Consider the following 72,089-nt stretch of genomic DNA (forward strand, 5'->3'; position numbering starts at 1 on the left):
GACTTAATAAACTTAAAACATCAAAATATATTAAAAGTGTTGTAAATATATTTTGAACATACTTTGATATATATGTATATATTGTTATAGGTTCGTGAATCAACCAGTGGCCAAGTCTTACTTCCCGACGAAGTAAAAATCTGTGAAAGTGAGTTATAGTCCCACTTTTAAAATCTAATATATTTGGGATGAGAATACATGCAGGTTTTATAAATGATTTACAAAATAGACACAAGTACGTGAAACTACATTCTATGGTTGAATTATCGAAATCGAATATGCCCCTTTTTATTAAGTCTGGTAATCTAAGAATTAGGGAACAGACACCCTAATTGACGCGAATCCTAAAGATAGATCTATCGGGCCCAACAAGCCCCATCCAAAGTACCGGATGCTTTAGTACTTCGAAATTTATATCATATCCGAAGGGTGTCCCGGAATGATGGGGATATTCTTATATATGCATCTTGTTAATGTCGATTACCAGGTGTTCACCATATGAATGATTTTTATCTCTATGTATGGGATGTGTATTGAAATATGAAATCTTGTGGTCTATTATTATGATTTGATATATATAGGTTAAACCTATAACTCACCAACATTTTTGTTGACGTTTTAAGCATGTTTATTCTCAGGTGATTATTAAGAGCTTCCGCTGTCGCATACTTAAATAAGGACGAGATTTGGAGTCCATGCTTGTATGATATTGTGTAAAAACTGCATTCAAGAAACTTATTTTGTTGTAACATATTTGTATTGTAAACCATTATGTAATGGTCGTGTGTAAACAGGATATTTTAGATTATTATTATTTGATAATCTACGTAAAGCTTTTTAAACCTTTATTGATGAAATAAAGGTTATGGTTTGTTTTAAAATGAATGCAGTCTTTGAAAAACGTCTCATATAGAGGTCAAAACCTCGCAACGAAATCAATTAATATGGAACATTTTTAATCAATAAGAACGGGACAATTCATCACGGGTATCCGCGGGTCACGGGCATGGGCGAAATGTTTATACCCGTGGGCGGGTAACGGGTCTCAACGAGAAAAAAACAACCCGATGGGCGGGTCGCGGGTATATAAGATCCGCGCCCATTACCCGCGGGCTCCATCCCTATTCAGGAGTCTTCTAAGTGCGCCAACACTTAGGATTGAGGTTAAGGGCGACCAACCCTTTCGTTTATAGTCATGACTTACAAATCTCTAGTTCTGCGCGGGTGAGGCTTGGACAGACCGATGTCTGTCGCCCTCCGGTTAATAAAGCTAGCCTATCGCCAAATAGACTTCTGCTGCACGGGAGCTAGACAAGACATCACTTACGTAGGCAGGACCAGCGTGAATAACTTCTGTATGCTGACAGTTTAAGTCAAGTAGATATTCTGCTTAAAACGGGTACATGAAATTATAGACTGGAAATGACTTGATGTATGAAAAGTACAATCGTAAAGACATTGTTTAATAGTGAAATCAACTAGTAACCAATCTTTGTGCGTAATAATAGTATCGTTACATGCACATTCAGATAAACTAGCGAAATGATCAGTTCCTCTACTTTCTTCATCACATGTAACATCGTTTCAGCGTGGTAGCGTGCCAAGTGCGTTTAATCGCCTTACCATTGAGCTCTGCCAGTTTGTAGGTTCCAGTTTTACTAATTCCAATGACTCTGTAGGGACCCTCCCAATTGGGCCCTAGCTTCTCGGTATCTTCGATTCCGCTTGCCTGGTTGTCGCGCCAAATATGTGACGACCCAGAAATTTTTGACCAAATTTAAACTTTATTCTTATATGATTTCGACACGATAAGCAAAGTTTGTAAAGCTGAGTCTCAAAATTTTGGAACAATTACATGACTGCATTTGCCCTTTTTACTATTTTCGACGTTTCACGAACAATTTATTTGTAAACAAATATAGTTAAGTACACACACACACACACATACATATATATATATATATATATATATATATATATATATATATATATATATATATATATATATATATATATATATATATATATATATATATATATATATATATATATATATATATATATAGGTATATATGATAATTAAATACGATGTTATATTAATATTTTGATTATTATCTTTTGTATTATTATTAATGAATATATTAATTAGGTGCAATTTAAAATAAAATTATATAAATCTATGATTACTATGTATAATTACTATTATATGTACATTGTAATGCATATAATTATTCAAATATGTAATTAGTGAAATATAAGATTAATATATTATATGTATTTATAAGTTAAAGTATAGATGTTATATTAATATTTTGATTATTATCTTTTGTATTATTATTAATGAATATATTAATATTAATATTTGTATTATTAGTATTATTATATAAAATGAAATTTGATATGTATAAGTGTTATATTATTGATATTATTATTATTATCATTAACAAAACTAATATTATTATAAGTAGTGTTATTAATAGTATTATTAATAATATTATTGTTATCATTTTTATTATAATTATTATTATTAAAGTTATTAAATTTATCATTTTCTTTTATTATTATTGATATAATTATCAGTATTATTAATTTTATTATTATTATTTATATAATTATTACTAGTAGTAATATTAAAATACGTATATATTATACAAGTTGTAATCAAATACAAATACATACATAAAATACTATTATATATAAATAGATATATAGATGTAGATAGATATAAATATATACGGATATATATAGCAGATAAGTAAAGAAATACAGCTATATAATATAGTAAATATATATAAATTTATATATAGATATATATATAAATATAAATACGATTATAAACTCACAAGGATCCAAATCAGTTGCCTATATCCATTAACTTTATCACGCTTTTGTTTCTGTCTATAAACTGGAATGCAAATCGAATGGGATCACAGAGAAACAACAAATTCAGTTACCCATCGATTTCTTTTATTTTTTTTAAATATATTCATGTACGATCGAATATTTCTTGTCCACTTAATCAACCTATGAAACAAAATTTAATTGAGTCACTTTTGCTGTAACAATATCACTTACCCTCTATATGACCCTCTACTATTGCAATTCGAATTAAAACATAAAAATTAAACTAAAGTTTTGAAGAAAACAGTCGGGTTTCTCTGTTCTTGAACTCGATTTACAATAGCCCAATTTCAAATCCAATTTCAAAATCTACAAATGCAAAGTTGTTGTAAATCATCCATTTAAACTATCCGAAAAGCCTCAACTTCCAATTTTTCAAAACAAGATCGAATTTCGAAGTCAAACTTTTAGAATCAAAAAGTCAACCTTTGTTCTTCATCAAAATTTGGATTCGTTCTTGTGTTTCATATCAAATTAAAGGTCCAGAAAGTTTTTAGGAGAGTATTGAAACCTATTTCATGTAGAATGGATGAGCTAAAACGTTTAAAAAATCGATTTTGATGTTTGAAGTTTTGTTCTTGTTCTTCGCTAGATACATCAGTTTTTTTTTTTTAGTTTTATTATTTTTTTAACAAATACATCCAATACCAGTCGGCTTAATTCAGTTACAAGTTTTAATTAAAACCTTAATAAGTTAGTATTGTATGTTATGTGATTTTGGCAGCTGGTGTTTGAAAGAAAGAAGAAGAAAAGGAAGTAAGGAAAAACAGGTTTTATATATATTGGGTTGCCTTAATTACAAAACAATGGAATTAGCCGGATGGTTAAGCAGGGTTGCGAGTGAGCGAGGGGTCGCGGGTTCGAGCCCCGTCTTGGGCAAATTCTTTTTAGCACGATTTTAAAGGGTATACACTCATTTTTTCTAATTATTATTATTATTATTATTATTATTATTATTATTATTATTATTATTATTATTATTATTATTATTATTATTATTATTATTATTATTATTATTATTATTATTATTTGTTAATATTAATTATTATTATTATGATAATTATTAGTAATGTTGTTATCATTATTAGTATTACAAATTATTAATATTATTATTATTATTACAAATACAAGAATTAATAATAATTATTATTATTATTATTATTATTATTATTATCATTATTATTATTATTATTATTATTATTATTATTATTATTATTATTATTATTATTATTATTATAGTTATAGTTACAAATTTAAATAATATTATTATTATTGCTAAGTTAATTATTATTATTACTAACATACTACGATTTATTATTATTATCATTAAATATTAGTATTATTATATTTACAATTGTTAGTATCATTATTATTACTATTATTATTATTATTATTATTATTATAGGTATTATTATATTATTATGTGTATTATAATTAGTAACAATATTATTAACACTATTATCATTATTGTAAATATTATTATTATTAGTATTAGTATCATTTTTAAACATTAGTATTATTAATCTATTTATAATTAATATTGTTAATATTACTAAACTTTTTATTTAAAAACTGTTATTATCATTACTATAAGATTTATTAATAAAACTATCATTAATATTATGACTATGAGAATCATTAATATTATTGTCATTATTAATACTAGTATTTTCATTATTATTATTTTAATCACTAATAATGTTATTCTAGTATTGTTATAATCACTATTTTATCAAACAAATGAAATATGAATATATAAAATATTTAATACATATGACATAACAAAACTTATATTTTTAAAAAATGTATATATATAAAATTAATATATATTAATAATGAAATATAAAAGTTACTAATATAAAAATTATATCACTAATAAATATATATATATATATTTGTTCGATTGCGATTATACGTTTTAATATATACACAAATGATATAGGTTCGTGAATCCGATGCCAACCCTGCATTGTTCAATATCGTCATATGTATTTTTACTACAAAATACAGTATTGTGAGTTTCATTTGCTCCCTTTTTAAATGCTTTTGCAATATATATATATATATTTTTGGGACTGAGAATACAAGCGCTAATTTTATAACTGTTTTACGAAATAGACACAAGTAATCGAAACTACATTCTATGGTTGAATTATCCCGGAATGATGGCGAATTTATCATGTCCGAAGTTGTCCCGGAATGATGGCGAATTTATCATGTCCGAAGTTGTCCCGGAATGATGGCGAATTTATCATGTCCGAAGTTGTCCCGGAATGATGGGGATATTCTATATGCAATTTGTTAAGGTTGATTACCAGGTGTTCAATCCATATGAATGAATTTTTATGCATGATGTTTATGGGAAATGGGAATATTAAATCTTGTGGTCTATTAAAATGATGAAAATTATTGTTTACGATAAACCTATGAACTCACCAACCTTTTGGTTCAAACTTGAAAGCATGTTTATTCTCAGGTATTAAAGAAATCCTCCGCTGTGCATTTGCTCATTTTAGAGATTTTACTTGGATTCATTCATGACATATTTCGAAAGACGTTGCATTCGAGTCGTTGAGTTCATCAAGATTATTATTAATTCAATTATAGGTGGATATATTATGAAATGGTATGCATGCCGACAACTTTCGATGTAAAGAAAGTTTGTCTTTTAAAAACGAATGCAATGTTTGTAAAATGTATCATATAGAGGTCAAATACCTCGCGATGTAATCAACTATTGTGAATCATTTATAATGCATATGAACGGGGCATTTCAGTTGGTATCAGAGCGGTGGTCTTAGCGAACCAGGTCTTGCATTAGTGTGTCTAACTGATAGTTGTTAAGATGCATTAGTGAGTCTGGACTTTGACCGTGTCTGCATGTCAAAAGTTTTGCTTATCATTTCGTGTCGAAAATTACCTGCTTATCATTCTTAGGGAATCACTTGCTTATCATTCTTAGTCTAGACACATCTTACTGCATTGATTGCATAAATAGTGTATAGACAAAAATTCATATCTTAGCGTATCTGTTACTGTAGACTTTGCCTGACAGCTTCCGTAGATTCCTTCGTAACTTATGAGATTTTAGTATTATATATGCATATGTAAATTATGTATTGCAGTGTACTAATCTACATCCAATAATCTAATTCATATCGAAAATCAATTCCCTGATCGTACGAAATGGATCCTTCAACTAGTTCCAGTTCCTCGAATTCCTACAGCTATTCCGATATGGATTTCCACTCGAGCTCCGAAAGCAGTATAACCCGAATGAATCAACCAATTATCCATCATCTATTCTGGATGAATTAGGGATGGGTTTGTAGCCTACTTAATCAATGGAGACGCGAACAAGGCGATCCCTTTCACCAACCGAATTCACCTCTTGGTGAAGAACCTGAAGCACTTACCGGTGAACCTGTTCGTAACACTATTTCCATCCTCATTTCCAGGATAGCTCGTCATGATTATATTCTATCCACAATTCTAAACCTTATTCATTCGCTCGTTCCTACCGACAATCATCCCGGAGTAATAACAGAAGTCAACGAGCTTCGCGCCTGAGTTGTAGCCTTGAAAAATATGGTGCAAAACGTACCAGCTTCAGCAACATCATCGGCACCAGCAGTACCACCAACATCAATATCAGTACCACCAACAACCCAAGTTTCAACATCACATGCATCAACATCTCATTCTGTACCTCGATTATAATCATCATTCTACGTACCGTTCTACATCAATTATCTTCATTCTCCCTGGCAATTATGTAATCTCTAATGTTTTAGAGATTATGTATTCTAGTGCAAACGGTAAATCAAATGAGTTTAATACTATATTGACTCATTAAATCCATGATTACATCTGAAGAAAATATATATGTATGTATATTTTCATAAAGATTGTAATTAAAAGTTCTTTTGTACAAACTGTTAATGGTGAAAATATTTTAACGGGTAGGTAATACCCGAGGAATATTTAGATTTCACATTAATAAGTTACACTGTACATTTTTCCAATCTGATTAAACAGTCATTTACTATTGTACTTACATCCACTGATATACGTATCCGTTCACCGCAGAATAACCATTTTCATTCAATTTCATATTTGGATTTTGACCTATCAGAAACCAACAAGTGGCATAATGAAGAAAACATTGGTCAAAAATAAAATTTGTTAGAAACAAACAAACTAACTATGAGAAATTCTGTTAAGAATCAACGCTAACTATTCCTAGCTAACTGTTCCTAGCTAACTGTTAATTCCTTATTACATTTATTTATCGCAATTTATTTATCGCAATTTTAATTCTCGCAATTTTATTTATCGTTATTTAATTTCTGTTATTTATTTTTATGCACTTTAAATATCGGGACACGTATACAATGTTTTGACATATCATATCGACGTCATCTATATATATTATTTGGAATAACCATAGACACTCTATATGCAGTAATGATCGAGTTCTCTATACAGGGTTGAGGTTGAATCTAAAATAATACATATATACCTTGAGTTGTGATCGAGTCTGAGACATGTATACAATGGGTCACGATACATATTAATTAATTCCAATATTATATATTAAACTATATATGAATTATTGAATTACTAATTGTGGACTGCTAACTGTGGACTGCCAACATTGGATAATTAAAATGAATTAAAATATTGATTATAACATATGAAACTAAACATTTCTTCAAGTTTTCCACTTGATTTCATCTTAAACCTCATTTGTATCTTGACGATTCCAATCTGCGTTCAAACCTTTCATAATTCTTGAAAACACCTCAATCGGGAGGATGAACCAACCGCACTTCATCTACGGAAGAAAATATTTATGCATATAGATATGCACCTGAAAACACTCGGAACCTGAGTAAACATTTAACAACTATATGTGCTAGCTCCTTTGGCGTTGTTATTATCGAATATAACTTTACAATCCCTCTTCAAAGTAGCTAATTGTCACAGCTCCAGCAAGACAACTTAAACTTTTCATCCGGAGTAGCCTTATTATAATTCGGATATATACGATTACCCTATTCATCATCGTTACCGGAGAACCGTTTATATTCCACCACATTAGCAGTAAACTTACCAGCAACTTCATTACTCATTGGCTTAAGTCTCTCCGAAGAACCATTATATTTGTTCGTTAAAATCTATTCATATACTCATCCACATCTTATAACGAGAATTTCCACATCAATTATCGGGAATCAGCAATCAGTACTTTGAAAACTCGCAACATGCCTACATCAACAGTTATATGTATATATATATAACGTTTATCTCTTAGAATTATGATCTTCCATTCTGAAATTCTGAAAAGCATCCAGTCTACGAATCAATACTTCAAAGTTTGAAAAAGTTGAATGAAGCAGCAAAAACTATAAACGACCTTAACAGTCGGAAGTTTGAAGATAAAGAATAATGTGTTGGTAAAGCTCAGAAAAGTTGAAACTAGAAAACGGATTGAGCAAACCCTGAAGGAGGCTATGGACAAATCACAAAGACTAAAACTGCCTTCAAAGAATCCAAATGACTCAGTATCTGCTAAAGTCATTAACGAATACCTTGCTTCGGTCTCTAACCCTTTACGAACAAATCTCTTCATCATCTATCGATATTAGAAATTCTAAGATATCATCGTATCTTTCATTATAAATATCCTCCATATTTCTGAAGATATTTCCACAATTATTCTTATCTGAAATCATCTACCTCTTTGCGTTATCTGTATTACATCATAAAAGAAACTATTTTAGTTTCTAAATTCTGAAACCTTCGAGTTTAAAATATGAATGTTTTTGAAGTAGTGTTGGGAACTGAAGCATGAGTTAGTATAATATAATGACACTTGATCAACGTGATTATATTACAGTAAGTCATGCTGAGTTTCTAATGGAACTTGATGATTCACAGACCATATAGTCATCAGGTGCCATGTTACATGACTCTTACATTCTACCTAATCTCCAAACATATTAAGATCATATCTTTTTGATAAATCTATTTTTCCAGGATATTCTGGTAATTTGAAAAATCAAGATCGTGTCATTACAATTTCCTTCTTAGAACAATAACTATGTTCATTCCAAATTTCATATCTACAAATTCTGGACCATTATTTGCTTGAGTTAAAAGTTGGGAAGAGAAAACAAAAGCATAGAGCTTCGAAATATAAGGAAGAATATAAAGCCCGATGACAACACATAAATTACAAACCGTGTATATCAATGTTTATCGCAACATAAAGACACGGTAGAATTAAAAACACTATAACCCCAAGGGCAAAGTAGAAGAAAATAGATTTCTCCGGTGGAAGTTGGAAAAGGAGAATGATTGTTGCATTAGTCTGGATAAGAACAAGGATCAGAACTGGATTAAGCATTTTCACAATCTTTTGAATTTGGGAATTGAGTATAGGAGTGGAAAAACTAAAGGAACGGAAGAAGTTAATTTATAGTGAAATATCTGATAAAGAAACCAAGGCAGATCTTCGCATTCAATTAGAGAGATCATAATTTCCTGAATTACCGAAGAATCAAATCTTATATAGATTCGAAGATTATCTCTAAATCCCTTAAATGTCGAAAATCAACCGTGACTACGTCACCGGTTAAGTCGAACCTTCATTTATTCTTTTCACTCTTTTGTGATAACTTCACTCGTACTCTTCACATAAATGAATTATGTTATCCATATTACCCATTGATGATAAAATTCTAGTTATCAACTCATATGAGTCATGAAAACATATTTATTGTCAGCAATGATGATCCCACTCAAATTTTGGGACGAAATTTCTTTAACGGGTAGGTACTGTGACGACCCAGAAATTTTTGACCAAATTTAAACTTTATTCATATATGATTACGACACGATAAGCAAAGTTTGTAAAGCTGAGTCTCAAAATTTTGGAACAATTACATGACTGCATTTGCCCTTTTTACTATTCCCAATGATTCACGAACAATTTATTTGTAAACAAATATAGTTAAGTATATATATATATATATATATATATATATATATATATATATATATATATATATATATATATATATATATATATATATATATATGATAGTTAAAAATTATAAAGTAAAATTTAAATATTTGAATAAATTATATAAAATAAAATACGAAATAATTAGGTGCAATTTAAAATAAAATTATATAAATCTATGATTACTACATATAATTACTATTATATGTACATTGTAATGCATATAATTATTCAAATATGTAATTAGTGAAATATAAGATTAATATATTATATGCATTTATAAGTTAAAGTATAGATGTTATATTAATATTATGATTATTATCTTTTGTATTATTATTAATGATAATATTAATATTAATATTTATATTATTAGTATTATTATATAAAATGAAATTTGATATGTATAAGTGTTATATTATTGATATTATTATTATTATTATTATCATTAACAAAACTAATATTATTATAAGTAGTGTTATTAATAGTATCATTAATAATATTATTGTTATCATTTTTATTATAATTATTATTATTATTAAAGTTGTTAAAATTATCATTTTATTTTATTATTATTGATATTATTACCAGTATTATTAATTTTATTATTATTATTATATAATTATTACTAGTAGTAATATTAAAATACTATATATTATACAAGTTGTAATCAAATACAAATACATACATAAAATACTGTTATATATAAATAGATATATAGATGTAGATAGATATAAATATATACGAATATATATAGCAGATAAGTAAATAAATACAGCTATATAATACAGTAAATATATATAAATTTATATATAGATATATATATATAAATATTAATACAATTATAAATTCACAAGGATCCAAATCAGTTGCCTATATCCATCAACTGTATCACGCTTTTGTTTTTGTCTATAAACTGGAATGCAAATCGAATGGGATCACAGAGAAACAACCAATTCAGTTACCCAACGATTTCTTTTATTTTTTTAAATATATTCATGTACGATCGAATATTTCTTGTCCACTCAATCAAGCTACGAAACAAAATTTAATTGAGTCACTTTTGCTGTAACAATATCACTTACCCTCTATATGACCCTCTGCTATTGCAATTCGAATTAAAACATAAAAATTAAACTAAAGTTTTGAAGAAAACAGTCGGGTTTCTCTGTTCTTGAACTTGATTTACAATAGCCCAATTTCAAATCCAATTTCAAAATCTACAAATGCAGAGTTGTTGTAAATCATCCATTTAAACTATCTGGAAAGCCTCAACTTCCAATTTTTCAAAACAAGATCGAATTTTGAAGTCAAACTTTTAGAATCAAAAAGTTAACCTTTGTTCTTCATCAAAATTTGGATTCGTTCTTGTGTTTCATATCAAATTAAAGGTCCAAAAAGTTTTTAGGAGAGTATTGAAACCTATTTCATGTAGAATGCATGAGCTAAAACGTTTGAAAAATTGATTTTGATGTTTGAAGTTTTGTTCTTGTTCTTCGCTAGATACAACAGTTTTTTTTTAGTTTTTTTTTTTAACAAATACATCCAATACCAGTACACTTAATTCCATTACTAGTTTTAATTAAAACCTTAATTAGTTAGTATCGTGTGTTATGTGATTTTGGCCGATGGTGTTTGAAAGAAAGAAGAAGAAAAGGAAGTAAGGAAAAACGGGTTATATATATATATATATATATATATATATATATATATATATATATATATATATATATATATATATATATATATATATATTGGGTTGCCTTAATTAAAGAAAAATGGAATTAGCCGGATGGTTAAGCAGGGTTGCGGGTGAGCGAGGGGTCGCGGGTTCGAGCCCCGTCTTGGGCAAATTCTTTTTAGCACGATTTTAAAGGGTATACACTCATTTTTTCTAATTATTATTATTATTATTATTATTATTATTATTATTATTATTATTATTATTATTATTATTATTATTATTATTATTATTTGTTGTTAATATTAATTATTATTATTATTATGATGATTATTAATAATGTTGTTATCATTATTAGTATTACAAATTATTAATATTATTATTATTATTACAAATTCAAGAATTAATTATTATTATTATTATTATTATTATTATTATTATTATTATTATTATTATTATTATTATTATTATGATTATAGTTACAAATTTGAATAATATTATTAAAATTGCTAAGTTAATTATTATTATTACTAAGATACTATAATTTATTATTATTATCATTAAATATTAGTATTATTATATTTAAAATTGTTAGTATCATTATTATTACTATTATTATTATTATTATTATTATAGGTATTATTATATTATTATGTGTATTATAATTAGTAACAATATTATTAACACTATTATCATTATTGTAAATATTATTATTATTAGTATTAGTATCATTTTTAAACATTAGTATTATTAATCTATTTATAATTAATATTGTTAATATTACTAAACTTTTCATTTAAAAACTGTTATTATCATTACTATAAAATTTATTAATAAAACTATCATTAATATTATCACTATGAGAATCATTAATATTATTGTCATTATTAATACTAGTATTTTCATTATTATTATTTTAATCACTAATAATGTTATTCTAGTATTGTTATAATCACTATTTTATCAAACAAATGAAAGATGTATATATAAAATATTTAATACATATGACATAACAAAAAAAAACACGACCGGGGGGAAGCAAAAAAAATATATATAGGGGCAGGATCAATAGGGAAATAACCAATCGGGGGGAAGCAAAAAAAATAAAAAATTTCATTTTTTTTGGAATTTTTTTTTCCGACATCAAGATCACACGAAAATATGAACATTTAGAAGAGACACTTCGTGATGAATGTCATTATTTAAGTGGGAAAACGATCGACAAAAATTACATTCAAGATAATATTGTTCGTGAAGAATATGAACGTCTTTTTTTCATGTTTTGTGAAGTAAAATTTAGCCCGATTTAGAGTTTAGGGTTTAGGGTTTAGGGTTTGGTGTTTTGGGTTTATTCCATAAACTCAAAACACCAAACCCTAAACCCTAAACCCTAAACCTTAAATTTTAAACCGTTCGTGTTAAAAACTCAATCTAAATCCTAAATCTAAACCCTAAATCTAAACCCTAAACCCTAAATTTCTAAACCCTAATATCTAAACCCTATAAACCCTAATATCTAAACCCCAATAGCTAAAAACTCAACATATGCTCGAAAAACACGATAATTGTTATATATTACTTCTTCGAGCGTTTTCCCGCCAAAATAAAAATATTTATCACAAAGTGTCTCTACTAAATGTTCATATTTTCATCTCATTTATAATGTTCGTGAACAAAGTTTTTTCAAAAAACGAAAAAAAAAAATTTTTGCTTCCCCCCGAATGGTTACTTCCCTCTTGATCCTACCCCTATATATATATATATATATATATATATATATATAATTAATATATATTAATAATGAAATATAAAAGTTACTGATATAAAAATTATATCACTAATAAATATATATATTTGTTCGATTACGATTATACATTTTAATATATACATAAATGATATAGGTTCGTGAATCCGAGGCCAACCCTGCATTGTTCAATATCGTCATATGTATTTTTACTACAAAATACAGTATTGTGAGTTTCATTTGCTCCCTTTTTAAATGCTTTTGCAATATATATATTTTTGGGACTGAGAATACATGTGCTACTTTTATAACTGTTTTACGAAATACACACAAGTAATCGAAACTACATTCTATGGTTGAATTATCGAAATAGAATATGCCTTTTTTATCATGTCCGAAGTTGTCCCGGAATGATGGCGAATTTATCATGTCCGAAGTTGTCCCGGAATGATGGCGAATTTATCATGTCCGAAGTTGTCCCGGATCCGAAGTTGTCCCGGAATGATGGCGAATTTATCATGTCCGAAGTTGTCCCGGAATAATGGGGATATTCTATATGCAATTTGTTAAGGTCGATTACCAGGTGTTCAATCCATATGAATGAATTTTTATGCATGATGTTTATGGGAAATGGGAATATTTAATCTTGTGGTCTATTAAAATGATGAATTTTATTGTTTACGATAAACCTATGAACTCACCAACCATTTGGTTGACACTTGAAAGCATGTTTATTCTCAGGTATTAAAGAAATCCTCTGCTGAGCATTTGCTCATTTTAGAGATACTACTTGGAGTCATTCATGACATATTTCGAAAGACGTTGCATTCGAGTCATTGAGTTCATCAAGATTATTATTAATTCAATTATAATTGGATATATTATGAAATGGTATGCATGCCGACAACTTTTGATGTAAAGAAAGTTTGTCTTTTAAAAACGAATGCAGTGTTTGTAAAATGTATCATATAGAGGTCAAATAACTCGCGATGTAATCAACTATTGTCAATCGTTTATAATGTATATGAACGGGGCATTTCAAAACAAAGTCACCAACCGCATACGTGATGAGTCTAACTCTCTTATCATAGTACCTTGCGATGCATTGCTTGTTGATAGCTTCACATGTGGCTGCCATTTCTCTGCGCTCTTCCAGTAAATCCAGGTTAGTGCGCAGATCCCTAGAGTTCTTGTCTTGACTGAATGACAGTGTTTGCTCTGTGGGTATAGCTATCTCCGTAAGCAAGACCACTTCTGAGCCATATACCAGGCTAAAAGGTGTCTCTCCAGTGCTATTTATCGGTGTCGTGTGGTGCGCCCAAAGGACTTTAGGAAGCTGATCCACCCATCCTCTTCGTTGCTTTCCTAACCTTCCTTTGATGGCATGGACTGTGTCTCTATTGCTGACTTCGTATTGTCCATTGGCTTGAGGGTGCGAGACCGATGTAAAGCTTTGTTTTATGTTCAGCCCTTGACACCAACTACGAAAAGGTTCACCTTCGAACTGCGTTCCGTTATTGCTCACTATTTAATTAGCGATGCCAAACCTGCAAAAAATGCTTTCCCAGAAAAAAAATCCATCACCTTTTTACTCGTGATTTTGTTTAGTGGTTTTGCTTCTACCCATTTGGTGAAGAAGTCAATCGCGACTACCAAGTAATTTAGTGCTTCCCGATCTAACGGGGAACGCCCCCACTATGTCGATAGCCCATTTGCAGAAAGGTCATGGCGACATTATGGGAATCATTGGGTGCCGTGGAGCCTTACTGATGGGCGCATGCAATTGACATTCTTGGCATACTCTTATCCTTTCAGCCGCATCGTTGTAGATGCTGGGCCAGTAATAGCCCAATCTTTTGATTTTTTCTGCCACCGTTCTAAAACCAGAGTGCAAAGCGAAAGCTCCTGCGTGAACTTCGTCTATGATCTTCTTGGCTTGCTTGGGCCTGACGCAGCGAAAGCTTGGCCCAAGATATGACTTCCTATATAGGACATTATCGCGTAATTCGTACATCGGAGCTTTGACTCTTATCTTTTTGGCTTCTTCGTCATCTTCGGGTAGCGACCCCGTCTTTAGGAATTCAATTATGTTGGTAATCTGAAACATCCGAAACTAATCATCCGGACGATGTCCATATTGATTACAAACGAATTACAACAGTTGATAACATCGCGAGGTACTTGACCTCTATATGATACATTTTACAAATGTTGCATTTATTCTTAAAAGGCAATCTATCTTTACATCAAGATTTGACATATTCGCCTAACATTTCATTAAACCCAAATGACCTAATCTGTCATTTACTTCTTATTAGTCTCTAATGAACTTCAATAACTTGAATGCAACGTTCTTGAATCATGGCTTAAATGGTCCCAAGTAGTATCCTTAACATGAGCAAATGCACAGCGGAAGACTTAATTCATACCTGAGAATAACATGCTTTAAAACGTCAACATAAAGTTGGTGAGATATAAAGGTTTGATGCTAGCAGCGTTATAACAATGGACCACAAGATTTAAAGTTTATACATAATACACTCCTCATGTATGAAAAGTCGTTGAGCACTTGGTAACCATACTTAACATTTAAATCACAGCAGCATATTCTTAAATAAACCCTACACCGTACCAAGTGTAGTAACGAAACGAAGTACTGTGCAACCGTTAAAAACTGGTCGTCCAGCCCGGTTGGGGTTGTCAGGCCCGATAGATCTATCAACAGGATTCGCGTTTACGCTCCTCACGTAAATATTAGCTACCAAGTATAAAGAAATATGCCATGGTACAACTCAACGTAGAATTTATTTTTGATCACTTGTGTCCATATCGTAAATCATTTATAAAAGTTGCGCATGTATTCTCAGCCCAAAAATATTTAGAGTTTAAAAGTGGGACTATATACACACCTAATGTATTTTGTAGTAAAAATACATATAACATCATTGATAACTTATAAGGTTGGCCTTCGATTCACGAACCTAATCAATTATATATTTACATATTGATTAATATCTAATTAACAAATAAAGTCAATTTACAGTGTACCACAATCCTAATGCTCGAGACTAATATGCAAGAGTTAATAAAATTTTATTTGACTCAAAAAGATTTCCAAAAATTTCTACATAATCATTTATAGTTAAATATTATCATTTTATATTTTTAAATATTTTTACAAAATTTATTAGAGTAATTAATGTATTCCATTTATTAAAACTTTATATATAAAATATACTAAAGTAATAAGTTAACATTTTATAATAATATTTCCATGAAAAAAATAATACTTTTAATAAAAGTGATAAGTTTAGTGTTAACGATAATGATTTTATAGTTTTAATAACAATAATCGATCAAAATAATAATTTGGTAATTTTTAACAAAATATTATTTTTAATAATAGTAATAATCATAATGATAATAATGTTAGATAACGATAAATAAAATAATAAATTGATAGTTTTAATAATATTTACAATCAATATAATAATTTGATAGTTTTAATAAAAATATTAATTATTTTTAATAATATTACAATAATAATAATAATACTAATATTCAGATAATAATAACGTTGATTTTAATGACGACGTAATAATAAAAATATTCATTTTTACTAATTTGTACAAAAGTTCAATTGACTATAACTTCAAATCCGTCCGTAGAATCCATTCGACCTCTAAATGAAAAGTTTATAGTTTTTCGCCACCTTTCCAAAAACATATATATCATATATATTATTTTAATCGCATGAGTAACTAATTCAGATTCTATCCAAAAATATATTTTGACAAAAATAAATTCAAAAGCATACATAATCCTAATTTCTCGAGCACTAGTCAGGGACACACTAATAATAAATAAATGTCAAGTTTTGAGTGCTCACGTATCAATATTGAGATTCAATATTGCAGGAAAGATATAAAACGCAACGGAGGTGATAAACACTAGATTGACTCACGAGCAAAACCCCCGAACATTACCCATAACTTCCATAGCTATTACCCATAATCTGGCTCACTCACTCCCACTCATGAAACCATTTTTGAAAACATTTGGACAGAACCCCGTCATAAAGTTTTGTATATAATTAGTAATAATACTCCTAATCCAAGATCAATCATAAAATAAATCTTAATTAATAATAAGATTAAATCTTAAAATAATCATAAGATTAATAAATCTTAAAATAATAATAATAATAATAATTATAAGTAATTATTACGGAGTATGTTAAATATAGAGGGATAGATAAAATTTTAATAAATAATTAAGTATTACGGAGTACCATTGTTATTGTAAAGTGCATGTGTGTGTGCGTATGTGTTGTCTTAAAGGGAATAAACCAGTAAAAACAGACGTGTTAGATTTATAGCCCATTTCTGATTGCATCCCAGCTGTAACGCATTCATTACAGGAACCCGAAGATATTTATTTATTATATATATTATAATATATTTAATTTTTATAATTAATTAAATTTTATATTATATTTATGTTAATGGTAAAAACATAATTTTTACAAAAATTTACTTTTACGTTGTCACTCTACTAATGTCCCGGTTCCGTTTTTTTTTCCAAAATAAGTTTCGTACATCAAGAAAACTCCGTTTTTTTCCAAAATAAGTTTCGTACATCAAGAAAACTAACCTTTTATGTTTAGTGACTCGTACCTTTGTCAAAATAATGGATTTTCAAACAATTCCACCAAAAATGTAATTTAAACTTTTGAGTGTTGTGGTCATTTACTTTTGTAAATCAAAATCTCTTTGTTTTTCCAAAGTATTTTTAAATTCAAAACGTTTTATATTTAGTAAAATGTTATATTAAAAATCAAAAATATATATTTAACGAACACGTTTTATTTAAATATTTTTTTTATTAAAATCACGGACCGTTAACACTTATAGTTTGACAAAAGGTTTCTAGAAAAACTCCGACTTTTAAGATAACGTTAAAACCTTTGTTTTTATCAAAAAGACTCGTTAATAATTTGACAAAGACAGTTCAGAAATTTATAAAATTATATTATCTTTTACTCTCGCCGATATATGTAGTAATCTTATATCAAAACCTAGTATCACATATCTAATACCTTGTTAACGCTATTAATTAATAAATACATATCGTATATACACATAGATGTTCGTGAATCGTCAGGCTTGGTCAAAAGGGTAACTAATCATCCAAATATAGATTTCAGACTTTCTAGACTCAACATTAAGGTTTTTGCTTATCGTGTCGGAAACATATAGAGTTTAAGGTTTAAATTTGGTCGGAAATTTCCGGGTCGTTACATAATCCAGCAATGCTCAGCTTCTTTGACAACATAGGCTAGTTAATTAGGTTCAATGGATTTCTTGAAGACTTGTTCGACCAACACTTTCTTTTCAAGATGATTAAACGTCAGCGCAGCCAGTTTACTTAATACATATGCCTGCTTGTTCTGACTTCGAGGTATTCGGCTTATCTAGAAATCATCAAACTCGCTGATCAGGGAATGGGCTAGGGATAAATATGCCTGCATTCCTTCATCGTGAGCATCTAAAGTGCCATTAATATGGTTGGCAACAAGCTGGGAATCAACGTATGCTTGGAGTTTCTTGATCCCAATTTCTTTGGCCAGCCTTATTCCCGCCAACAGGGCTTCGTACTCCGCTTCATTGTTTGTCGCCTTAAAGTTTAACCTTAGCGCATAAGTGTGTTCCTCCTTATCGGGACCCGTAAGCAATAGTCCTGCGCCTGCTCCCTCCGGACCACTTGTACCATCAGTATACAACTCCCAAAATTTGGGTACTGATAGTGTAATGTTTTCCAAGTCTAGCATAATTGGCATATCGGAAGTGGTTTCTGCTAGGTAATCTGCTAGTATATGTCCCTTAACTGCGCTTCTGGCACAAAGTTAATCTCGTGTTCTATCAACTCGATTGCCCACTTTGTTAATCGTCCCGACGTTTCTAGTTTATACGGGATTTGTCGGATACGCTGATCTGTCAATTCCACTATGGGATGAGCTTGTGTAGTGACCCGTCCTAATCCGTCTGGACGAAGTCATCAACATCTGGTTCCATTGCGATGATCAACTCTAAATAATGTCTTTACAATGAGCAAATGCACAGCGGAAGATTTCTTTCATACCTGAGAATAAACATGCTTAAAAGTATCAACCAAAAGGTTGGTGAGTTCATAGGTTTATCATAACAATCATTTCAATATATTAATAGACCACAAGATTTCCGTTTATAAATATATATACACTCGCAAGTGTATAAAAGTATTCTATAAGTTGTAGGCACCCGGTAACAAGCCTTAATGTTCATGTTTTACCCTCTGAAATACACCAGATCAGGTGTGTTTAAAATACCCTCGAAGTACTAAAGCATCCCATAGTCAGGATGGGGTTTGTCAGGCCCAATAGATCTATCTTTAGGATTCGCGCCTACAGTACATAGACAAGTAGTTTAATGTTACCAAGCTAAGGGTATATTTCTTTTTTAAACCCACATAGAATTAGTTTTAGTACTTGTGCCTATTTCGTAAAACATTTATAAAACAACGCATGTATTCTCAGCCCAAAAATATATATAAAAAGGGAGTAATGAAACTCACCATACTGTATTTCGTAGTAAAAATACATATAACATTATTGAACAGTGTAAGATTGGTCTTGGATTCACGAACCTAAATTAATTATATATATTTATATGTTGGTCAATATTTATCTAACAAATTAAGTCAAATCATAGTGTACCACAATCCTAATGCTCGAGACTAATATGTAAAAGTTAACAAAAGTCAATTTGACTCAAAATGATTTCCAAAATTTGTTCATGATTATTATATAGTTTAAATATCGTCGTTTATGTTTTTAAATATTTTTAAAAGATTTATTAGAGTAAATAATATAATTTATTTATAAATAAAACTTTATATATATATATATATATATATATATATATATATATATATATATATATATATATATATATATACTTTTATATATCTTAGATAATAAAATTTATAAAGTTTATTGAATATCATAAAAATGTTATGATAGGTTTTATTAAGGTAATTATATTATTGTATTACATTTTTATTTAATAAAATAAAATTGATAATAATAATAAGTAAAAGTTGTATTATTTTGTATTAATAATTATTATTATGCTACTAATAATAATAACAATATTTATATTTACGAAAATGGTATTATAATAATATGATAATTCTTATTAATAATGAAATTTTATATTAACAATGATATTCCTATTAAAAATAATAATTTTTGTAAAGATGGTATTTTAATATTACTAATAATACTAATAATTATTTTAATGATAATAATAATAATAATAATAATAATACTAATCATAACTTTAACGATAATAACGATAGTATTAATAATATTAAAAATAACAATTTTTAATGATAATACTTTTCATTAATAATAATAATAATAATAATAATAGTAATAATAATAATAATAATAATAATAATAATAATAATAATAATAATAATAATAATAATAATAATAATAATAATAATAAGGTAAAAAAACTAGAACGACGATAATAATAATCATTTTTACAAAAAATTCAATTGACGATAACTCCAAATCTATTCATCGGATCCATTCGATGTCTAAAGGAAAAGTTCTTAATTTTTCGCTGGCTTTCCAAGGACATGCATATCTTATACCTTATCTCAATCGCATGTGTAACTAATTCAAGATTCAACATAACCTATCTAAGGGCAATATCAAAAGTACAAGCATGCATAATCCTATTTTCTCGAGCAATAGTCAGGGATACACTATTAATATGTAAAAATTAATTTACGAGTACTCACGTATCAATATTGAGGTTCAATATTGTAGGAAAGGTACGTAGACGCAACGGAGATGATAAACACTAAATTGACCTCGCGAGCATACCTATAATCCATACCCATGACCTTTATAGTTATAACCCATAATTTCCTTAGCCCTATCCTACTCGAAAAACTCATTTTGAGATTATGCGGGCAGAGCGCCGTCGTAGTATTTTATGTATAATACTGATAATAATAATAATACCAAATAATACTAACACTAACAATAATAAGATTAATATTAATAATATTAAAATTAATAATAATAATATTAATAATATATATATATATATATATATATATATATATATATATATATATATATATATATATATATGATTATTTACGGAGTAATATGAGGAATTGAATCACAAAAATTGGAACTCGTTCGACTTTTATAGGCAAGTTAACCTCACCTACCCCTCATTCATTTCCTGTTCGCTCAAAACAAAAGATGTTACCTCATTTTACTTAACATAAATAAATATTAATATTAAATCTTTAGAATTAATTAAATATTATATTATATTATATTTACGTGCGTAGTAAAAATGTAATTTTTGTTCAAACGACTCGTACGTTGTCACTCGACTCATGTACCACTTTCGGTTTTTCAAGCGCACTTTCGTACGTTTAGAAAACTAGCCTTTTACGTTACGCGACGTGTACCTTTAATAATAATTTGACTTATTTATCAAAAATTTACTTTATGAAAAATGTAACTTATTAAATTGAGCATTGTGGTCATTTCCTTCTATAAATCAGGGACTCATTGTTTATCAAAATATATTATTTTAAATCAGAACGGTTTAAGACTAAGTTAAATATATATATATTTTTATTTAGAGTTGTAACTTTATACATAATATGTATGTTTGAAATATTTACCTAGTGATATAATATTTAGTCTTTCAAAACTAAATATATATTTCAAAGTTCGTTTTTAAAATCGTTTAGAAAAATATTATAACTCATAACGTTTTCATTTGAAAACTTGAATAAATACAATTCGTTTATGTATTAACTTTTTAAATATCAATCGCATCTCTAAGCGAATGTTACTATCGTGTACTAGACTAATTTAAAAAAATATATATATTTAATGAACACGTTTTAATGTACGTTGCAGGTTATTCATACATCTAACAACTAACATTCCAACTTACGTTGTTTAAATAAAAACATTTTAATAAACAAGTTCTATTATATCGAAAAATATTTTCGCACGTTTGAGAATAGATCAATCAAGTATTATGAAGTTCAATTCTCCACTAACTTTTGTCTAACTCTCGATAAGTTACACTTTGTTCTCACTTGTAATTTACTTTTACATTTATTTCACATACCTTAAAAAAAATGATTTCTCAAATCAATGTGGGCCTCGTTACAAAGACTCACAATCATACAATGTATCTGATAAATCTATCATTTGATATTATCTTTTAATTTCATCGATAAACTTATATTGAAACAAAATATGTTTATGTAAAGTATTATTTATCTAATACCTTGTTAACGTTTTTAATTAATAAGTATATATATTATATATACATATCAATATACACATAAATGTTCGTAAATCGTCGAGCATAGTCAAAGGGTAATTGATTACATGAATGTAGATTTCAAAACTTTCAAGACTCAACATTACAAATTTTGCTCATCGTGTCAGAATCATATAATGATTAAAGTTTAAATTTGATCAGAAATTTCCGGGTCATCACAGTACCTACCCGTTAAAAGAAATTTCGTCCCGAAATTTGATCGAGGTCGTCATGGTTAACTATAAGAATGTTTTCATGACGAATATGAGGTGATAATAGAGTTTTATCATCATTGAATAATATAGATGAAACAATTTGATTATTCGAAGAGTATAAGTGAAGCTATCGCAAGTGAGTGAAATGAGTAAATGTAGAATTGTTTTAATCGATGACGTAGTTACGATTGATTTTCGGAATTCACGGGATTTAAAGAAAATCTTCGTAATAAGATTTGGTTCTTCAGCGATTAAGGAAATCAGAATCTTCTTTGATTAAATGCAATAATCTGTTTCAATTTCTCTGTCGAGTTTCTCACTATAAATCCGCCCCCTCCGTTTCCTTATTTCCATATATCACTTCTTCTAGTCTTTCTTCTCAATTCACACTTTAAGCCATTCGTTAATATGCTCCATCCCATTCTGATCCTTGATATCCTCCTAACTTTCATATCTATCATTCTTCTCTTCCATCTACCACCGGAAGAATCTATTTACTTCTACTGTACTCTTGGGTTTATAGTGTTTCTAGTTCTCCCGTGTCTTTATATTGCTATATGCATTGACATATGCGGTTTATAACTTCTAGGTGGTTGTTGGGTTTTATATCTTCCTTTATACTTCGATGTCCCTGCTTCTGTCTTTTATAATCATTGTCATCCACAGTTAATGTCCTCTCCTATTTGCTGCGATTTATATTCCAATTTCTAGTTTGGAGTTTTCATTCTTTCGTTTCCTCTTCTTGTGATTAAGCATCGATTGTAATGGTCCAGAATTCGTAGATATGAGTTTCGGAATGAATATAATTAATGTTCTAAGAAGAGAATCGTAATGGTACGATCTTGCTTTGTCAAATTACCAGGATATCCCGGAAAAGACCGAATAATCAAGAAAAATATTTTCTTGATATGTTTAGAGATTAGATAGAATGTAAGAGTCGTGTAAATGACACATGATGATGGTATGTTCTATGAATCATCACGTCCCATTAGAAACTCAGCATGAATTACTGTAATATAATCACGTTGATCAAGTGTCATTATATAATATACTAACTCATGCATCAATTTCCAACACTACTTTAAAAACATTCATAGTTTAAAATCGAAAGTTTACAGAATATAGAAACTAGCAGTTTCTTATATGATGTAATACTAATAGCGCGAAGAGATAAATGATTTCAGATAAGATTAGTTATGAAAATATCTTCCGCAATATCGAGGATATTTATAATGAAAGATATGATAATATCTTAGAATATCTAAGATCAGAGGATGATGAAGAATATTGTCCGCAAGGGTTTAGAGTATGGAGCAAGATATTCGCTAAAGACTTCAGCAGGCATTGAATCATTTGGATTCTTTGAAGGCAGATTTAGCCTTTGTGTTTTGTCCATGGCCTCCTTCATGGTTTGCTCAATTCATTTTCCAGTTCCAACTTTGCTGAGTTTTTCCAACATACTATTCTTTATCATCAAACTTCTGATGGTTAAGGTTGTTTACAGTTTTTGCTGCTTCATCAGAAATTTCTAAATTTAAAGTATTGATTCGTAGACTGGGTGCTTTTCAGAATTTTCAAATTGGAAGGATAATTCTAAGAGATTAATGTTATATGTATACATATATCTGTTGATGTAGGCATGCTGCGAGATTCAAAATACTGATTGCTGATTTCTGGTAATTGGTATGACAATTATTGTTTCAAGATGTAGATAGATATATGATAGGGTATCAATGAATCAATATAGTGGTTTTTCGAAGAGGTTTAAGTCAAAGAATAATAAAGTTGTTGGTACGTTTACTGTTAATGTGATGGGATATAAAAGGTTCTCCGATACCGATGACAAAGGGGCAAACGGATATATCAAAGTTATAATAAGACTTATTCGAATGAAAACTTGAAGTTGATTTGCTGGTGCTGTGACAAAATTGTCTAATTTGAAAAGGAATTGCAAAGTTATTTTCGGTAATAACAACGACAAAGAAGCTAGCACAGATACGTGTTAAACGTTTACTCAAGTTTCGAAAATTTTTAGGTGCATAACTATATGCATCAATCTCTTCTTCCGTAGATGAAGTGCAGTTGGTTCATCCTCTTGAGATGTTTTTTTAAGAATCATGATAGATTTGAACGCTGATTGTAATCGTCAAGATACAAATAAGGTTTAGGATGACATCAAGTGGAAAACTTGAAGAATTGTTTTGTTTCATATGTTATAATCAATATTTTAATTCATTTTAATTGTCCAATGTTGGTAGTCCTCAGTTGATAGTCCACAGTTAGCAATATATAGTATTCGAATTAATTAATACGTGTCGTGACCCGTGTACATGTCTCAGACTCGATCACAACTCAAATTATATATATTATTATAGAATCAACCTCAACCCTGTATAGAGAACTCGATCATTACTGCATATAGAGTGTCTATGGTTATTCCAAATAATATATATAAATGCATCGATATGATATGTCAAAACCTTGTATACGTGTCCCGATATTTAAAGTGCGTAAAAATAAATAACAGAAATTAAATGACGATAAATAAAGTGCGTAAAGTAAATAACAGAAATTAAATGATGATAAATAAAATTGCGATAATTAAATTGCGATAAATAAAATATAATCAGTTAGCTAGGAACAGTTAGCTAGGATTTTTGTTAGCGTGGATTCTTAATAGAATTTCTCATAGTTAATTCATTTGTTTCTAACAAATTTTTATTTTGTCCAATGTTTTCTTCATTATGCCACTTGTTGGATTCTGGTAAATCAATATCCAAATATGAAATTGAATGAAAATGGTTATTTTGCGGTGAACGGATACGTATATCGGTGGTTGTAAATAGGATAGTAAATGACTGTTGAATTCAGATTTGAAAGAATGTACAGTGTAACTTATTAATGTAAAATCTAAATATTCCTCGGGTATTACCTACCCGTTAAAATATTTTTACCATTAACAGTTTGTACAAAAGAATTTTTGATTACAATCTTTATGAAAACATATATACATATATATTTTCTTCAGATATAATCGTGGATTTAATGAGTTAATATGATATTAATCTCATTAGATTTATCGTTAGAACTAGAACACATAATCTCTAAAATATTAGAAATTATATAATCGTCACATAGAATGAAGATAATTGATGTAGAACGATTCGTAGAACGATAATTATACTCGAGGTACAGAATGAGATGTTGAGTCATGTGGTGTTGAAACTTTGTTTGTTGGTGGTACTGGTGTTGATGTTGATGGTACTATTGGCACTAGTGATGTTGCTGACGCTGGTAGGTTTTGCACCACATTTTTCAAAATTGATTACTCGAGCGCGAAGCTCGTTGACTTCTTCCATTATTCCGAAATGAATGTCGGTCAAAACGAGCAGATTAATAAGGTTTAAAATTTTAGATAGAATATAATCGTGGCGAGATATTCAGAAAATGAGTGTGAAAATGGTGTTTCGAATGGATTCGCTGGTAAGTGCTTCAGGTTCATCGCCAAGAGGTGAAGTTGGTTGGTGGAAAGGATCGCTTTCTTCTCATCTCCATTGATTAAGTAGCCTACGAACCCATCTCCAATTCATCCAGAATAAATGATGGCTAATTGGTTGATCCATTCCGGTCACACTGCTACCGGAGCTTATGTGAACATCCATGTCGGAATTAACTGTCGGAGTAACTATCGAAATCTGAGGGACTCGAACTGGTTGAGGGATTTATCTCGTACGATCAGATGAAGAATTTTCGATAAGAAATAGATTAGAGGATGTAGATTAGTACCCTGCAAATACATAATTTACATATGCATATATAATACTAAAATCCCATAAGTTACAGAGGAATCTACGGAAGTTGTCAGGCAAAGGTAACAATAACAGATACGCTAAGATATGAATTTATCTATACAATGTCTATGTAATAGAGGCAGTAAGACGTGTCTAGACTTTAAGGATGATAAGCAAATAATTTTCGACAGTAAATGATAAGCAAAACTTTTGACATGCAGACACGGTCAAAGTCCAGACCCAATAATGCATCTAAACAACTATCAGTTAGACACACTAATGCAAGACCTAGTTCACTAAGGCCATCGCTCTGATACCAACTGTAGTGACCCGTCCTAATTCGTCTGGACGAAGTCATCAACATCTGGTTCCATTGCGATGATCAACTCTAAATAATGTCTTTACAATGAGCAAATGCACAGCAGAAGATTTCTTTCATACCTGAGAATAAACATGCTTAAAAGTGTCAACCAAAAGGTTGGTGAGTTCATAGGTTTATCATAACAATCATTTCAATATATTAATGGACCACAAGATTTCCGTTTATAAATATATGTACACTCGCAAGTGTATAAAAGTATTCTATAAGTTGTAGGCACTCGGTAACAAGCCTTAACGTTCATGTTTTACCCTCTGAAGTACACCAGATCAGGTGTGTTTAAAATAACCTCGAAGTACTAAAGCATCCCATAGTCAGGATGGGGTTTGTCAGGTCCAATAGATCTATCTTTAGGATTCGCACCTACCGTACATAGACAAGTAGTTTAATGTTACCAAGCTAAGGGTATATTTCTGGTTTAAACCCACATAGAATTAGTTTTAGTACTTGTGCCTATTTCGTAAAACATTTATAAAACAGCGCATGTATTCTCAGCCCTAAAATATATATAAAAAGGGAGTAATGAAACTCACCATACTCTATTTCGTAGTAAAAATACATATAACATCATTGAACAGTGTAAGATTAGCCTTGGATTCACGAACCTAAATTAATTATATATATTTATATGTTGGTCAATATTTGTCTAACAAATTAAGTCAAATCATAGTGTACCACAATCCTAATGCTCGAGACTAATATGTAAAAGTTAACAAAAGTCAATTTGACTCAAAATGATTTCTAAAATTTGTACATGATTATTATATAGTTTAGATATCGTCGTTTATGTTTTTAAATATTTTTAAAAGATTTATTAGAGTAAATAATATAATTTATTTATAAATAAAACTTTATATATAAAAAATATACTTTTATATATCTTAGATAATAAAATTTATAAAGTTTATTGAATATCATAAAAATGTTATGATAGGTTTTATTAAGGTAATTATATTATTTGTATTACATTTTTTTTATTAAAATAACATTGATAATAATAATAAGTAAAAGTTGTGTTATTTTGTATTAATAATTATTATTATTCTACTAATAATAATAACAATATTTATATTTACGAAAATGGTATTATAATAATATGATAATTTTTATTAATAATGAAATTTTATATTAACAATGATATTCCTATTAAAATAATAATTTTTGTAAAGATGGTATTTTAATATTACTAATAATACTAATAATTATTTTAATGATAATAATAATAATAATACTAATTATAACTTTAACGATAATAACGACAGTATTAATAATATTAAAAATAACAATTTTTAATGATAATACTTTTCATTAATAATAATAATAATAATAATAATAATAATAATAATAATAATAATAATAATAATAATAATAATAATAATAATAATAATAATAATAATAATAATAATAATAATAATAATAATAATAATAATAATAATAATAATAATAAGGTAAAAAAACTAGAATGACGATAATAACGACGATAATAATAATCATTTTTACAAAAAATTCAATTGACTATAACTCCAAATCCGTTCATCGGATCCATTCGATGTATAAAGGAAAAGTTCTTAATTTTTCGCTGACTTTCCAAGGAAATGCATATCTTATACCTTATCTCAACCGCATGTGTAACTAATTCAAGATTCAACATAACTTATCTAAGGGTAATATCAAAAGTACAAGCATGCATAATCCTATTTTCTCGAGCACTAGTCAGGGATACACTATTAATATGTAAAAATTAATTTACGAGTACTCACGTATCAATATTAAGGTTCAATATTGTAGGAAAGGTACGTAGACGCAACGGAGATGATAAACACTAAATTGACCTCGCGAGCATACCTATAATCCATACCCATGACCTCCATAGTTATAACCCATAATTTTCTTAGCCCTATCCTACTCGAAAACTCATTTTGAGATCATGCGGGCAGAGCCCCGTCGTAGTATTTTATGTATAATACTAATAATAACAATAATACCAAATAATACTAACACTAACAATAATAAGATTAATATTAATAATCTTAAAATTAGTAATATGATGAATTGAGTCACAAAAATTGGAACTCGTTCGAATTTTATAGGCAAGTTAACCTCACCTACCCCTCATTCATTTCCTGTTTGCTCAAAACAAAAGATGTTACCTCATTTTACTTAACATAAATAAATATTAATATTAAATCTTTAGAATTAATTAAATATTATATTATATTTACGTGCGTAGTAAAAATGTAATTTTTGTTCAAACGACTCGTACGTTGTCACTCGACTCATGTACCACTTTCGGTTTTTCGAGCGCACTTTCGTACGTTTAAAAAACTAGCCTTTTACGTTACGCGACGTGTACCTTTAATAATAATTTGACTTATTTATCAAAAATTTACTTTATGAAAAATGTAACTTATAAAATTGAGCATTGTGGTCATTTCCTTCTATAAATCAGGGACTCGTTGTTTATCAAAATATATTATTTTAAATCAGAACGGTTTATGACTAAGTTAAATATATATATATTTTTATTTAGAGTTGTAACTTTATACATAATATGTATGTTTGAAATATTTACCTAGTGATATAATATTTAGTCTTTCAAAACTAAATATATATTTCAAAGTTCGTTTTTAAAATCGTTTAGAAAAATATTATAACTCATAACGTTTTCATTTGAAAACTTAAATAAATACAATTCGTTTATGTATTAACTTTTTAAATATCAATCGCATCTCTAAGCGAATGTTACTATCGTGTACTAGACTAATTTATAAAAACATATATATTTAATGAACACGTTTTAATGTACGTTGCAAGTTATTCATACATCTAACAACTAACATTCCAACTTACGTTGTTTAAATAAAAACATTTTAATAAACAAGTTCTATTATATCGAAAAATATTTTCGCACGTTTGAGAATAGATCAATCAAGTATTATGAAGTTCTATTCTCCACTAACTTTTGTCTAACTCTTGATAAGTGACACTTTGTTCTCACTTGTAATTTACTTTTCCATTTATTCCGCATACCTTAAAAAAAATGATTTCTCAAATCAATGTGGGCCTCGTTACAAAGACTCACAATCATACAATGTATCTGATAAATCAATCATTTGATATTATCTTCTAATTTCATTGATAAACTTATATTGTAACAAAATACGTTTATGTAAAGTATTATTTATCTAATACCTTGTTAACGTTTTTAATTAATAAGTATATATATATTATATATACATATCAATATACACATAAATGTTCGTGAATCGTCGAGCATAGTCAAAGGGTAATTGATTACATGAATGTAGATTTCAAAACTTTCAAGACTCAACATTACAAATTTTGCTCATCGTGTCGGAATCATGAAATGTCCCGTTCTTATTGATTAAAAACGTTCCATATTAATTGATTTCGTTGCGAGGTTTTGACCTCTATATGAGACGTTTTTCAAAGACTGCATTCATTTTAAAACAAACCATAACCTTTATTTCATCAATAAAGGTTTAAAAAGCTTTACGTAGATTATCAAATAATGATAATCTAAAATATCCTGTTTACACACGACCATTACATAATGGTTTACAATACAAATATGTTACAATAAAATAAGTTTCTTGAATGCAGTTTTTACACAATATCATACAAGCATGGACTCCAAATCTCGTCCTTATTTAAGTATGCTACAGCGGAAGCTCTTAATAATCACCTGAGAATAAACATGCTTAAAACGTCAACAAAAATGTTGGTGAGTTATAGGTTTAACCTATATATATCAAATCATAATAATAGACCACAAGATTTCATATTTCAATACACATCCCATACATAGAGATAAAAATCATTCATATGGTGAACACCTGGTAACCGACATTAACAAGATGCATATATAAGAATATCCCCCATCATTCCGGGACACCCTTCGGATATGATATAAATTTCGAAGTACTAAAGCATCCGGTACTTTGGATGGGGTTTGTTAGGCCCAATAGATCTATCTTTAGGGTTCGCGTTAATTAGGGTGTCTGTTCCCTAATTCTTAGATTACCAGACTTAATAAAAAGGGGCATATTCGATTTCGATAATTCAACCATAGAATGTAGTTTCACGTACTTGTGTCTATTTTGTAAATCATTTATAAAACCTGCATGCATTTTCATCCCAAAAATATTAGATTTTAAAAGTGGGACTATAACTCACTTTCACAGATTTTTACTTCGTCGAGAAGTAAGACTTGGCCACTGTTGATTCACGAACCTATAACAATATATACATATATATTAAAGTATGTTCAAAATATATTTACAACACTTTTAATATATTTTGATATTTTAAGTTTATTAAGTCAGCTGTCCTCGTTAGTAACCTACAACTAGTTGTCCACAGTTAGATGTACAGAAATAAATCGATAAATATTATCTTGAATCAATCCATGACCCAGTGTATACGTATCTCAGTATTGATCACAACTCAAACTATATATATTTTGGAATCAACCTCAACCCTGTATAGCTAACTCCAACATTCACATATAGAGTGTCTATGGTTGTTCCGAAATATATATAGATGTGTCGACATGATAGGTCGAAACATTGTATACGTGTCTATGGTATCTCAAGATTACATAATATACAATACAAGTTGATTAAATTATGGTTGGAATAGATTTGTTACCAATTTTCACGTATCTAAAATGAGAAAAATTATCCAATCTTGTTTTACCCATAACTTCTTCATTTTAAATCCGTTTTGAGTGAATCAAATTGCTATGGTTTCATATTGAACTCTATTTTATGAATCTAAACAGAAAAAGTATAGGTTTATAGTCGGAAAAATAAGTTACAAGTTGTTTTTGTAAAGGTAGTCATTTCAGTCGAAAGAACGACGTCTAGATGACCATTTTAGAACACATACTTCCACTTTGAGTTTAACCATAATTTTTGGATATAGTTTCATGTTCATAATAAAAATCATTTTCTCAGAATAACAACTTTTAAATCAAAGTTTATCATAGTTTTTAATTAACTAACCCAAAACAGCCCGCGGTGTTACTACGACGGCGTAAATCCGATTTTACGGTGTTTTTCGTGTTTCCAGATTTTAAATCATTAAGTTAGCATATCATATAGATATAGAACATGTGTGTAGTTAATTTTAAAAGTCAAGTTAGAAGGATTAACTTTTTTTTGCGAACAAGTTTAGAATTAACTAAACTATGTTCTAGTGATTACGAGTTTAAACCTTCGAATAAAATAGTTTTATATATATGAATCGAATGATGTTATGAACATCATTACTACCTCAAGTTTAGTAGGTAAACCTACTGGAAGTGACAAGAAATGATCTAGCTTCAAAGGATCTTGGATGGCTTGAAAGTTCTTGAAGTAGGATCATGACACAAAAACAAGTTCAAGTAAGATTTTTACTCGAATTAAGATAGTTTATAGTTATAGAAATTGAATTAAAGTTTGAATATGAATATTACCTGGAATAAGAAAGATAACCTACTGTATATAACAAAGGTTTCTTGATCTTAGATGATTACTTGGAATGGATTAGAAAGCTTGGAAGTAAATTAGTAAACTTGAAGGGATTTTTGAAGTGTTCTTGAAGTGTTCTTCCTATGATGATTATAGCTTGATTCTTGAAGTGATTTTTGATGAAGATGATGATTAACTACTGGAAAAATACGTTCATAATAGTGTGTGTGTGTTGAGAGAGAATTAGAAAGAGAATTGGAAGTGAAATGGAGTGAATGATGAGTGGTAATTGGTGAGTGGTGAGTGGGGTTAAAAGGAGTTCTAGTTAGTTGACTAGCTCATGGTAGAAGTTAAAATTGATTATTCATACATGATATAATCAAGAGTGGAATCCCATGCTAGTTCCTATTGGTATATACCCATAGTAAGTACGTTTTGAAGCTGTGTATAATACGGGTAAGAATACGACTAGAATTCTTGATGAAAGAAAAGAATGGGAAAGTAACTGTAACCATTTTTGTTAAGTATGAGTGTTTTGATATATGTCTTGAAGTCTTTCAAAAGTATTTTAATACATCTAAATACACTACATGTATATACATTTTAACTGAGTCGTTAAGTCATCGTTAGTCGTTACATGTAAGTGTTGTTTTGAAACCTTTAAGTTAACGATCTCAATTAATGTTGTTAACCCATTGTTTATTATATCTAATGAGATGTTAAATTATTATATTATCATGATATTATGATATATTAATATATCTTAATATGATATATATACATTTAAATGTCGTTACAACGATAATCGTTACATATATGTCTCGTTTCGAAATCCTTAAGTTAGTAGTCTTGTTTATATGTATATAACTCATTGTTAATATACTTATGGAGATACTTACTTATCATAATCTCATGTTAACCATATGTATATCCATATATATATCGTCATGTCGTTTTTACAAGTTTTAACGTTCGTGAATCGCCGGTCAACTTGGGTGGTCAATTGTCTATATGAAACATATTTCAATTAATCAAGTCTTAACAAGTTTGATTGCTTAACATGTTGGAAACATTTAATCATGTAAATATCAATCTCAATTAATATATATAAACATGGAAAAGTTCGGGTCACTACAGTACCTACCCGTTAAATAAATTTCGTCCCGAAATTTTAAGCTGTTGAAGGTGTTGACGAATCTTCTGGAAATAGATGCGGGTATTTCTTCTTCATCTAATCTTCATGTTCCCAGGTAAACTCGGGTCCTCTACGAGCATTCCATCGAACCTTAACAATTGGTATCTTTTTTTGCTTAAGTCTTTTAACCTCACGATCCATTATTTCGACGGGTTCTTCGATGAATTGGAGTTTTTCGTTGATTTGGATTTCATCTAACGGAATAGTGAGATCTTCTTTAGCAAAACATTTCTTCAAATTCGAGACGTGGAAAGTGTTATGTACAGCCGCGAGTTGTTGAGGTAACTCAAGTCGGTAAGCTACTGGTCCGACACGATTAATAATCTTGAATGGTCCAATATACCTTGGATTTAATTTCCCTCGTTTACCAAATCGAACAACGCCTTTCCAAGGTGCAACTTTAAGCATGACCATCTCTCCAATTTCAAATTCTATATCTTTTCTTTTAATGTCAGCGTAGCTCTTTTGTCGACTTTGGGCGGTCTTCAACCGTTGTTGAATTTGGATGATTTTCTCGGTAGTTTCTTGTATAATCTCCGGACCCGTAATCTGTCTATCCCCCACTTCACTCCAACAAATTGGAGACCTGTAATTTCTACCATAAAGTGCTTCAAACGGCGCCATCTCAATGCTTGAATGGTAGCTGTTGTTATAGGAAAATTCTGCTAACGGTAGATGTCGATCCCAACTGTTTCCGAAATCAATAACACATGCTCGTAGCATGTCTTCAAGCGTTTGTATCATCCTTTCGCTCTTCCCATCAGTTTGTGGATGATAGGAAGTACTCATGTCTAGACAAGTTCCTAATGCTTGCTGTAATGTATGCCAGAATCTGGAAATAAATCTGCCATCCCTATCAGAGATAATAGAGATTGGTATTCCATGTCTGGAGATGACTTCCTTCAAATACAGTCGTGCTAACTTCTCCATCTTGTCATCTTCTCTTATTGGCAGGAAGTGTACTGATTTGGTGAGACGATCAACTATTACCCAAATAGTATCAAAACCACTTGCAGTCCTTGGCAATTTAGTGATGAAATCCATGGTAATGTTTTCCCATTTCCATTCTGGGATTTCGGGTTGTTGAAGTAGACCTGATGGTTTCTGATGCTCAGCTTTGACCTTAGAACACGTCAAACATTCTCCTACGTATTTAGCAACATCGGATTTCATACCCGGCCATCAAAAATGTTTCTTGAGATCCTTGTACATCTTCCCCGTTCCAGGATGTATTGAGTATCTGGTTTTATGAGATTCTCTAAGTACCATTTCTCTCATATCTCCAAATTTTGGTACCTAAATCCTTTCAGCCCTATACCGGGTTCCGTCTTCCTGAATATTAAGATGCTTCTCCGATCCTTTGGGTATTTCATCCTTTAAATTTCCCTCTTTTAAAACTCCTTGTTGCGCCTCCTTTATTTTAGTAGTAAGGTTATTATGAATCATTATATTCATAGATTTTACTCGAATGGGTTCTCTGTCCTTCCTGCTCAAGGCATCGGCTACCACATTTGCCTTCCCCGGGTGGTAACAAATCTCAAAGTCGTAATCATTCAATAATTCAATCCACCTACGCTGCCTCATATTCAGTTGTTTCTGATTAAATATGTGTTGAAGACTTTCGTGGTCGGTATATATAATACTTTTGACCCCATATAAGTAGTGCCTCCAAGTCTTTAATGCAAAAACAACCGCGCCTAATTCCAAATCATGCGCCGTATAATTTTGTTCGTGAATCTTCAATTGTCTAGACGCATAAGCAATCACCTTCGTTCGTTGCATTAATACACAACCGAAACCTTGCTTTGATGCATCACAATAAATCACAAAATCATCATTCCCTTCAGGCAATGACAATATAGGTGCCGTAGTTAGCTTTTTCTTCAATAACTGAAACGCTTTCTCTTGTTCATCATTCCATTCAAATTTCTTCCCTTTATGCGTTAATGCAGTCAAGGGTTTTGCTATTCTGGAAAAGTCTTGGATGAACCTTCTGTAGTAACCAGCTAGTCCTAAAAACTGGCGCATGTGTTTCGGAGTATTCGGGGTTTTCCACTTTTCAACAGTTTCTATCTTTGCCGGATCCACCTTAATACCTTCTTTGTTCACTATGTGACCGAGGAATTGAACTTCTTCCAACCAAAATGCACACTTTGAAAACTTAGCGCACAATTCTTCCTTCCTCAATACTTCTAACACCTTTCTCAAATGTTCACCGTGTTCTTGGTCATTCTTTGAGTAAATAAGTATGTCATCAATGAAAACAATGACAAACTTGTCAAGGTATGGTCCACACACTCGGTTCATAAGGTCCATGAACACAGCTGGTGCATTAGTTAAACCAAATGGCATGACCATAAACTCGTAATGACCATAACGTGTTCTGAAAGCAGTCTTTGGAATATCATCTTCTTTCACCCGCATTTGATGATACCCGGAACATAAGTCAATCTTTGAAAAAACAGACGAGCCTTGTAGTTGATCAATAAGTCGTCGATTCTTGGTAGTGGGTAGCGGTTCTTGATGGTAAGTTTGTTCAACTCTCGGTAGTCGATACACAACCTGAATGTACCATCTTTCTTCTTGACAAACAAAACAGGAGCTCCCCACGGTGATATGCTTGGTCGAATGAAACCACGCTCTAAAAGTTCTTGTAATTGGCTTTGCAGTTCTTTCATCTCGCTGGGTGCGAGTCTGTAAGGAGCACGAGCTATTGGTGCAGCTCCTGGTACAAGATCTATTTGAAATTCAACGGATCGATGTGGGGGTAATCCCGGTAATTCTTTCGGAAATACATCGGGAAATTCTTTTGCGACGGGAACATCATTGATGCTCTTTTCTTCAGTTTGTACTTTCTCGACGTATGCTAGAACAGCATAGCAACCTTTTCTTATTAGTTTTTGTGCCTTCAAATTACTAATAAGATGTAGCTTCGTGTTGCCCTTTTCTCCGTACACCATTAAGGGTTTTCCTTTTTCTCGTATAATGCGAATTGCATTTTTGTAACAAACGATCTCTGCTTTCACTTCTTTCAACCAGTCCATACCGATTATCACATCAAAACTCCCTAACTCTACTGGTATCAAGTCAATCTTAAATGTTTCGCTAACCAGTTTAATTTCTCGATTCCGACATATATTATCTGCTGAAATTAATTTACCATTTGCTAATTCGAGTAAAAATTTACTATCCAAAGGCGTCAATGGACAACTTAATTTAGCACAAAAATCTCTACTCATATAGCTTCTATCCGCACCCGAATCAAATAAAACGTAAGCAGATTTATTGTCAATAAGAAACGCACCCGTAACAAGCTCCGGGTCTTCCGGTGCCTCTGCCGCATTAATATTGAAAACTCTTCCGCGGCCTTGTCCATTCGTGTTCTCCTGGTTCGGGAAATTTCTAATAATGTGGCCCGGTTTTCCATATTTATAACAAACTACATTGGCATAACTTGCTCCGACACTACTTGCTCCGCCATTACTCGTTCTGACACCATTTGTTCCTTTCGTTCTATTAACCCCTGGTCCGTAGACCTCACACTTCACCGCGCTATGACCATTTCTTTTACACTTGTTGCAAAATTTGGTGCAGAACCCCGAGTGATACTTTTCACACCTTTGGCATAGCTGCTTCTGATTGTTGTTGTTGTTGCGGTTATTATTGTTGTTAAGATGATTGTTGTAGTTGCTGTTATTGTTGTTGTTGTTGTTGTTGGGCCGTTTGTTGGAGTTGCGATTGATGTTGCGATTGTTGGGATAATTGTTGCGATTATTGTTGTAATTGCTGTTGTTGTTGTATTGGTGATTCTTATCACCGTTTTCCTCCCACTTTCTTTTGACTTGCTTCACATTGGCCTCTTCAGCAGTCTGTTCTTTAATTCTTTCTTCAATCTGGTTCACTAGTTTGTGAGCCATTCTACATGCCTGTTGTATGGAGGCGGGCTCGTGTGAACTTATATCTTCTTGGATTCTTTCCGGTAATCCTTTCACAAACGCGTCGATCTTCTCTTCCTCATCTTCGAATGCTCCCAGACACAATAGGCACAATTCTGTGAATCGTCTTTCGTACATGGTAATATCAAATCCTTGTGTTCGTAACCCTCTAAGTTCTGTCTTGAGCTTATTGACCTCGGTTCTGGGACGGTACTTCTCGTTCATCAAGTGCGTGAATGCTGACCACGGTAGTGCGTACGCATCGTCTTGTCCCACTTGCTCTAGATAGGTATTCCACCATGTTAACGCAGAACCTGTGAAGGTATGCGTAGCGTACTTTACTTTGTCCTCTTCAGTACACTTACTTATGGCAAACACCGATTCGACCTTCTCGGTCCACCGTTTCAATCCGATCGGTCCTTCGGTTCCATCAAATTCCAAAGGTTTGCAGGCAGTGAATTCTTTGTAGGTGCATCCTACACGATTTCCTGTACTGATAGATCCAAGGTTATTGTTGGTATGTAGCGCAGCCTGTACTGCGGCTATGTTTGAAGCTAGAAAAGTACGGAATTCCTCTTCATTCATATTCACGGTGTGTCGAGTAGTCGGTGCCATTTCCTTCAAAATAGTCAAATGGAACAAGTTAATCATACAGAATATTAAGAGTAGTTAATAGTATTTCGTAGCATAATATGAACTCATTTATAAAAGCTTTTTCTTCATATTAGCGTTTTATAAGTTTAAATTCGGGTAGTACCTACCCGTTAAGTTCATACTTAGTAGCTAATATACAATTCAACTACTACAATTCTATATGAAAAACTGATTATAATAATATTTCGCGTTCAAACTTTTACACAATATTTTACAAACTTACAATACCGCTTATTTTACATATAGCATGAAATATAGCACACAATAAATTTGATACAAGATGGTTGTGAAGATAATTCTAGCTAGTACACAAGTCGTTCAGCAAAGGCAATAAAGACACGTAATTCATACGTCAAGAAACAAGTCATGCATTCTGGTTTTACTAGGATTACTTCCCATCCTTGGTCTTGTGGAACATAACCGTTATGGCCGTTGATAAGACAGCGTGTTGTAACATTGTCAAAGGGACGAGGGTTACGTAATGTCCAACAATCCCGTAACAATCTAAAAACCTCATTTCTTACCCTAATTACCGACTCCGTCACTTGTGGGAACGTTTTGTTTAATAGTTGTAGCCCGATGTTCTTGTTCTCACTTTGGTGAGAAGCGAACATTACTAATCCGTAAGCATAACATGCTTCTTTATATTGCATGTTAGCCGCTTTTTCTAAATCACGAAGTCCAATATTCGGATATATTGAGTCAAAATAATTTCTTAACCCATTGCGTAAAATAGCATTTGGGTTCCCCGCAATATATGCGTCAAAGTAAACACATCGTAACTTATGGATTTCCCAATGTGATATCCCCCATCTTTCGAACGAAAGCCTTTTATAAACCAAGGCATTCTTGGAACGTTCTTCGAATGTCTTACAAACTGATCTCGCCTTAAATAGTTGTGCCGAAGAATTCTGACCGACTCTAGACAAGATTTCATCAATCATGTCTCCGGGTAGGTCTCTTAAAATATTGGGTTGTCTATCCATTTTGTGTTTTTATACTGTAAAATAGACAAGAGTTAGATTCATAAAAAAAAATACTTATTAATACAAGCAATTTTTACATATATCATAAAGCATAAGCACACTATATTACATATATTACACCACACGAATACAACTATCTTATTCCGACTCGCTTGTTTCTTCTTCTTCGGTTTTGGTTCGTTTTGCCAAGTTTCTAGGGATATATGATATTCCCCTAATACGAGCCGTCGTTTTCCACATTGGTTTAGAAAAACCTGGTGGTTTAGAGGTTCCCGGGTCATTGTTACAACTTAAGGACTTCGGGGGTTGACGATACATATAAAGTTCATCGGGGTTGGAATTAGATTTCTCTATTTTTATGCCCTTTCCCTTATTATTTTCTTTTTCCTTTTTAAATTCAGTTGGGGTAATTTCTATAACATCATCGGAATTCTCGTCAGAATCCGATTCATCAGAGAATTGGTAATCCTCCCAATATTTTGCTTCCTTAGCGGAAACACCATTGACCATAATTAACCTTGGTCGGTTGGTTGAGAATTTTCTTTTACTTAACCGTTTTATTATTTCCCCCACCGGTTCTATTTCTTCATCCGGTTCCGATTCTTCTTCCGGTTCCGATTCTTCTTCTGGTTCCGACACTTCTTCCGGTTCCTCTTCGGGAACCTGTGAATCAGTCCACGAATCATTCCAATTTACATTTGACTCTTCATTATTATTAGGTGAGTCAATGGGACTTGTTCTAGAGGTAGACATCTATCACATAATATCAAACGCGTTAAGAGATTAATATATCACATAATATTCACATGTTAAAAATATATAGTTTCCAACAAAATTTGTTAAGCAATCATTTTTCAAGTAAACACGGTCGAAGTCCAGACTCACTAATGCATCCTAACAAACTCGATAAGACACACTAATGCAAAATTCTGGTTCTCTAAGACCAACGCTCGGATACCAACTGAAATGTCCCGTTCTTATTGATTAAAAACGTTCCATATTAATTGATTTCGTTGCGAGGTTTTGACCTCTATATGAGACGTTTTTCAAAGACTGCATTCATTTTAAAACAAACCATAACCTTTATTTCATCAATAAAAGTTTAAAAAGCTTTACGTAGATTATCAAATAATGATAATCTAAAATATCCTGTTTACACACGACCATTACATAATGGTTTACAATACAAATAAGTTACAACAAAATAAGTTTCTTGAATGCAGTTTTTACACAATATCATACAAGCATGGACTCCAAATCTCGTCCTTATTTAAGTATGCTACAGCGGAAGCTCTTAATAATCACCTAGGAATAAACATGCTTAAAACATCAACAAAAATGTTGGTGAGTTATAGGTTTAACCTATATATATCTAATCATAATAATAGACCACAAGATTTCATATTTCAATACACATCCCATACATAGAGATAAAAATCATTCATATGGTGAACACCTGGTAACCGACATTAACAAGATGCATATATAAAAATATCCCCATCATTCTGGGACACCCTTCGGATATGATATAAATTTTGAAGTACTAAAGCATCCGGTACTTTGGATGGGGTTTGTTAGGCCCAATAGATCTATCTTTAGGATTCGCGTCAATTAGGGTGTCTGTTCCCTAATTCTTAGATTACCAGACTTAATAAAAAGGGGCATATTCGATTTTGATAATTCAACCATAGAATGTAGTTTCACGTACTTGTGTCTATTTTGTAAATCATTTATAAAACCTGCATGTATTCTCATCCCAAAAATATTAGATTTTAAAAGTGGGACTATAACTCACTTTCACAGATTTTTACTTCGTCGAGAAGTATGACTTGGCCACTGTTGATTCACGAACCTATAACAATATATACATATATATTAAAGTATGTTCAAAATATATTTACAACACTTTTAATATATTTTGATGTTTTAAGTTTATTAAGTCAGCTGTCCTCGTTAGTAACCTACAACTAGTTGTCCACAGTTAGATGTACAGAAATAAATCGATAAATATTATCTTGAATCAATCCACGACCCAGTGTATACGTATCTCAGTATTGATCACAACTCAAACTATATATATTTTGGAATCAACCTCAACCCTGTATAGCTAACTCCAACATTCACATATAGAGTGTCTATGGTTGTTCCGAAATATATATAGATGTGTCGACATGATAGGTCGAAACATTGTATACGTGTCTATGGTATCTCAAGATTACATAATATACAATACAAGTTGATTAAGTTATGGTTGGAATAGATTTGTTACCAATTTTCACGTAGCTAAAATGAGAAAAATTATCCAATCTTGTTTTACCCATAACTTCTTCATTTTAAATCCGTTTTGAGTGAATCAAATTGCTATGGTTTCATATTGAACTCTATTTTATGAATCTAAATAGAAAAAGTATAGGTTTATAGTCGGAAAAATAAGTTAAAAGTCGTTTTTGTAAAGGTAGTCATTTCAGTCGAAAGAACGACGTCTAGATGACCATTTTAGAACACATACTTCCACTTTGAGTTTAACCATAATTTTTGGATATAGTTTCATGTTCATAATAAAAATCATTTTCTCAGAATAACAACTTTTAAATCAAAGTTTATCATAGTTTTTAATTAACTAACCCAAAACAGCCCGCGGTGTTACTACGACGGCGTAAATCCGGTTTTACGGTGTTTTTCGTGTTTCCAGGTTTTAAATCATTAAGTTAGCATATCATATAGATATAGAACATGTGTGTAGTTAATTTTAAAAGTCAAGTTAGAAGGATTAACTTTTGTTTGCGAACAAGTTTAGAATTAACTAAACTATGTTCTAGTGATTACGAGTTTAAACCTTCGAATAAGATAGTTTTATATATATGAATCGAATGATGTTATGAACATCATTACTACCTCAAGTTTAGTAGGTAAACCTACTGGAAGTGATGAGAAATGATCTAGCTTCAAAGGATCTTGGATGGCTTGAAAGTTCTTGAAGTAGGATCATGACACAAAAACAAGTTCAAGTAAGATTTTTACTCGAATTAAGATAGTTTATAGTTATAGAAATTGAATCAAAGTTTGAATATGAATATTACCTTGAATAATAAAGATAACCTACTGTATATAATAAAGGTTTCTTGATCTTAGATGTTTACTTGGAATGGATTAGAAAGCTTGGAAGTAAATTAGTAAACTTGAAGGGATTTTTGAAGTGTTCTTGAAGTGTTCTTCCTATGATGATTATAGCTTGATTCTTGAAGTGATTTTTGATGAAGATGATGATTAACTACTGGAAAAATATGTTCATAATAGTGTGTGTGTGTTGAGAGAGAATTAGAAAGAGAATTGGAAGTGAAATGGAGTGAATGATGAGTGGTAATTGGTGAGTGGTGAGTGGGGTTAAAAGGAGTTCTAGTTAGTTGACTAGCTCATGGTAGAAGTTAAAATTGATTAGTCATACATGACATAATCAAGAGTGGAATCCCATGCTAGTTCCTATTGGTATATACCCATAGTAAGTACGTTTTGAAGCTGTGTATAATACGGGTAAGAATACGACTAGAATTCTTTATGAAAGAAAAGAATGGGAAAGTAACTGTAACCATTTTCGTTAAGTATGAGTGTTTTGATATATGTCTTGAAGTCTTCCAAAAGTATTTTAATACATCTAAATACACTACATGTATATACATTTTAACTGAGTCGTTAAGTCATCGTTAGTCGTTACATGTAAGTGTTGTTTTGAAACCTTTAAGTTAACGATCTCAATTAATGTTGTTAACCCATTGTTTATTATATCTAATGAGATATTAAATTATTATATTATCATGATATTATGATATATTAATATATCTTAATATGATATATATACATTTAAATGTCGTTACAACGATAATCGTTACATATATGTCTCGTTTCGAAATCCTTAAGTTAGTAGTCTTGTTTATATGTATATAACTCATTGTTAATATAATTATGGAGATACTTACTTATCATAATCTCATTTTAACCATATGTATATCCATATATATATATATCGTCATGTCGTTTTTACAAGTTTTAACGTTCATGAATCGCCGGTCAACTTGGGTGGTCAATTGTCTATATGAAACATATTTCAATTAATCAAGTCTTAACAAGTTTGATTGCTTAACATGTTGGAAACATTTAATCATGTAAATATCAATCTCAATTAATATATATAAACATGGAAAAGTTCGGGTCACTACAAATCATATAATGATTAAAGTTTAAATTTGATCGAAAATTTCTGGGTCATCACAGTACCTACCCGTTAAAAGAAATTTCGTCCCGAAATTTGATTGAGGTCATCATGGTTAACTATAAGAATGTTTTCATGATGAATATGAGGTGATAATAGAGTTTTATCATCATTGAATAATATAGATGAAACAATTTGATTATTCGAAGAGTATAAGTGAAGCTATCACAAGTGAGTGAAATGAGTAAATGTAGAATTGTTTTAATCGATGACGTAGTTACGATTGATTTCCGGAATTCTCGGGATTTAAAGAAAATCTTCGTAATAAGATTTGGTTCTTCAGCGATTAAGGAAATCAGAATCTTCTTTGATTAAATGTAATAATCTGTTTCGATTTCTCTGTCGAGTTTCTCACTATAAATCCGCCCCCTCCGTTTCCTTATTTCCATATATCACATCTTCTAGTCTTTCTTCTCAATTCACACTTTAAGCCATTCGTTAATATGCTCCATCCCATTCTGATCCTTGATATCCTCCTAACTTTCATATCTATCATTCTTCTCTTACATCTACCGCCGGAAGAATCTATTTACTTCTACTATACTCTTGGGTTTATAGTGTTTCTAGTTCTCCCGTGTCTTTATATTGCTATATGCATTGACATATACGGTTTATAACTTCTGGGTGGTTGTTGGGTTTTATATCTTCCTTTATACTTCGATGTCCCTGCTTCTGTCTTTTATAATCATTGTCATCCACAGTTAATGTCCTCTCCTATTTGCTGCAATTTATATTCCAATTTCTAGTTTGGAGTTTTCATTCTTTCGTTTCCTCTTCTTGTGATTAAGCATCGCTTGTAATGGTCCGAAATTCGTAGATATGAGTTTCGAAATGAATATAATTAATGTTCTAAGAAAAGAATCGTAATGGTACGATCTTGCTTTGTCAAATTACCAGGATATCCCGGAAAAGACCGAATCATCAAGAAAAATATTTTCTTGATATGTTTAGAGATTAGATAGAATGTAAGAGTCGTGTAAATGACACATGATGATGGTATGTTCTATGAATCATCACGTCCCATTAGAAACTCAGCATGAATTACTGTAATATAATCACGTTGATCAAGTGTCATTATATAATATACTAACTCATGCATCAATTTCCAACACTACTTTAAAAACATTCATAGTTTAAACTCGAAAGTTTACAGAATATAGAAACTAGAAGTTTCTTATATGATGTAATACTAATAGCGCGAAGAGATAAATGATTTTAGATAAGATTAGTTATGAAAATATCTTCCGTAATATCGAGGATATTTATAATGAAAGATATGATAATATCTTAGAATATCTAAGATCAAAGGATGATGAAGAATATTGTCCGCAAGGGTTTAGAGTATGGAGCAAGATATTCGCTAAAGACTTCAGCAGGCATTGAATCATTTGGATTCTTTGAAGACAGATTTAGCCTTTGTGTTTTGTCCATGGCCTCCTTCATGGTTTGCTCAATTCATTTTCCAGTTCCAACTTTGCTGAGTTTTTCCAACATACTATTCTTTATCATCAAACTTCTGATGGTTAAGGTTGTTTACAGTTTTTGCTGCTTCATCAGAAATTTCTAAATTTGAAGTATTGATTCATAGACTGGGTGCTTTTCAGAATTTTCAAATTGGAAGGATAATTCTAAGAGATTAATGTTATATGTATACATATATCTGTTGATGTAGGCATGCTGCGAGATTTAAAATACTGATTGCTGATTTCTGGTAATTGGTATGACAATTATTGTTTCAAGATGTAGATGGATATATGATAGGGTTTCAATGAATCAATATAGTGGTTTTTCGAAGAGGTTTAAGTCAAAGAATAATGAAGTTGTTGGTACGTTTACTGTTAATGTGATGGGATATAAAAGGTTCTCCGGTAACGATGACGAAGGGGCAAACAGATATATCAAAGTTATAGTAAGACTTATTCGAATGAAAACTTGAAGTTGATTTGCTGGAGCTGTGACAAAATTGTCTAATTTGAAAAGGAATTGCAAAGTTATTTTCGGTAATAACAACACCAAAGAAGCTAGCACAGATACGTGTTAAACGTTTACTCAAGTTCCGAATGTTTTTAGGTGCATAACTATATGCATCAATCTCCTCTTCCCTAGATGAAGTGCGGTTGGTTCATCCTCTTGATTGAGATGTTTTTTAAGAATCATGATAGATTTGAACGCTGATTTTAATCGTCAAGATACAAATGAGGTTTAGGATGAAATCAAGTGGCAAACTTGAAGAATTGTTTTGTTTCATATGTTATAATCAATATTTTAATTCATTTTAATTGTCCAATGTTGGTAGTCCTCAGTTGATAGTCCACAGTTAGCAATATATAATATTCGAATTAATTAATACGTGTCGTGACCCGTGTACATGTCTCAGACTCGATCACAACTCAAATTATATATATTATTATAGAATCAACCTCAACCCTGTATAGAGAACTCGATCATTACTGCATATAAAGTGTCTATGGTTATTCCAAATAATATATATAAATGCGTCGATATGATATGTCAAAACCTTGTATACGTGTCCCGATATTTAAAGTGCGTAAAAATAAATAACAGAAATTAAATGACGATAAATAAAGTGCGTAAAGTAAATAACAGAAATTAAATGACGATAAATAAAATTGCGATAATTAAATTGCGATAAATAAAATATAATCAGTTAGCTAGGATTTTTGTTAGCGTGGATTCTTAATAGAATTTCTCATAGTTAATGCATTTGTTTCTAACAAATTTTTATTTTGTCCAATGTTTTCTTCATTATGCCACTTGTTGGATTCTGGTAATCAATATCCAAATATGAAATTGAATGAAAATAGTTATTTTGCGGTGAACGGATACGTATATTAGTGGTTGTAAATAGGATAGTAAATGACTGTTGAATTCAGATTTGAAAGAATGTACAGTGTAACTTATTAATGTAAAATCTAAATATTCCTCGGGTATTACTTACCCGTTAAAATATTTTTACCATTAACAGTTTGTACACAAGAATTTTTGATTACAATCTTTATGAAAACATATATATTTTCTTCAGATATAATCGTGGATTTAATGAGTTAATATGATATTAATCTCATTAGATTTATCGTTAGAACTAGAACACATAATCTCTAAAACATTAGAAATTATATATTCGTCATATAGAATGAAGATAATTGATGTAGAACGATTCGTAAAATGATAATTATACTCGAGGTACAGAATGAGATGTTGAGTCATGTGGTGTTGAAACTTGGTTTGTTGGTGGTACTGGTGTTGGTGTTGATGCTGACGCTGGTAGGTTTTGCACCACGTTTTTCAAAATTGATTACTCGAGCGCGAAGCTCGTTGACTTCTTCCATTATTCCGGAATGATTGTCGGTCAAAACGAGCAGATGAATAAGGTTTAAAATTTTAGATAGAATATAATCGTGGAGAGATATTCGGAAAATGAGTGTGAAAATGGTGTTTCGAATGGATTCGCTGGTAAGTGATTCAGGTTCATCGCCAAGAGGTGAAGTTGGTTGGTGGAAAGGATCGCTTTCTTCTCGTCTCCATTGATTAAGTAGCCTACAAACCCATCTCCAATTCATCCAGAATAAATGATGGCTAATTGGTTGATCCATTCCGGTCACACTGCTTCCGGAGCTTATGTGAACATCCATGTCGAAAATAACTGTCGGAGTAACTATCGAAATCTGAGGGACTAGAACTGGTTGAGGGATTTATCTCGTACAATCAGATGAAGGATTTTCAATAAGAAATAGATTATAGGATGTAGATTAGTACCCTGCAATACATAATTTACATATGCATATATAATACTAAAATCCCATAAGTTACGGAGGAATCTACGGAAGTTGTCAGGCAAAGGTAACAATAACAGATACGCTAAGATATGAATTTATCTATACACTGCCTATGCAATAAATGCAGTAAGACGTGTCTAGACTTTAAGGATGATAAGCAAATAATTTTTGACAATAATGATAAGCAAAACTTTTGACATGCATACACGGTCGAAGTCCAGACCCAATAATGCATCTAAATAACTATCTGTTAGACACACTAATGCAAGACCTGGTTCGCTAAGACCACTGCTCCGATACCAACTGTAGTGACCTGTCCTAATCCGTCTGGACGAAGTCATTAACATCTGGTTCCATTGCGATGATCAACTCTAAATAATGTCTTTACAATGAGCAAATGAACAGCGGAAGATTTCTTTCATACCTGAGAATAAACATGCTTAAAAGTGTTAACCAAAAGGTTAGTGAGTTCATAGGTTTATCATAACAATCACTTCAATATATTAATGGCCCACAAGATTTTCGTTTATAAATATATGTACACTCGCAAGTGTATAAAAGTATTCTATAAGTTGTAGGCACCCGGTAACAAGCCTTAACGTTCATGTTTTACCCTCTGAAGTACACCAGATCAGGTGTGTTTAAAATAACCTCGAAGTACTAAAGCATCCCATAGTCAGGATGGGGTTTGTCAGGCCCAATAGATCTATCTTTAAGATGCGCGCCTACCGTACATAGACAAGTAGTTTAATGTTACCAAGCCAAGGGTATATTTCTGGTTTAAACCCACATAGAATTAGTTTTAGTACTTGTGTCTATTTCGTAAAACATTTATAAAACAGCGCATGTATTCTCAGCCAAATATATATATATAAAGGGAGTAATGAAACTCACCATACTGTATTTCATAGTAAAAATACATATAACATCATTGAACAGTGTAAGATTGGCCTTGGATTCACGAACCTAAATTATTTATATATATTTATATGTTGGTCAATATTTGTCTAACAAATTAAGTCAAATCATAGTGTACCACAATCCTAATGCTCGAGACTAATATGTAAAAGTTAACAAAAGTCAATTTGACTCAAAATGATTTTCAAAATTTGTACATGATTATTATATACACTGTTGCAAAACACCCCGTCTCGAGCCGTCTCGACGCCCGTCTCGACGGTTTGGTGACTAGTCCGTCCCGTCTCGTAGAAAACCGTCTAATATGACAGTCAACGATCAAAATTCGGGTTAAAGTTGAAAAAAATCGAGTCAAAGTCGGTCAACATTCAGAAAAGGGAGAAAATCGATAAAATCGGTAAAATATATCGTATTTTAGTTTGAATTTTTTGTATTAAATTAACGATGATAGCAATTATCGGTATAAATTAATTAATTAAAGTTTTTAGCTTTAAAATATGTATACATATAAGCGTTTTTATACTTATATATTTAAAAGTCAACTTTGGTCAACGTCCGTCTCGACCCCCGTCTCGACCCCGTCTCGAACGTCTCGACCTTTTTAGGACCCGACCGTCTCGACCCCGTCTCACGTATTTTGCAACCTTGATTATATAGTTTAAATATCGTCGTTTATGTTTTTAAATATTTTTAAAAGATTTATTAGAGTAAATAATATAATTTATTTATAAATAAAACTTTATATATATAAAAATATACTTTTATATATATCTTAGATAATAAAATTTATAAAGTTTATTGAATATCATAAAAATGTTATGATAGGTTTTATTAAGGTAATTATATTATTTGTATTACATTTTTATTTAATAAAATAACATTGATAATAATAATAAGTAAAAGTTGTATTATTTTGTATTAATAATTATTATTATTCTACTAATAATAATAACAATATTTATATTTACGAAAATGGTATTATAATAATATGATAATTCTTATTAATAATGAAATTTTATATTAACAATGATATTTCTATTAAAAATAATAATTTTTGTAAAGATGATATTTTAATATTACTAATAATACTAATAATTATTTTAATGATAATAATAATAATAATACTAATTATAACTTTAACGATAATAACGATAGTATTAATAATATTAAAAATAACAATTTTTAATGATAATACTTTTCATTAATAATAATGATAATAATAATAATAATAATAATTATAATAATAATAATAATAATAATAATAATAATAATAATAATAATAATAATAATAATAATAAGGCAAAAAAACTAGAACGACGATAATAACGACGATAATAATAATTATTTTTACAAAAAATTCAATTGACTATAACTCCAAATCCGTTCATCGGATCCATTCGATGTCTAAAGGAAAAGTTCTTAATTTTTCGCTGGCTTTCCAAGGACATGCATATCTTATACCTTATCTCAACCGCATGTGTAACTAATTCAAGATTCAACATAACCTATCTAAGGGCAATATCAAAAGTACAAGCATGCATAATCCTATTTTCTCGAGCACTAGTCAGGGATACACTATTAATATGTAAAAATTAATTTATGAGTACTCACATATCAATATTGAGGTTCAATATTGTAGGAAAGGTACGTAGACGCAACGGAGATGATAAATACTAAATTGACCTCGCAAGCATACCTATAATCCATACCCATGACCACCATAGTTATAACTCATAATTTCCTTAGCCCTATCCTACTCGAAAAACTCATTTTGAGATCATGCGGGCAGAGCCCCATCGTAGTATTTTATGTATAATAATAATAATAATAATAATAATATATATATATATATATATATATATATATATATATATATATATATATATATATATATATATATATATATATATATATATATATATATATATGATTATTTACGGAGTAATATGATGAATTGAATCACAAAAATTGGAACTCGTTCGACTTTTATAGGCAAGTTAACCTCACCTACCCCTCATTCATTTCCTGTTCGCTCAAAACAAAAAATGTTACCTCATTTTACTTAACATAAATAAATATTAATATTAAATCTTTAGAATTAATTAAATATTGTATTATATTTACGTGCGTACTAAAAATGTAATTTTTGTTCAAACGACTCGTACGTTGTCACTCGACTCATGTACCACTTTCGGTTTTTCGAGCGCACTTCCGTACGTTTAGAAAACTAGCCTTTTACGTTACGCGACGTGTACCTTTAATAATAATTTGACTTATTTATCAAAAATTTACTTTATGAAAAATGTAACTTATAAAATTGAGCATTGTGGTCATTTCCTTCTATAAATCTGGGACTCGTTGTTTATCAAAATATATTATTTTAAATCAGAACGGTTTATGACTAAGTTAAATATATATATATTTTTATTTAGAGTTGTAACTTTATACATAATATGTATGTTTGAAATATTTACCTAGTGATATAATATTTAGTCTTTCAAAACTAAATATATATTTCAAAGTTCATTTTTAAAATCGTTTAGAAAAATATTATAACTCATAACGTTTTCATTTGAAAACTTAAATAAATAGAATTCGTTTATGTATTAACTTTTTAAATATCAATCGCATCTCTAAGGGAATGTTACTATCGTGTACTAGACTAATTTAAAAAAACATATATATTTAATGAACACGTTTTAATGTACGTTGCGAGTTATTCATACATCTAACAACTAACATTCCAACTTACGTTGTTTAAATAAAAACATTTTAATAAACAAGTTCTATTATATCGAAAAATATTTTCGCACGTTTGAGAATAGATCAATCAAGTATTATGAAGTTCAATTCTCCACTAACTTTTGTCTAACTCTCGATAAGTGACACTTTGTTCTCATTTGTAATTTACTTTTCCATTTATTCCGCATACCTTAAAAAAAACGATTTCTCAAATCAATGTGGGCCTCGTTACAAAGACACACAATCATGCAATGTATCTGATAAATCAATCATTTGATATTATCTTTTAATTTCGTCGATAAACTTATATTGAAACAAAATACGTTTATGTAAAGTATTATTTATCTAATACCTTGTTAACGTTTTTAATTAATAAGTATATATATTATATATACATATCAATATACACATAAATGTTCGTAAATCGTCGAGCATAGTCAAAGAGTAATTGATTACATGAATGTAGATTTCAAAACTTTCAAGACTCAACATTACAAATTTTGCTCATCGTGTCGGAATCATATAATGATTAAAGTTTAAATTTGATCGGAAATTTCCGGGTCATCAAAGCTTGGAAGTATCGCCGCAGCTGACGCGCAGTAATCACGAGCGCGTATACAAACTTTTCGATTGGGTAATAGTTTAGCTCACTCCCAGTCAGCGCTTTACTCACGAAGTATATAGGTGTCTGGACTCCGTCTCTCTCGATGATCAGAATCGAGCTAACTGCTTCTGCGCAATTGCTAAATACAAGATAAAGGTTTCCCTGGAAATTAGCGCGGTCAAGGTTTTTAAGCAGCGCCTTCATTTCTTGAAATGCCTTTTCAGCCTCCTCTGTCCATTTGAAGTCAGACCTTTTCGCACAATTCTTTAGCATGCTGAAGAAAGGGAGAGATCTTCCAGCTGCTTTTGACAAGAACCTAGTTAATGCGGCAAGTTTTCCTTTGAGACTTTGAAAATGTTTCTTAGTTTTTGGAGATGGCATGCGTTCAATAACTTCAATATTTTGTGGGTTAGCTTTGATGCTCTATTGGTGATCACGTGTCCCAAGAATGATCCTTCTTCTTCTCCGAAACTATACTTTGATGGTTTGAGTTTTATGTTAACGCTGCTCAGTGTGTCGAAAGTATCGAGAATGTGTGCTAGCAGTTGTTCCTCAATATTACTTTTAATGACCAAGTCATCGACGTATGCTTCCAGGTTGCGACCGATCTGCTTAGCGAAAGTCGTGTCGATCATGCGTTGATAAGTGGCACCAGCGTTTTTAAGACCAAACTGCATCTTCGTGTAACAGTATATGTCGTGGTCCGTTTGAAATGCTGTTTTTTCTTAGTCTTACTCTGCCATGGGGAATTGATGATAACCCTTGTATGCGTCTAAGAAGCACTTAAACCTGAATCACGCGAGGGACTCGACCTTCCAATCAATTTTGGGTAAAGGGTAGTTATCTTTTGGGCATGCCTTGTTAATGTCTTTGAAGTTGACACATAGGCACCATGATCCGTCGACCTTAGGGACCAGAACTGGATTAGTCACCCACGTTTGATAATTGACTTTACGCAGGATGTTTGCCTTAACCAGCTTGTTTATTTCCCCGCACTGCCACTCACTTCTGTCAGGCGCCATGGGCCTCTTCTTTTACCGGACAGGTTTCATGTTAACGTTAGCGTTAAGGCGATGTTGTGCGACGTCTCGCGGAACGCCTGTCATATTTGCATCGTGCTAACAGAATACGTCCAAGTTGGTCATAAGGATGTTACGCAACGTGACTTGTGTTTCTTTCATCAGACCCGCCCCTATTTTTACTTTTTGATCCGGGTAAGTGAGTTTATTACAATGTGACACCCAGACGATGTCTCACCCACTGATTTCTCTTCCTCTTTCACCGTGACTGAAGCGCATAGTCCTCAAGCGGGTTTGACTCGAGAGTAGCAATTCCTTGCTTTATCAGAAATTTTACTAATCCATGAACCGTTGATGGTATCGCTCCAAACCTTTAAAGGGATATCCTGCCCAATATGGCATTATACCTGGAGTGCGCGTGCATCACACAAAACTTAACATCTCCGATGCGCACCTTATATTTATCATTGTCATCCCTAAATTCTAGTTTCGGGTCCAGGGTGCCTATAGGCCGTGCCGATTCCCCTGAGAATCTAGAGAGCGCCATGGTTGAAGGTCAGATACCTTGCTTTAAGGACCCTGGAAATTGTCTAAAACATTGTTCGTACATTATGTCTACACTACTACCGGTGTCTATATGTAAACGCCTTATCCTGTATCCAGATTCAGGCAAGTAACCCTGGACCACGATAGGTGCGCATTAAGTGTTATGTAACCGGATAGTGGGAAAATAGATTCATGTAACCTCTTCAGTTATATAATCAGCCTTACGCTTTCCATCTCTACGCGAAGATATAGTGGTCATACTTGCATATGCCTTTCTTCCGTGAGTTAAATTATGGATATCGCAGAGAGAGCTGAGAAGAAAAAATGCGAAAACGTTAAGAACAATAAAGGAAAAAGATATATTTAAACCTTTTAACTTTCTGGTCCCACGGATGGCGCCATTTGATCAAGCATAAAATGGTCCAAGGGGTTCGGTTCATGCAAGATCAACAATAAAGAGGGATTTCAGGGTTTCTTGAGGTTAACTCTCCGGTCCGGAGTACCGTGAATAACCCTCATACGAGATGATGATCTCTGAAAGGGTGGTTAAACGTAACCCACCATAATTCGGGTTAACCGGAGGCGATGGCTCATTGGACGGTGTTAGGATTTTACGTTCAAAGAACGTTACCCGAGAACCGTTATTGTAACTGTGCAGATAGAGTGCTGTGAAAGGTGAGTTTTTTCTCTCTATCTTGAATTATCCTTTTGTGAAGTTGGACGTGAGTATTTATAGGCAAGAGTGGCTGTCCTTTTCTTTGCCACGTAGGCTACAAGAAAGGGAGAGGGGACAGAATGGTACAGAATAGTACCATTCTGTCGCATGTACTCACGTGGTCCCCTCCATATCGTGCTATTTTGCCACGTCCTGCCACTCGTATGATTACTGAGATTCCGTCCTTAGTATTTTGTACTGTCTTTTGTCTCATTCAGCTTCCGCAATAATTTCGCGTATTCTCATGATGGCGCTATGCTCACCGCGCGATGTCGTTAGCTGGACTGCGCCATATATTACGCGTTATTGACCTTTAGGAATGGTCGAGAGCAGCTATGTTGTAATAGTCTTGCGCGATGTGTTGGCGTATTTCATGCACGTCATTACCCACCCTAGGGCTAACTCGATACGTTTGATTTATATTTGAACCACACCTCGAATTGTCTATAGTCATGCTTTTTGATAACCATCACAAGATAGCCTGCTGGTTGGGGCCTTGAGTTTCTTTCAAGAATTTTGAGTCTCGAATCCTGCGTATGATGAATATTTTGTGGTGGTCATGTGATAAGGCTGAAACGGACGGTTTTATTTGTGCAATGTCGTTAGTTCGCAACACATCAGAATCAGTCACCAAAAAGGGGGTACTGTTTTAAATTTATATTTAGCGGGGCCTAAATCGTACTACTCCTTATTATGAGTAAGGGAAGTATGACCTAGGGTCGTATTTTTAAGATATCAGTAGAATTGAACCTATATTTAATGCTTAAGATAATTATAAAGAGAAGGAGTAGTGGTTACCTAATTTTGGGTTTTTTTAATTTATAAGACAGATAAAGTAAATGCAATAAAATTTCAGATAAGGTTAAAGCAAGTGCATACTATGATTTCACCAGTTATTCTGCCGGGATTATGGAATGTGGCTCATGAATAGGTAAGGACCTTGTATTCATTACACTGGTCCTAAACGCCCCTGTCGTAAGAAATGTCACTGGGTAATGCGATAGGCTTGAAGATTCTGAATAGACAGCAATGTCCATTACCCCCGACGCACGTGCAGTCTGACTACAGGCATACACGTTCAGATGGCTCATCCAATTGAGCGACTCGGTTGGGTGACGTATTAACATTCCACAAAGGTCTAAACTTTCTTAAGCATAATAGAATCTAGGGTTTACCGTATCCGAGAGACGTGATGTTTTTCAATGCTTTCATTAATGATTGGGTTTAAAAGATAGTTAGGCCCTTAAAAGGAGTTCAACCATAAAGAACACCATGGCCAAGTCAAGTTGACTTCCATGACCATGTTCGGTTATCCTAACGGTCCAATTCTTTATGTGTTTAAACAAACAGTATCTTAATTAACCAAGAATCCCTCAAGCAGGGTGCACTGCTTGAGACCGCGTTATGGTGAAGTGTACTAATCAGCTCTGACCGGGTTACATGGCCTTTCTTAGCAGAGGTACAGCTTACAACAACCGTTGTGCTTCAACATGCATGTACGAAGTTTATATGCTTGGTGACTACACTAGCATGGTCTAGGACCAACAATGTACTAAGGGTCTAGTTAAATGTTTCACTACGAAAGAGTCCTCAGTCGAAATTCAAAGCTTGATAGACTTACTACAACCGGTATGCCTCAGTCGATCTTGCGTTGTATCCGATAGACTTCCCTTACCAAGGGGTGACACAGATAGTGTACTATGGATCGGGGTTCGCGACTTCCTAATAACAGAGCCAATAACTACGTTCTATTAGTTGGAAAAGCGATTGAGTTTAAAGCATAATCGATAAGCATTTCGACAACATACACAAACCATAATATTATTTCGGCATTATAACTGATTATATCATAGCATACACTAAAGATAACTACTCGTTAATCATGGCAACAACATCACAAAACATAATTGTAGAAGACATTATATAAAGATAAAGGATAGAAGTACCAGTAGATTAAACGAGTTCTGAATACAAAAGTGACAACTTCAAACTCCAGACCGCTCCTAATACAATCTTCGGTGTTCTTCTCCGGGTACTAGATTTCCCGCACGGAGTCGATGACCTTGAAAGTATAACTAATATTGTACAAGAGAGAGAAAGAAGTGAATTGAAGTCTGTGTTGGAATGAATGACAAAGACCCTTTAAAAAGCTTGATTTTTGCCTGCAAACGGCTCGCATGCCGTTTGGCAAAGCCGTTTGCAGGGGCCGTTTGCCAGGCCAGCCCGTTTAGCATGCTCATTTGATTTAGACGTATGGCAGGCTGTTTGCCACACTGGCAAGCCGTTTGGCAGCCCATTTGGCAAGCCGTTTGGCTTGCTGATTCGCTGGATCGTAACTTGATTTCTTGTCTTTCACCGTTTTCACTCTAGAATCTTTGTTTTAGCTCCGATTCTCTTGATTCTTTTTGCACTATCTTTGTAATCACTTGATCTTCAATTCTAACCGACGAAGCGGGTATTTTACCGATAAAGTTCGAAACTTTCTTGTTTTTGGGCCTTAATACCGGGGTGAAAACGTGACTTTTTAGCCGATATCAAATATCCCACACTTAGACATTGCTTGTCCTTAAGCAAACTCTCATTTTTACCTTAAGAAATCTTTTCGGAGTTTCATTTCTAATAGCCTAAGCGGTTTGCTTTTTATTATAAGAGTGAAAAGTAAGATGAGTCATTTATGTTAGGGTTGAAATTATCTCTGCAAGCATGCGAGGAGGTTACATGACTTAGGCTAGCTTTCACGAGTCACTCAAATCACACAAGTGTTTAGGGTTCCCTATAAATCTAAGAAATGAATTCACTCATAGCCAGTCACGTAGTACCCATCGTCATAGGCTTAATAAAGACCCAAATCCTTGTTACTAATGTGAGAACGGTAGTAACCATAGCTTCTAGGTCATTTTTCAATAATGGAAAGGAATTTTAGAGTGGTGGTGAAGTAGTTTAAAGAGGGGTGAGAAACAAGGGTAATACAGTCTTTCGAAGACTTTTTTATTTGGAATTTAAGATAGGTAGGAGTGCTAATATTTTTGAGAAGCACTTTTCAACTTTTTCTTCATTTGATAATCATTTTCGGTCAAGTTCTTCTTCGGTGTTTCTCTTTATAAGTTCTGCTCCTTTTTTCAGAACTTTAAAATACACATTTTTTTTTGGAGATTTTATCTCGAGAAACTTTTTGCCGGTATACTTTTTCAAGATCTTTGCTATGATACTTGAGAGGTTTATAACATCGGGTTTTCGGAAGGAATCTCATTTCCTGGTTTTTTGAGTGATAGTAAAGGTGATGTAGATGAGTTGGTGAAGTAGAAGTAGTGGAGGTGCGAAAGGCTTATTTTTGACAAATGGCTAGCTGTTCTGATTATAACCGAATCACGTTTCGCTGCTTTAGAAATGTAGATCTAAAGCAAGTTCTGATTCTGAGCAAAGACATCGGCACTCTCAACGAAAAATAGTGAAGCATTAAATATGAATGCTGATCTTATTTGGGTGCCTCACCATAATCAATTTAGGTCGATAATGCCTAGTCATGCAATGCTCTATTATAGATTTGGTTTTCCCTAACAAGATTTCCACCCTACTTAAGCCTTACTTTTATTTTCAAACGTTTTAGGTTTTTGAAAATACTTTTTCGGAAAGGTTTTCTCGTGTTAAATTTTTTTGAAATTTGGCTTAAGAACTTGGAATCTTTTTAATGGGTTATTTTAATACAGCATAAAAAGATTATACCAACATCCCACACTTAGACGAACATTGTCCTCAATGTTCCTAGTGTATCCCACACTTAGGCGTTTTAGTTGAAGATTCGGGAGTATTTGTTTAGTGTTTATTTGGGTTGGAATCCCACACTTAGTGATAAGCTAGGATGTGGTATAATTTAAAGTTTGAGCTAGTAACAGGAAGAAAGGAGTACCCCTAGTAGATGGTCTTGCAAAGACACTGGCTGGCTTGCAATCTTGGAAGTTACGTCCTTTATTTATCAGCTCATTTGTCATCCTTTATTCTTCTACTCTACTTTATTGCACGGGTTGCCTCCCGAGAAGCGCTTTTGTTTAAGGTCGTTGGCTCGACCGTAGTGATGCTTAGAAAGCAAACATTCCTCGCTGGTAGTTGTAATCTTGGTCTTCTCGAGGGAATGTGAGTCTTGGTAGGTAAATCCTGAGAAAGTGTCAGACCAAAAGTGGTAGAAGATCCGGTACTTCTATTGAAGATATTTTGAAAGATAGGTAGTGTGCAGTTTCGGCTAGTGATAAATCTTGAAGTCCGATGATAATATGATCCACGGCTCTGCTGGTTGACCCATGTATGTCAATAATTGAGGCAGTGCTGGTGGTAATTATCTTTCTGATAGGAAGAGAACTTTTGTCTATAGGAATTGGTGAAGGTTCATCAATCGACACGCAACAATGAGGCGCTTCACCATGTGGTTCTCAAGGTGCACTCGACAAATTTTCGTCAATCTTTTCTTTCGACAAGAGACTGCTTATGCCCGACGATTGACAATTTTTCCTAAATTCAGGTTCGTCTATGTGAAAACCACCATCACATACGGTAGATGAGTTAGGCTCACACTTAGATCTAGAGTGTCAGAAGAAGGAGAGATTGTAGTCCCAGTTTCAAGATCATTGTTGCCACCATCTTCTAACGTGTTTGTTGAGTCAATAATGTAATTAAGGATTTAATTATGACAAACATAGTTATTAATACTAATCTGTTATGTGCGGCCAACATATGTTCATTAAATTGTATTAAGTATTAGAACAACATTATATGTTTTGTGTCAGTGTTTTAGTATGCTGCCCGGATTATGATCACAAGATAGTCAAAGTTTTGGGTTATTCGTGTTGACAACATAAGATTGTTACTGAACCATCATAAGACGTAAAGAAGAACCAGCAGAAGATATCAGCACAAAAAACTTAGACGAATTATGTATATCATTCTAAAAAAATAGTGTAAGTAACAATAGGGGGAGGTGAATAGTACATTACTTAGTTGATTTTTACAAATCTTTATGATTTAGAACTTGAGATGACTATAGTAAAATTTGAATTGTTTGTTAACAAGTAATATAAAGGTAAAGATAAGGGGTAAGAGAACAAACGCAGAGATTTATAGTGGTTCGGTAAGATATTAACTAATCTTCCTTAATCCTTCCCAAATTCTAACGAATTGAGAGTTAGTTTCACTACGATACTCCAAACTCGGTGGAGTGTCCGGATACAACACTAGTTCCTTGATAAGCCACAACTTATGAACCCTTACGTCCATTTGAAGAATTCACAATCACCAAATGCTCTTACCACATGATCCTAATGCTCCAACTTGATGAAACCTTAACTACCTTCTAGAACCTTTTAAGAAGATAGCTTACAAGTAAACATACAACTAAGTTTATAATCACTCTTGCTAAAATCACTCTGAATAGTTTACTATAATATTTTGAATATTATCTAAAAATGTATGAGAATGTAAGTGCAAAAGGTGAGTCTTCAATTGCTCCAAGGCTTGGTTTATATAGGCAAGAGAAAATCTGTTCAGACCCTGGGCGACTTACCTTACGGTCAACCGTGGTTCGACAGGGAGGTTCTGACTTCTGATTTCATAGCTGTTTTAGACCTTTATTTTTGTCACTTTCCCTTATTGGATGCTTGCAATTAGAAGCCAAAAACATCTGAAACCATCTGCATAACCCCTTTTATCTTGGATGCATTCATGGAGGTTGGCATAAGCTTACAAAAGGGAAAAGTCCCATTATCCTTCTCTTGTGTCATTGATTTTCCATAATGGCATATGCAGATTTTTGTGTTTAATAAACTACAAGCTTCCAAAGATCATATCACAAGTCTTCCATACATATGTCAACATTTGGTTGCAAGTATATGCTTTCATTGGTTACTTGCAATACTCCAAATTAGACCAACTTGTTTTACATGAAGACTTCTAGGGAATTACATTAATCATAAAGAGATAAACTTACTTAAGCATGTAAGTAATGCTTAATGATTAATCAAGTGGAGAGCATCTCTTTAGTTGTGACTTAATGACCATCCTAATCATGTCTAGATATATTTTAGATTTAAAAGGATGACTTGCAATTAGGTGCAAGAGGATATTATACAACACTTATGTATTTAACCTTAATTGCAAGCTAAAGTGTCATTAAGGCGTCATTAGGTGAAATTAAGCAAGATTAACATCCTAAAGACCAAAAAAAATTTTGATATAAAAGGGGAAACTATTCTAAGTATGTTGAAAAAGGTTTCGTAAAATATAGAGGCCCCGAAGTGGTCAAACATTATTTGGTTAAGAATTTTAAACAGAATATTTGCGGTCGATCCACGGTCAACAGTGTAGTCGACCGTGCATTTCGGTCGAACCACGGTCTACCGTGGAGTTAACCGTGTACCTGGTTTCTCAGAAACCATGGTACAGAACACCCACGGTCTGACCTGCGGTTGACTGTGGTCCTAGCCATGTACTACATGAGTTTTGTAAAGGACTCTTTTAACTTGTTTATTATATGTATTGGTTGTCTGCAAGAGATCATGTAGGTTTGTGAACTTGTGTTGTCCTATACGCATTAAGCACTTAAGGTTGGTGTCATCATCAAAATAAAGTGATTAACATTTGAATATTATTATTGGATTATTAACCAACACATAGTTTGTTTCATATGTTATCTACATCAAGCATGCTCACTCAACTGAAATCGAAGACGAAGTTGAAGAAAGAAGGACACATGTCGACGGTTGACAAGTGACCTTACAATACAACGTGAAATGCGACAGTTGACAAGTGACCTTACAAGACAACGTGGAATGCAGAGGTATATCGCACACACAGTTCATCAGTGTACTTTGTCAACACATTGGGAACCCAACATTCTATTTATTTATTTAAATAGTATGTCCTACCTACTATGGTGTTCTTGAATTAGCTTCAGAACAAGGAAGGGTGCCACGTTTTTTTACCAAACTTGTTGGCTAAAGGACATGCATAGTTTTGTCCAGCGGTCAATAGATAAGATATACGGTTTTATGGTTACTCTATAAATACCAACATTCCACGAATGTTTAGTTAGTGGTGTGGGAGCCTTAAGTGACTAGAGTTTGTAAAACTTGTATACGATTTTGAGCTATTAAGGTGTTATAATATGTATCAGCCGATTCTTTGATATATTTTATCAATAAAAGAATGACTTGAAAATTACTTTGACTCTTGTTAATCTACATGCTAATTGATCTTAACTGTTAAACTTGTTCAATTGCAAAAAGATTGTATTCACCCCCTACAATACTTGATGTTGTTAATCGAGACTAATAACTGGTATCAGAGCATACAGTCTTTATAATTTAATATCTTTTATTTGAATCTCCAATGGCCAACTTTTTAAATACATCTTATTTCGAGAATGGTTCTTCAAATAGACCACCTAAGTTCGATGAAAACGAATATGAGTCTTGGAGAGATAGAATGACGTTCCACTTTAAATCAGTTGACCCTCTCATGCCTGGTATTGTAAAAAAAATGACCATTGTGTCCATTGATCGGTCCATAATTTATGCTCGGAATAGTGTTTTATGACAAGGGTTTTTTGTGATTTTAATGGTGGAAACAAGGTATCTTTGTGGGTTTTTATGTATATCAAATATTGAAGAAGAATGCGCAAAAAGAAAATAAAAGAAGTTGAAAATGCTGGAAAAATTGAATCCTGCGAGCTGTTACGAAAATGGCCATAACTCGGTCATACGACCTCCAATTGAGGTGAATGAAATTGCAAGACGTTCGATTTCAGAGATCTACAACTTTAAGTTCTATATGTGGGCGTAATTTACACCACCCTTCGCGTAAATTATGCCATTGATATTTTGAAAATTTCGAAAGGCTACATGGTGACGTATTTTAATGCCCAAAATTACGCCTTTGCATTTTTATGGCGTAAATTAAGCCATAATGGGCGTAAATTACGCCCGGGTCGTGACAATTGAGTTTTGGATGGCCGAATTTCATGGGATTTTGACTTAAGGGCCAAGATACTTGATTCATATATAAACTAAACCCCTAGCCACAAATTGGGGGACCTCCTAAATCAGTTTCTGAGCTACAAACCTAAACCCTAACATCAAAACATTTATCTATTCAAGGATCAAAGGTGCGTTCATCATGATTCATCCCGCATTCAACGTGTTCATCATGATTCATCCTTCATTCATCGTGTTCATCATCACAAACATGCAAAGCTAATTTCTCTTTCTTTATTCCATCTAATGAACAATTGATGTATTATTTATTCATTCAAATATGTGCGTGGTGTAGTGACCCGAACTTTTCCATGTTTATATATATTAATTGAGATTGATATTTACATGATTAAATGTTTCCAACATGTTAAGCAATCAAACTTGTTAAGACTTGATTAATTGAAATAGGTTTCATATAGACAATTGACCACCCAAGTTGACCGGTGATTCACGAACGTTAAAACTTGTAAAAAAACTATATGATGACATATATATGGTTATATATATAGTTAACATGATATTATGATAAGTAAACATATCATTAATTATATTAACAATGAACTACATATGTAAAAACAAGACTACTAACTTAATGATTTTGAAACGAGACATATATGTAACGTTTATCGTTGTAACGACATTTAATGTATATATATCATATTAAGAGATATTCGTACATCATAATATCATGATAATATAATAATTTAAAATCTCTTTTGATATTATAAACATTGGGTTAACAACATTTAACAAGATCGTTAACCTAAAGGTTTCAAAACAACACTTACATGTAACGACTAACGATGACTTAACGACTCAGTTAAAATGTATATACATGTAGTGTTTTAATATGTATTTATAAACTTTTGAAAGACTTCAATACACTTATCAAAATACTTCTACTTAACAAAAATGCTTACAATTACATTCTCGTTCAGTTTCATCAACAATTCTACTCGTATGCACCCGTATTCGTACTCGTACAATACACAGCTTTTAGATGTATGTACTATTGGTATATACACTCCAATGATCAGCTCTTAGCAGCCCATGTGAGTCACCTAACACATGTGGGAACCATCATTTGGCAACTAGCATGAAATATCTCATAAGATTACAAAAATATGAGTAATCATTCATGACTTATTTACATGAAAACAAAATTACATATCCTTTATATCTAATCCATACACCAACGACCAAAAACACCTACAAACACTTTCATTCTTCAATTTTCTTCATCTAATTGAACTCTCTCAAGTTCTATCTTCAAGTTCTAAGTGTTCTTCATAAATTTCAAAAGTTCTAGTTTCATAAAATCAAGAATACTTTCAAGTTTGCTAGCTCACTTCCAATCTTGTAAGGTGATCATCCAACCTCAAGAAATCTTTGTTTCTTACAGTAGGTTATCATTCTAATACAAGGTAATAATCATATTCAAACTTTGGTTCAATTTCTATAACTATAACAATCTTATTTCAAGTGATGATCTTACTTGAACTTGTTTTCGTGTCATGATTTTGCTTCAAGAACTTTGAGCCATCCAAGGATCCATTGAAGCTAGATCCATTTTTCTCTTTTCCAGTAGGTTCATCCAAGGAACTTAAGGTAGTAATGATGTTCATAACATCATTCGATTCATACATATAAAGCTATCTTATTCGAAGGTTTAAACTTGTAATCACTAGAACATAGTTTAGTTAATTCTAAACTTGTTCGCAAACAAAAGTTAATCCTTCTAACTTGACTTTTAAAATCAACTAAACACATGTTCTATATCTATATTATATGCTAACTTAATGATTTAAAACCTGGAAACACGAAAAACACCGTAAAACCGGATTTACGCCGTCGTAGTAACACCGCGGGCTGTTTTGGGTTAGTTAATTAAAAACTATGATAAACTTTGATTTAAAAGTTGTTATTCTGAGAAAATGATTTTTATTATGAACATGAAACTATATCCAAAAATTATGGTTAAACTCAAAGTGGAAGTATGTTTTCTAAAATGGTCATCTAGACGTCGTTCTTTCGACTGAAATGACTACCTTTACAAAAACGACTTGTAACTTATTTTTCCGACTAGAAACCTATACTTTTTTTGTTTAGATTCATAAAATAGAGTTCAATATGAAACCATAGCAATTTGATTCACTCAAAACGGATTTAAAATGAAGAAGTTATGGGTAAAACAAGATTGGATAATTTTTCTCATTTTAGCTACGTGAAAATTGGTAACAAATCTATTCCAACCATAACTTAATCAACTTGCATTATATATTATGTAATCTTGAGATACCATAGACACGTATACAATGTTTCGACCTATCATGTCGACACATCTATATATATTTCGGAACAACCATAGACACTCTATATGTGAATGTTGGAGTTAGCTATACAGGGTTGAGGTTGATTCCAAAATATATATAGTTTGAGTTGTGATCAATACTGAGATACGTATACACTGGGTCGTGGATTGATTCAATATAATATTTATCGATTTATTTCTGTACATCTAACTGTGGACAACTAGTTGTAGGTTACTAACGAGGACAGCTGACTTAATAAACTTAAAACATCAAAATATATTAAAAGTGTTGTAAATATATTTTGAACATACTTTGATATATATGTATATATTGTTATAGGTTCGTGAATCAACCAGTGGCCAAGTCTTACTTCCCGACGAAGTAAAAATCTGTGAAAGTGAGTTATAGTCCCACTTTTAAAATCTAATATTTTTGGGATGAGAATACATGCAGGTTTTATAAATGATTTACAAAATAGACACAAGTACGTGAAACTACATTCTATGGTTGAATTATCGAAATCGAATATGCCCCTTTTTATTAAGTCTGGTAATCTAAGAATTAGGGAACAGACACCCTAATTGACGCGAATCCTAAAGATAGATCTATTGGGCCTAACAAACCCCATCCAAAGTACCGGATGCTTTAGTACTTCGAAATTTATATCATATCCGAAGGGTGTCCCGGAATGATGGGGATATTCTTATATATGCATCTTGTTATTGTCGGTTACCAGGTGTTCACCATATGAATGATTTTTATCTCTATGTATGGGATGTGTACTGAAATATGAAATCTTGTGGTCTATTGTTACGATTTGATATATATAGGTTAAACCTATAACTCACCAACATTTTTGTTGACGTTTTAAGCATGTTTATTCTCAGGTGATTATTAAGAGCTTCCGCTGTCGCATACTTAAATAAGGACAAGATTTGGAGTCCATGCTTGTATGATATTGTGTAAAAACTGCATTCAAGAAACTTATTTTGTTGTAACATATTTGTATTGTAAACCATTATGTAATGGTCGTGTGTAAACAGGATATTTTAGATTATCATTATTTGATAATCTACGTAAAGCTTTTTAAACCTTTATTGGTGAAATAAAGGTTATGGTTTGTTTAAAAATGAATGCAGTCTTTGAAAAACGTCTCATATAGAGGTCAAAACCTCGCAACGAAATCAATTAATATGGAACGTTTTTAATCAATAAGAACGGGACATTTTAGTTGGTATCCGAGCGTTGGTCTTAGAGAACCAGAAAATTTGCATTAGTGTGTCTTATCGAGTTTGTTAGGATGCATTAGTGAGTCTGGACTTCGACCGTGTTTTCTTTAAAAAGGATTGCTTAACATTTTTGTTGGAAACTATATATTTTTAACATATGAATATTATGTGATATATTAATCTCTTAACGTGTTTGATATTATGTGATAGATGTCTACCTCTAGAACAAGTCCCATTGACTCACCTAATAATAATGAAGAGTCAAATGTAAATTGGAATGATTTGTGGACTGATTCACAAGTTCCCGAAGAGGAACCGGAAGAAGAGTCGGAACCGGAAGAAGAATCGGAACCGGAAGAAGAATCGGAACCGGATGAAGAAATAGAACCGGTGGGGGAAATAATAAAACGGTTAAGTAAAAGAAAATCCTCAACCAACCGACCAAAGTTAATTATGGTCAATGGTGTTTCCGCCAAGGAAGCAAAATATTGGGAGGATTACCAATTCTCCGATGAATCGGATTCCGACGAGAATTCCGATGATGTTATAGAAATTACCCCAACTGAATTTAAAAAGGCAAAAGAAAATAATAAGGGAAAGGGCATAAAAATAGAGAAATCTAATTCCAACCCCGATGAACTTTATATGTATCGTCAACCCCCAAAGTCCTTAAGTTGTAACAATGACCCGGGAACCTCTAAACCACCAGGTTTTTCTAAACCAATGTGGAAAACGACGGCTCGTATTAGGGGAACATCATATATCCTTAGAAACTTGGCAAAACGAACCAAAATCGAAGAAGAAGAAACGAGCGAGTCGGAATAAGATAGTTGTATTCGTGTGGTGTAATATATGGAATATAGTGTTCTTATGCTTTATGATATATGTAAAAATTGCTTGTATTAATAAGTATTTTTTTTTATGAATCTAACTCTTGTCTATTTTACAGTTTAAAAACACAAAATGGATAGACAACCCAATATTTTAAGAGACCTACCCGGAGACATGATTGATGAAATCTTGTCTAGAGTCGGCCAGAATTCTTCGGCACAACTATTTAAGGCGAGATCAGTTTGTAAGACATTCGAAGAACGTTCCAAGAATGTCTTGGTTTATAAGAGACTTTCGTTTGAAAGATGGGGGATATCACATTGGGAAACCCATAAGTTACGATGTGTTTACTTTGACGCATATATTGCGGGGAACCCAAATGCTATTTTACGCAACGGGTTAAGAAATTATTTTGACTCAATATATCCGAATATTGGACTTCGTGATTTAGAAAAAGCGGCTAACATGCAACATAAAGAAGCATGTTATGCTTACGGATTAGTAATGTTCGCTTCTCACCAAAGTGAGAACAAGAACATCGGGCTACAACTATTAAACAAAACGTTTCCACAAGTGACGGAGTCGGTAATTGGGGTAAGAAATGAGGTTTTTAGATTATTACGGGACTGTTGGACATTACGTAACCCTCGTCCCTTTGATGACGTTACAACACGCTGTCTTATCAACGGCCATAACGGTTATGTTGCACAAGACCAAGGATGGGAAGTAGTCCTAGTAAAACCAGAATGCATGACTTGTTTCTGGACGTATGAATTACGTGTCTTTATTGCCTTTGCTGAACGACTTGTGTACTAGCTAGAATTGTCTTCACAACTATCTTGTATCAAAGTTATTGTGTGCTATATTTCATGCTTTATGTAAAATAAGCGGTATTGTAAGTTTGTAAAATATTGTATAAAAGTTTGAACGCGAAATATTATTATAATCAGTTTTTCATATAGAATTGTAGTAGTTGAATTGTATATTAGCTACTAAGTATGAACTTAACGGGTAGGTACTACCCGAATTTAAACTTATAAAACGCTAATATGAAGAAAAAGCTTTTATAAATGAGTTCATATTATGCTACGAAATACTATTAACTACTCTTAATATTCTGTATGATTAACTTGTTCCATTTAACTATTTTGAAGGAAATGGCACCGACTACTCGACACACCGTGAATATGAATGAAGAGGAATTCCGTACTTTTCTAGCTTCAAACATAGCCGCAGTACAGGCTGCGCTACATACCAACAATAACCTTGGATCTAGCAGTACAGGAAATCGTGTAGGATGCACCTACAAAGAATTCACTGCCTGCAAACCTTTGGAATTTGATGGAACCGAAGGACCGATCGGATTGAAACGGTGGACCGAGAAGGTTGAATCGGTGTTTGCCATAAGTAAGTGTACTGAAGAGGACAAAGTGAAGTACGCTACGCATACCTTCACAGGTTCTGCGTTAACATGGTGGAATACCTATCTAGAGCAAGTGGGACAAGATGATGCGTACGCACTACCGTGGTCAGCATTCAAGCACTTGATGAACGAGAAGTACCGTCCCAGAACCGAGGTCAATAAGCTCAAGACAGAACTTAGAGGGTTACGAACCCAAGGATTTGATATTACCACGTACGAAAGACGATTCACAGAATTGTGCCTATTGTGTCCGGGAGCATTCGAAGATGAGGAAGAGAAGATCGACGCGTTTGTGAAAGGATTACCGGAAAGAATCCAAGAAGATATAAGTTCACACGAGCCCGCCTCCATACAACAGGCATGTAGAATGGCTCACAAACTAGTGAACCAGATTGAAGAAAGAATTAAAGAACAGACTGCTGAAGAGGCCAATGTGAAGCAAGTCAAAAGAAAGTGGGAGGAAAATGGTGATAAGAATCACCAATACAACAACAACAGCAATCGCAACAATTATCCCAACAATCGCAACATCAATCGCAACTACAACAAACGGCCCAACAACAACAACAACAACAACAACAACAGCAACTACAACAATCATCCCAACAACAATAATAACCGCAACAACAACAACAATCAGAAGCAGCTATGCCAAAGGTGTGAAAAGTATCACTCGGGGTTCTGCACCAAATTTTGCAACAAGTGCAAAAGAAATGGTCATAGCGCGGCGAAGTGTGAGGTCTACGGACCAGGGGTTAATAGAACGAAAGGAACAAATGGTGTCGGAACGAGTAATGGCGGAGCAAGTAGTGTCGGAGCAAGCTATGCCAATGTAGTTTGTTATAAATGTGGAAAATCGGGCCACATTATTAGAAATTGCCCGAACCAGGAGAACGCGAATGGACAAGGCCGCGGAAGAGTTTTCAATATTAATGCGGCAGAGGCACAGGAAGACCCGGAGCTTGTTACGGGTACGTTTCTTATTGACAATAAATCTGCTTACGTTTTATTTGATTCGGGTGCGGATAGAAGCTATATGAGTAGAGATTTTTGTGCTAAATTAAGTTGTCCATTGACGCCTTTGGATAGTAAATTTTTACTCGAATTAGCAAATGGTAAATTAATTTCAGCAGATAATATATGTCGGAATCGAGAAATTAAACTGGTTAGCGAAACATTTAAGATTGATTTGATACCCGTAGAGTTAGGGAGTTTTGATGTGATAATCGGTATGGACTGGTTGAAAGAAGTGAAAGCGGAGATCGTTTGTTACAAAAATGCAATTCGCATTATACGAGAAAAAGGAAAACCCTTAATGGTGTACGGAGAAAAGGGCAACACGAAGCTACATCTTATTAGTAATTTGAAGGCACAAAAACTAATAAGAAAAGGTTGCTATGCTGTTCTAGCACACGTCGAGAAAGTACAAACTGAAGAAAAGAGCATCAATGATGTTCCCATTGCAAAAGAATTTCCCGATGTATTTCCGAAAGAATTACCGGGATTACCCCCACATCGATCCGTTGAATTTCAAATAGATCTTGTACCAGGAGCTGCACCAATAGCTCGTGCTCCTTACAGACTCGCACCCAGCGAGATGAAAGAACTGCAAAGCCAATTACAAGAACTTTTAGAGCGTGGTTTCATTCGACCAAGCACATCACCGTGGGGAGCTCCTGTTTTGTTTGTCAAGAAGAAAGATGGTACATTCAGGTTGTGTATCGACTACCGAGAGTTGAACAAACTTACCATCAAGAACCGCTACCCACTACCGAGAATCGACGACTTATTTGATCAACTACAAGGCTCGTCTGTTTATTCAAAGATTGACTTACGTTCCGGGTATCATCAAATGCGGGTGAAAGAAGATGATATTCCAAAGACTGCTTTCAGAACACGTTACGGTCATTACGAGTTTATGGTCATGCCGTTTGGTTTAACTAATGCACCAGCTGTGTTCATGGACCTTATGAACCGAGTGTGTGGACCATACCTTGACAAGTTTGTCATTGTTTTCATTGATGACATACTTATTTACTCAAAGAATGACCAAGAACACGGTGAACATTTGAGAAAGGTGTTAGAAGTATTGAGGAAGGAAGAATTGTACGCTAAGTTTTCAAAGTGTGCATTTTGGTTGGAAGAAGTTCAATTCCTCGGTCACATAGTGAACAAAGAAGGTATTAAGGTGGATCCGGCAAAGATAGAAACTGTTGAAAAGTGGGAAACCCCGAAAACTCCGAAACACATACGCCAGTTTTTAGGACTAGCTGGTTACTACAGAAGGTTCATCCAAGACTTTTCCAGAATAGCAAAACCCTTGACTGCATTAACGCATAAAGGGAAGAAATTTGAATGGAATGATGAACAAGAGAAAGCGTTTCAGTTATTGAAGAAAAAGCTAACTACGGCACCTATATTGTCATTGCCTGAAGGGAATGATGATTTTGTGATTTATTGTGATGCATCAAAGCAAGGTCTCGGTTGTGTATTAATGCAACGAACGAAGGTGATTGCTTATGCGTCTAGACAATTGAAGATTCACGAACAAAATTATACGACGCATGATTTGGAATTAGGCGCGGTTGTTTTTGCATTAAAGACTTGGAGGCACTACTTATATGGGGTCAAAAGTATTATATATACCGACCACAAAAGTCTTCAACACATATTTAATCAGAAACAACTGAATATGAGGCAGCGTAGGTGGATTGAATTATTGAATGATTACGACTTTGAGATTCGTTACCACCCGGGGAAGGCAAATGTGGTAGCCGATGCCTTGAGCAGGAAGGACAGAGAACCCATTCGAGTAAAATCTATGAATATAATGATTCATAATAACCTTACTACTCAAATAAAGGAGGCGCAACAAGGAGTTTTAAAAGAGGGAAATTTAAAGGATGAAATACCCAAAGGATCGGAGAAGCATCTTAATATTCGGGAAGACGGAACCCGGTATAGGGCTGAAAGGATTTGGGTACCAAAATTTGGAGATATGAGAGAAATGGTACTTAGAGAAGCTCATAAAACCAGATACTCAATACATCCTGGAACGGGGAAGATGTACAAGGATCTCAAGAAACATTTTTGGTGGCCGGGTATGAAAGCCGATGTTGCTAAATACGTAGGAGAATGTTTGACGTGTTCTAAGGTCAAAGCTGAGCATCAGAAACCATCAGGTCTACTTCAACAACCCAAAATCCCGGAATGGAAATGGGAAAACATTACCATGGATTTCATCACTAAATTGCCAAGGACTGCAAGTGGTTTTGATACTATTTGGGTAATAGTCGATCGTCTCACCAAATCAGCACACTTCCTACCAATAAGAGAAGATGACAAGATGGAGAAGTTAGCACGACTGTATTTGAAGGAAGTCGTCTCCAGACATGGAATACCAATCTCTATTATCTCTGATAGGGATGGCAGATTTATTTCAAGATTCTGGCAGACATTACAGCAAGCATTAGGAACTCGTCTAGACATGAGTACTGCCTATCATCCACAAACTGATGGGCAGAGCGAAAGGACGATACAAACGCTTGAAGACATGCTACGAGCATGTGTTATTGATTTCGGAAACAGTTGGGATCGACATCTACCGTTAGCAGAATTTTCCTACAACAACAGCTACCATTCAAGCATTGAGATGGCGCCGTTTGAAGCACTTTATGGTAGAAAGTGCAGGTCTCCGATTTGTTGGAGTGAGGTGGGGGATAGACAGATTACGGGTCCGGAGATTATACAAGAAACTACCGAGAAGATCATCCAAATTCAACAACGGTTGAAAACCGCACAAAGTCGACAAAAGAGCTACGCTGACATTAAAAGAAAAGATATAGAATTTGAAATTGGAGAGATGGTCATGCTTAAAGTTTCACCTTGGAAAGGCGTTGTTCGATTTGGTAAACGAGGGAAATTAAATCCAAGGTATATTGGACCATTCAAGATTATTGATCGTGTCGGACCAGTAGCTTACCGACTTGAGTTACCTCAACAACTCGCGGCTGTACATAACACGTTCCACGTCTCGAATTTGAAGAAATGTTTTGCTAAAGAAGATCTCACTATTCCGTTAGATGAAATCCAAATCAACGAAAAACTCCAATTCATCGAAGAACCCGTCGAAATAATGGATCGTGAGGTTAAAAGACTTAAGCAAAACAAGATACCAATTGTTAAGGTTCGATGGAATGCTCGTAGGGGACCCGAGTTCACCTGGGAGCGTGAAGATCAGATGAAGAAGAAATACCCGCATCTATTT

The 72,089-nt window shown here is 32.4% G+C and overlaps 1 protein-coding gene across 1 annotated transcript; it reads right to left on the minus strand.

Annotated features, from left to right (window-relative positions):
- Positions 1 to 11,313: 11,313 nt before the first annotated feature.
- LOC139859794 (uncharacterized) lies at positions 11,314 to 52,110 on the minus strand. The gene is made up of 5 exons (XM_071848568.1): positions 51,749 to 52,110; positions 18,878 to 19,247; positions 15,155 to 15,451; positions 14,448 to 14,857; positions 11,314 to 11,350 (listed from the first exon to the last, which is right to left on the minus strand). Exons 1-5 carry the CDS (start codon positions 52,108 to 52,110, stop codon positions 11,314 to 11,316), a joined length of 1,476 nt encoding a protein of 491 aa, XP_071704669.1.
- Positions 52,111 to 72,089: the final 19,979 nt, after the last annotated feature.

The sequence above is a fragment of the Rutidosis leptorrhynchoides genome, chromosome 7, assembly GCF_046630445.1.
Source record: "Rutidosis leptorrhynchoides isolate AG116_Rl617_1_P2 chromosome 7, CSIRO_AGI_Rlap_v1, whole genome shotgun sequence".
Classification (NCBI taxonomy): domain Eukaryota; kingdom Viridiplantae; phylum Streptophyta; class Magnoliopsida; order Asterales; family Asteraceae; genus Rutidosis; species Rutidosis leptorrhynchoides.

Bases quoted from the DNA above. Each gene is read 5' to 3' on its own strand.
- LOC139859794 (XM_071848568.1), bottom strand. From the start codon at position 52,110: ATGCCATCTCCAAAAACTAAGAAACATTTTCAAAGTCTCAAAGGAAAA. The intron at 14,858-15,154 runs GTATGCCAAGAA...AACGGAACGCAG, and splicing joins ATGCGGCTGAAAGGATAAGA to TTCGAAGGTGAACCTTTTCG. The intron at 11,351-14,447 runs GTACTATGATAA...TACATGAAATAG, and splicing joins AACAAGCAATGCATCGCAAG to GTTTCAATACTCTCCTAAAA.